Here is a 66,049-nt window from a genome sequence, read left to right as displayed (position 1 = left end):
CTGAGGAATTGGATGCTTTATTTTCAATTGACCAAGTTAGTTTTGACGCTTAGCCCCTTAACCAAAAATGTGAATATCTTTACTCTAGGATCCTTAGAGCTGCGAAAGCTAAACTGCCATCGGTTACTGTTGGCAATACTTATACTCCAAAGAAGCCTAAAGACTTAAAGTCCTTAACTCAATCTTATCAATTTCTTTCCAAAGTGGCTAAATCTATTCGTCTTCTTCATAAGACTCCTACTTTATATTTCTCACAATTTGAATCTAAATGGTCATCATATTTTATACGACTTAATAATCTTTTATCGACTTATAGTCGTACTTTTTCAGTTCCCATAATTCTTCTTCCTTCTCTTTATGAAGGACATACTGATGATTTCGTTGATTTGCTTAGCAAATTAGAAAATATGACTTTGCTCTTACGAGGCCTGCTTTTGCTTAAAGAAAAAGAATTTCAAGCTTCATCCATTCAAGCCAATATTAATGCTAGAAATGATAACTTCACCAATGATATTTCCACTTTTATTGAGTCTGCTTTATCAAGAACTAGATGTCGTATTGTTCTCGATCGAGTATTTGTTGACCATCCTACGAATCCTGTTTTACACACCTCTCTAGACACTATTGATCGCGAAGTTATTGATCATTTTCAGAATTTTGTGCCAATTACTTCTTCTCCTTCTTCTTCGATTGATGACTTGCCTAAAAGATAATCAGATATTTATGAGCTGCTTGTTGAGATTTTTTCAAATATTTATGACTTTTTGATGAATCCTTTCTTTCTTAATGAATGGTCTTCTACAATCGCGTATATGCCTAATGATATGGCTTCTACCTTCTATTTCATATGAGATGCTAAAACATCTTAGTCCTCATGCTTTCTCCTTGCTTTTGTTATTAGTTGGTTCTTGTTTATCCGAATTGAATATTTCTGATTTGTGAAAACAAGCAACTGTTTTCTCAATTCCCAAACCACATGAATGGAAATGCCTGCTCAAAAATACACATCTTATCACTTTGTTAGAAGTAATACGTAAGACTTTAGTTAAACTTTTTTACAATCGTCATGCTCCTCTTTTAGCTTCTCATTAGAGCTCCAAACAGGTCAGCCAAATTCAGGTAATCTGACCTGACCTGACCTGAAATTCAGGTCAGGTATGAAGATTGACCTGACCTGATTGACCTGTTGACCCGAAACTATTGATTCTACTATATAATAAAAGTGAGTTGCAGTATTGGGATTCACTTTTTTATATGATTTTAATATAAAAATGTTGAATCGCAATATTTCGAGAAAAAACGTTGCGAAAACGTTTTTTTCATAATATTATATTAAAAAAATGTTTCGTAACATTTTTTTTTGATATTTCAATAATAACGTTGCGAAAACATTTTTATATTAAAAAAAACGTTTTGCAATATTTTTTTTCAATATTTTAATAAAAAACGTTGCAAAAACGTTTTTTTTCATAATATTATATTAAAAAAAAAAAGTTTTGTACCGTTTTTTTTCAATACTTTAATAAAAATAGTCCTGAAATTTTTCAGGTTTCAGGTCAGGTCAGGTCAAACAGACAACCTGATATAACCTGACCTGACCTGACCTGAAAAAAAATTTCAGGTCAGGTTTATCAATTAACCTGATCTTAAAGCTCTAATCGGTCTGGTCCTAATCCAGCAATCCGACCCAAAAATTCGGATTGGTCAGGTCCGGGTTGATGTTTCAACCCAGACTAAAATATTCGGTCCGGTCCGATCTGATTTCGGATTATAAATCTAATCCGGACCAAATTTGACGGATTGGACCAGATCGGACCATATTAAACTTATTAATAAAATTAAATTTATAAGTAATTTAAATTATTTAAAATAATGCTTTTTTTAAATGTTTATAATTAATTTAATTAAAAAATGGTTCTTTAAAGTAATTTTAATTATACTCAGCATAATCAATTACCATAATATTAGTACAAATTAATTATACTAATAAATATTGAAATATTAATTATTTATGGCCAAGTTACAATAGATTTTATTTATTATATGTTAACTATATTTATTACACTTGCATTTTCATTTTTATATTTAACTATTTATTATATAAATTAAAATTAAATTACAAATTATTCTACATATATAATAAGATATAATAACCTATGATTCTAGAAACTGCGAGGCCTTTTTAATTATCTCCTAAAGCTATAAAAGAACAAAATTCTAATGTTTCAAATGAAAAAGAAAGCTCCTCCCTTTTCCCAAAGTTATTTCCAAGTCTCGGGAAGGTCTTACCAAAGTCCCACGTGTCCAATGTTTTGAAGAACCAGAAGAAATAAACGAAATGTCAGTGATCGTTTCGTTAAAAGAATTAATAAAATTAGCACCTCCACCAAATTTTTCATTCGTCCAAATACACCATTGAATCGGCCATCTACAAAACTGAAGAAAAAAATGAAGCAATTAGTTATAGTTTCGTCAAAGAACTATTCAAAAAACAATTTCCTCTCCCCTACTCACCAATCCCAGTAAATATTCGAGGTATCGGTCTGCCTACAAAAAGAAAAATTAAACGAAATAATTAGTACTAGTTTTGTTAAAAAATTATTCACAAAAATCTCCCTTACTGATTCTCACGTGCCCAAATGTTCCGAAGTATCAGTCGTCTACAAAAACAGAATAAATGAAACGTTAGTGATTGTTTTGTTAAAAAAAATTTTATTCCGTCGCCGTGCTGTCTAAAAAATTAAGAAAAATAACCTTAAAAATCGTTCATTAAAAACAAAAGAATTAAAAGTAAATTTACCGAACTGTCACATCCAAGGAGACCGAAAGAACTTCCTAAAAAAAGAATAAAACTGAAACGCTAGAAAACGTTTTGTTAAAGAAGTTTTTCAACAGGAAGTAAGAGAGAAGACTAAGGAAAGGGAAAAAGGAAAGGACAAGGGGAAAGAAATGAAATAGGGGAAGTTTCACCAATAAACCGTTTTTTTTTCACTTTAACGGTTTTTTTTTTTTGAAAAAAAAGATCATCCACGATCAGATTAGTAAATCAGTATGGTACGGAAATCATATGACCGAAACTGGCCGATATTGTGGATAATTTAATTATGGCATATCAAAATACTGCACAGTTTTTAATAAAAAAAAGTTTTTTTAAATTACTTAATAGGATTAATGATTAATAAAATCATTTTTTTTATTTATTTGTGAATTACGGAATTGTGATTTAATAAATTGACATCATTATTACTTAATCATTATGTCATTATGATTTTATTGCATAGCCCCTTTATTTTTCAATTCACACGGTCCTTGATTTCTTTTTAATAATGAAACTTTTTTTTGCGCGTCATTTTTTTAAAATAATTTTTTACGCACTTTTAAATTAGTTTTTTAAAATATTCACATAAAATAAAATAAAAAAAATTAGTTTTTTAAAATATGGCTAGTACAAGCGGTAGTTCATGATGTTAATACCGATATAGATGGATATGATATGGAAGATGACGACAGATTACCTGAAACTGAACCTGATCAAGAAATGAATGAAGCAGATGACGATCAAGAAATTACGATTGAAAAAAGTAAAAAAAAAACATCAATTGCTCATTTAAACTTTACTTTGAATAAACAAAATAATACTCATTCTTGTATCCACTGCGGGTAAAGTTTGTGTCTTTTGATTTTATAATTATAAATTTCTTTTAAATTTTTAAAAAATTGTTTATTTTTGATTATTTCTTTTAGTATGACCTATAAAGTATCAAAAAATGGTTCAACTTCTACACTTATAAAACATCTTAAAAATAAGCATAATAATATAATTGCTGCTGAAAAAAAAGTAGGAGCAATGGATAAGTTCGTAAAAAAAGCAGATGAACTAGTATGTATTATTAATTTTTATTATTTATTTCGTTAATTTCTAGTTTTAGATAATTAATAACCATATATGTATTTAATTACAGAAATTTACACAAGATAATTGGCGTAATGATTTAATCAAATGGGTGGTTGTAAGTGATCAACCCTTTACCGTTGTAGATGATGATCATTTTAAAGTAATGATAAAAAGACTTAATCGTGAAGCCATTATTCCGTCTGCCGTTACTATACGCAAAGATATTCATCAAGCATTCAATGATGAACAAACCTCTATACAAAAGGAATTGCAAAATGTACCTGGGCAAATTTCATTCACTCTTGACGCATGGACATCAAAAAATTAAATTCCGTTTCTTGGAATCACTGCCCATTGGATCAGTGAAAATTGGGAACTTAAAAAAATAACGCTTGAATTTTATCATTTAAAAGGGCCACATTCTGGCGAAAACTTAGCCAAAGCATTTTTTCAAGTATTAAAAGAATATAAACTATTGACAAAAGTAAATTTAATTTTCATGTTTTTATAATATTTAATAGTTTTAATTTATATTAACATTTTATTCTTTATAGTTATTAGGCGTTACAAGTGATAATGCTTCTAACATGAATACATTCTTTAACCATTTTAAAACAATGTGCAATGAGAATGATGTCATATTTGATATTAAAAATCAGCGTGTACACTGTTTTGCCCACATTATTAATTTGGCCGCACAGGATGCTTTAAAAGCACTTAAAGGAACTGGACCTGAAAGTGAAGAAGAAGTATTAAATGATAAAAATCCTGTTGGAGTTATTGCAAAAGTAATATTTTTTAAATTATTACAATTTTTAATTTTTATATTCATACAATCATATTTAAACTTATCAATTGTATTGTGTATTAAATGTTATAGTTGAGAACCCTAGTAGCTAAAATCTGAGCATCGCCCCAAAGACGTGAACGTTTCAGTTTGCAATGTACTGCTTTAAAAATTAAAGATTTAGAATTAATACCTGACGTGAAAACACGTTAGAATTCTACGTACATGATGATGGATAGAGCATTACATTTACGTGAGGTAAAATTACTATAATAATTAATTAATATTATACATTAATAGTATATAATTAATATTATCAATTTATCACATTTTATTTATTAGCCATTACATTATATGGCATCAGCAGATAATGAATTGAAGAATTATTTATTATCAAATGAAGACTGGGAACGAATCCAAGAAGTTGAAAGTTTGATGGAAGTATGTAAATATGTAATAAATTTTATATTAATGTATTAAATATTTAACAAATTTAAATTTATTGTTAGTGTTTTCAAACAGCAACCCTTGCAATGAGTGAAGCAAATCACCCCACTCTTTGTTAAACAATTCCAATTTATAACTATTTAATTGATATAATTGAGGATTTTATTGATCAAAAAAATCCTTCAGAAGATGTTGTTGTAGCTGCCAATAGTGCAAAAGATAAATTATTACAATATTATCCAACATCCGATGGACTTGTATATATAATCTCAACCAGTATGTATATATATGAGTTTAAATTTTTTTTTTTACATATTAATGATAAATAATAATTTCATTATTATAATATCAATTATTTAAAAAGTTTTAGATCCAAAAAATAAAATTGAATATTATAATGAAAATGGGTTTGATGATTATATTGAAACATATAAAAAACAAATAATTGAATTATGGAAAAAAAATTATATGTCAACTCAAGTAGCTAGCGTTAATCCACCCAGTAAAACAAATATACTTGCAAATCATATATACAAAAAACGCAAATTTGTGCAATCCGATGAACTTGATAATTACTTGAGTAGTCCGCCAGCAAATATTGAAACAGATACTTTGTTATATTGGAAGGTAATCATTTTTTTATTTTAAATTATAATAATACAATTAATTAAATTATTTTTATTAATTATTAATTATTGTTTTTATATAATTGTATAGCTTCACGAAAAAGAATTTCCAAATTTGGCCAAAATGGCCAGAGATTATTTAGCGGTGCCAGGTATATTTCAATAATTAATAGCTTAGGTCAAATTGATTGTAAATATGGTTAATTTACTAAAATTTAATTATATAAAATAGGCACAAGTGTACCAGTGGAACGTGTATTTTCTGGTGGTACTGACCTAGTTTCTCATAGAAGATGCAGTTTATCACCAGAAACTATCAGAGTTTGCATGTGTTTAAAAAGCTGGTGGCGTCATAATAATTAAAAATAACAAATTAATTTTGAATTTATTTACTTTTAATTTCTGTATTTCTGTTATGCGATTATTATATAAATGTAAATTAAGGCCGAAACTTTTATGTTGCTGAAAGTTTCGGCAATTAAAAATAAATTTGCCAAAACTTATAATGCTGAAATTCTTGCCGAAAGGCCGAAATTTGGCCGAAATTATAAATTTTATTTAATATAATATTAGTATAAAATATAAATCAAATTATACTTAACTAAATACTAATATTATTAAAAAAAAATATTAAAAAATTTCTTTTTCTCCCGGTAAATAAAATTTTAAGATTATCAGAAATCAGATTGCGCAGTACAACTGACAATCTTTTTTTTCTTTTCTGGGCAACTTTTTCTAATGTAAACTCGCATTTTTTTATTTATTTTGTAGAGTTCTGAATAAAATTGCGACCGGATTTTTGGTATTAAGCAAGGTATAGATCAGGTTTCGTTATATTTTAAAAATTTAATTAATTTGTTTTTTTTTTCTATTTTGTAGGGCTTTCGACGAAAATAAACTACTGGACTTTTGAAATTGAGCTTATGATGGGAACTATCGTTATATTTTAATTTGTTCCTAAAAATTTAACTAATTTGTTTTTTTTTTCTCTTTTGCAGAGTTTCCGGACAAAAAACACAACCGGACTTTTGAAATTGAGCGAGGTATGGACCAAGTTTCATTATATTTTTAATGGTTTTTTTTAAAATTTAACTAATTTATTGTTTTTTTCTCTTTTTTGTAGAGTTTCGAACGAAAAGCACGACCGGACTTTTGAAATTGAGCGAGGTATGGTGACTTCGTTATATTTTAATATTTGTTAAAATTAACTAATTTGTTATTTTTTTTCTTTTTTTAGAGTTTCTGGACGAAAAACATGACCGGACTTTTGAAATGGAGCGAAGGTATGAGGACTTGTAATATTTTTAATGTATTTTTTAAAATTTTAACTAGTTTATTATTTTTCTCTTTTTTGTAGAGTTTCCGAACGAAAAGCACGACCGGTAGGGTTGGTAAAATAACCGTTAGTTATGAATTTGGTTAATTAACCGGTTAATTAACGGTTAGTTAACGGTTAATTAACCCATAAATAACCTGTATATATAATTTTAAGGAAGTTAAAATAAATTTATAATTTATTAAATATTATAAAATTTTAATATATTTTATTTATTCTTCATCATCTAAATTAATAACATTTGCTTCAAATCCAAATATACTATCATTATCAGAACTATTATTATTATCATCTTCTTTATTTTCATTATCAGAACTATTATTACTATCTTCTTCATTTTCATTAAAATTACTAATCTGTTTCTTTTTTTGTATTTTTACAAGTCTATTACACATTCGAAGATTTCCATAAATATAAACTAATTTTTTAACACGTTCATTTTTCAATCTATTTCGAATTTTATTATGAATAAAACCAAAAGTAGAAAAATTTCTTTCTGCAGCTGCAGAAGATGTAGGAATTGAGAGAATTTTAATAGCCAGTTGTTGAAGTTTACTAGTTGGCCATGATTGCCACCATAAAGATGAATTAAGAATATTAGCAGATTTCCAAATAATTTCATTATCATAAGGTGAATTTTTATTACGAAAATTTACCAATTCAGCAAATAATTCTACTGCTTCTTCCTGATTAAATCTTTTATTTACAAATGTTGTAAATTCTACATAACCAATAGATTCAACTTCATCATTTTTACTTTTTTCCAAAAATTGTGGATCTAACATATAAGCTGTTATCATAATAGGATGATAAGTATATTCCCATCGCTTTGCAATAAGTTCTTGAAGTTTATCAGAAAAATTACAATCTATTTGATTAATTTGATTCATTACTTCTTTGAAATATGAATAAACATTTGAAAGAATTGAAATATCTGATTCAAATAACTTTAATGCTGAAACCATTGGTTCCATAATTTTTGTTATTATATCTAAATCTTCCCAAAACTCATCTGATAAAATATGAGCTCTTAAAGTTAAATCCATATTTTGACGAATTCTTATATCCATTAAAGCCTGTTCAAGTGCTGTTCTTGAATTTTGAAGTGATTGAAAACAAGCAAGATGTGTTCCCCATCTTGTAAGTGCTGGTAAAACCAATGCAATTTCTTTAGAATAATTTTCTTTTTGAATACGTTTCAATTTAGCTGTTGCCTGTACATGTGCCTTAAAATAATTGACCAACTTTTTTGCATTTTCAACAACAGATTTAATTTGATCAATCTTTAAAATATCACTAATTAAAAGATTCATTACATGAGAATTACATCCTAAACAAACAATACTTGGATAACTATCTTCAATAATTCGCCAAGCTGCTTTCATTACACTAGCTGTATCTGTAATAACTGCTGAAAATTTATTAATACCAACAATTTCCATTTGAATTTAATAATTTCATCTGCAACCCATTTAGCTGTATGAGATTCTTCACCAGAATAAATAGCATCAAAGAATAATGGTTTTGGAGTACAAATAACAAAATTTTGAACTGATTCTCGATTAATATTAGACCAACCATCTGAAACCATTGTAAGAGATTTAGCTTGTAAAATTTGTTCATTACATTCAGCTTTAACTTCATCAAAAACATCATCAAGTAATTCATCAGCAAGTTTTCTTCGATTAGGTAATTTGAATGCTGGACGTAATTGTTGAAAAAACTGAATAACATAATTATTTTCAAGAAAAGAAAAAGGAACTCCAGCAGCAAATAATGCTTGAGCTAGTAAAATTTCAAGAGTATCTTGTTCTTCTTCACTCATACGATCAACAAAATTCTCAATTGTTGTATTTTTTAAATGCTTTTTTGATGTTTTTACTGTAGGAATAAAAGTAGAAGTAGTAGCGTCAGAAGTTTCTAATAGTTCAGGAATTTGTTGTTTCTTTGTTTTTGCACTTTCTGGAGGCTCAGGACAACTATCATTAAGATGAACTTGCATTCTTTTAGCTGTACCTTGTTCAAAAACTTTAGAACAATAATTACAACGTACAGAAGGATGTGTTTTTTTCTTAGACCTACTACTTTCTTCATTACTTTCTGCTTCAGTAATTATTGTCCAATGTTTCCAAACAGTTCCCTTTTTTTTTACCATGATAATGAACAATAAATTTGCAAAAAAAAAGTGTTTTTTTAAAAAAAATTTATCTTAAAAAAAAGATCATGCAATATGTAGATCATAGATTTAATCAATATTTATATTAATTAATATTTAATTGTGTAACAAAATAATGGATTATCATTTAATCACATGATTTAAATTCTGCATTTTGATTGGCTAATTATAAATAACGGTTAATTAACCATTTTAAATCAATCATAACTAACAAAATTAACGGTTAATTAACCATGGTTAATTAACCGTGGTTAATTAACCCCCATCCCTAACGACCGGACTTTTGAAATTGAGCGAGGTATAGTGACTTCGTTATATTTTTAATGTTTTTTTTAAATTTTAACTAATTTATTATTTTTGCTTTTTTGTAGATTTTCCGGACGAAAAAACTGAAATGAGGTAAAGAGGAACTGAGAGGGAGGGGATTCGTTATTTTTTTAAGAACCGTTACTAACATTTTCCATTTCTTTTCATAGGGTTGCTGGATGAAAATATAGGTAATGGGAGTTTTATTTATGATTAATTTTTTTATCGAAACCTTTCAATGTTTCTTTTTTTGCTTAATAATAGTTTCGGCAATTTCGGAAAGCATTCCGGATTTCGGTTTCAGTTTCGGCAGGCAACCTTAGACTGTAAATATTAAATAATTTCAAATTTAATAAATAATTAAGAAAGTAATATAATAATTAAAAAAAAATGACATAAAAACGAACTTTTTTAGTAAATAATAAATTAAATTATGTTTAAAATTGTACATTAAAAAAAAAATAGATAATATTAAGAAAAGTTCGTAAGAATTTTTCTAATATTTAATCTTTATTTAAAGAACCGGACTGGACTGGACCAGTTATTTTGGTCCAGTCCGGTCTGGTCCTGGATTATCTTTTTAATATAACCCGGATCGGACCGAAATGAAATAATTTTTTGGTCTGGTCCCGGATTACCCTTTAATCTGGACCAATCCGGACCATTTAGAGCTTTACCTGATCTGACCTGATCTATTTGGAACTCTACTTCTCATAACGTTCTTTAAGATGGAAATTTTGCAGGACTACCTGGAGGTTCTTGTAAAGATCCCATTATTATACTTGAATCTATTATACATAATTCTGTGGTCACTAAGCAATCATTGTGGATTTTATCTCAGAACATTTTAAAAGCCTTTGATTCAGTGGATCTTAATATGTTGCGTTTCGCTCTTTAGCGTCTTCACTTGCCAAGCAATGTCATACAATTTATACTGTATTATCACTATTTATGACACATTCTAATCATGTCATTACTGCACATGGTCCTACTTCTCCTTATAGAATCCACATTGGTATAGACTAAGGCGAGATTATTTCTCCCCTTTTATGTTGCATTTATATAGATCCTTTACTTACAGCCTTAAAGAAAGAGATTTTGGACCCTTATTACTTGGTTTTCCCTAGTGCTCCTGATTCTTTTCATCTTTTTTTGATGATTTATCAATTAATAATTTGGTATTCATGGACGATTCCACTTTAATTTTCTCAATGAAACAAGGAATAGAATATATGTTGTCAATTACTGAAGAATTTTATTACATCAACAATACTTCTGCCAATTATAAAAAATATGTTTTGGCTACTAATGCTATCTCTACTGTTCAGGATTTAGCTGCAATCACTTTTGACCTCACAACATCTTTACTTAACAATGTTAGATTAATTACTGTCACTCCTATTCCTATGTCTTCGTCTTTTCAGTTTTTAGGTGTTTGGTTTAATATCAATGATTCCCGCTCCTTTATTTAGAAACAATTTAAACAAGAATGTAATTCCTTTTCAACTATTTTCCGTCCTGCAAAGCTGACCTCTCAACAAGTGGTTTATCTTCATAATACTGTTTTGATTCCTAAATTGGATTATTGAATGCAAGTTACGCATCTTTTTGAAGCTAAATATTCAGTGGCTACCTCTTCTGTTCGTTCTTTGGTCAAACACAAGGCTAAGTTATCACGTTTTACTCCTAACGCTATCTTATATTTATCTCAAGCCTTAGGTTTGATTAACTTATTTTCGCATCAACAACAATGTCATTTTACTAATTTATTTTTATTAGCGAATTCTTCTTTTTTTATGAAATCTCTTTTTATATATAGGTTACGTTTTATTCAATTTTATTTTTTAATTTCCATTTCTCCTTTAATGGTTTTGGATTAGTCTCGTTAGTCAACTTTGACTATATTCAAATAAGATTATATTGCTAGTACTATTGCTTCACTGGTGATTACTTCCTTTCGCCTTTTACGTGCTGGTTCTGCTTCTATGCCTGATATGACTTATTCCTATGGTCACACCCCTATATATCAATGTTTCACTCCTGAAGTATTCAAAACTAATTTAATGCGCCTTCGTAAATATGGTTTATTTTATCTGTCTCAATTACTTACGCTGCAAGGGACGCATTTAATTTTTTGATCTGTCATATACTCCCATTCTGTTCAGAAGCTTGGCAACGCCCGTATTTCTAAATGGTATAAAGATCTTTCTGCCAATGTTACCTCTCCTAATTGTCCTGATCTTTTATTAGACCAATATATGACAACGTTGCCTTTCAGTCTGGCTGCTAAAGAACTTACCCTTTGTACACCTCTTGTTGGCCATAAGAAAAACTGGATTGTTACTTTAGACGCTGATGATCATCTCTTGTTCAGTAAACAACTCCAATTCCAACCTGTTTGTTCTACTTGCACTATTGTGCATTGGATCTCTAATTGCATATCTTGCCCTAGCGATTTAATTACTCTAAAACTATGCTCCAGCCTCCAGCTGTTTCTTGGATATAAATAAATTTTCATATTCAAAGAAATCTGTCACTACCAATTTTGTTGCCTATTCTTGTACAATCCCTCTATTGCAATCGATGATTCTTTCTATTCAAAAGACCTCTATTATGAAGTATACTACTCAGATTGCATCTACCGTATTATGGGCTGAAATTATGGATTCAGTTACTTCGTATTTTTACTGTTTTAACATTTTTCCAGATTATTCTACTACTAATCCTTCTGCTCTTCCGTTGATGACTGATTTGGATTCGTCTGCAACATCCTTATTTACGGCTGATGATATTGTTGCTTCAACGCCCGTTATTTTATTTTCTGATTCACATTACATGTTTTACACTGACAGATCTCTTATTAATTTAGGATCGAGTGATGTTTCCATAGGTTGGAATTAGGTTTAAATTGTTAAAGACTCTGGTTTTCTCAACTCTATTGCCACTCACAAATATGGTATTATTTGTAACTGACCTTTTTCTTCTCGAGCTGAAGTTGCTGTTCTGTATACTGCTTTATCTACTACACCTGTAAATTCTGTTGTTCATCTCTATACTGACTCAAAACTGCTATTAATGACTTGAAGCAATGTTCTGTGCTTACCTACTCCAATTCTCGCCTGTATTACAAGACTACTAATTTTGAATTATGGGCAATTATCCAAAAACTAATTATAGACAAGAATCTCTCTATTTTACCCTTTAAAGTCAAAGCCCACTCCAATTTACTGATTTTTTGGCCAATACTGCACACACTACCTCTGATGAGAGTGTTTTAATTTCTCGTCTAGATCTTGCTGCAGTCCATGATTTTATCCTTGTTTACAATGGCATTGTTTGTGAATCCAATCCCAGACACCTCTTCAAGTAGTATCATCAAATGATGTACATGAAAGATTTACTCACTTTGTCACGTTTCTGTTTCCTTTCCCTTTTAACGGACTTCTCACTATACGTGGTTGATTGGGCTCTCACTTGGCACTCCTTACTGTTTCAACCTAAGTTTGATGACTCTTTCACTTTGACAAATGCTTCTAAGCATTACACGTTGAAATTTCAGCTCTTTTTGGAAGATTTACCTACTTTAGAATTCCTTAAGCGGACACGGCCTGATCTTTATATTGAGATTTTCACTTGTCGCTCATGTGAAGACCAACTTGAAGATTTCATGCATCTATTTATATGCAAGAAACGTCGCTGCAAAATGCAATTAATTCTCAACTCTTATATGCACCATCTTTTAGTGAAAATCAAAAAAACTGGCATCAATGCTAATCGTGATTATTCTTGTCAAATTGATAGAATCACTTTCCTTCCTTGTTGGATGTTCTCTTCTACAAGTTAGCCCCCTTATGCCTTTATTTGTGGTTGCTTACCCACCGCTTTTATTGAAACCTTCACCGATTTAGATGTGCCTTGTCTTGCAGCTTTGAATGTTATTGCCGCTATTCATAACAATTTTATTAGTAAATTCTGTAAACGAATTTGGAATCTGCGTTTTTATGATAAAGGATTATGGAAACAGGTGATGAACATTACTTCAAAATTTAAAAATTCTTCAAGGTCTAAAGGTTTGCCTAAGTCATCATACTTATTTTACTCTTCTTTACCTCCTCTAATCCATGTTGATTTACGTGATTTCAGAACTAATTGGTTGAAGAACTCGATGCAGTATGGATTATCTTAGTTTAATCACATTTCAGGTTTTATGGATCATCTAACAGTACTACTTAATAACAGCTTTTGCAGGATGGAGTGTTGATTTTAATAATGGGCACGTCATTCGTTATTTTGATAGCATAGTTGCTTTAACTTTGGTTGGAATATATCAAGGAGGAAGATCTAGGAAGTGTTAGTATTAGCGATTTTTCTTTTTGAATTTTTGTTTAGTTTTAATTTCTTTCTAGGAGACTATTTAGCTTTGTTCAGTTTTTAGTTAGTTTTTATTTTATTTTCTTTTTCTTAAATTGTAAATTTGTAAAGTTCGATAAATAATTAATAAAGATAAAGGCTACTATGCCATGTTTGCCCAAAAGTGTGACTTATGACTTGTATTAGAAAATTCTAGAGTTCTGTTTAATTTAAAGTATTTTATAGTAAATTATAGTAGATAAATAAAAACTATAACTAATACCCTATAAAAAAAAATTTTACTTAAAATATATTTAAAATATATTTAATTTTCTTTAAAATATACTTAATTTTCTTATTTTATACTTAAAATATACTGAAAATTGAATTTTCGCAAAATTTGAATTAAATTGTATTTAGCTCATCGGGAACATTTGCTGGTCGAGTGGGGTATTTTAGAGGTTAATGTTTATGATTACGTAAACTTCTTACCATAATTAAATATCGATCCCTATAAAGATAAATAAAAAAAAAAAGAATTAAATTGTATTTAATATATACTTAAAATATATTTAATTTACATTTAAATTTTGCCCATTTCAGTATATTTTAAGGATATTTAAAATAAGAATATTTTAAGTACATTATTATATCAGTCAGTGGAAATGTTCCCAAAAATTAGAGTGAGATTTTTTGTACTATGATATCTCAATATAAATTATTGTGACAGTATGGCTATATGATATATAGTATATATGTAAACTTAAGGTTGGCCAAAGTTGGTACAAATGGCTAAAATCGACAATTTTCAGATCTTAATTCTGGCCGAAATTTTCTTAATTCTGGCCGAATTCGTAATGCTGGCCCAAATTACATTAAAATTGAAATTTTCAGGTCAAAGGTAACACCATATTTATGCAATGTAACATTTTTTCCAACAATAGTAAACATGTTCGTTCAAGGTTTGAAAAATATTTTTAAACCTTTTAAAAGTCAAAAACTTCACTTTATTCGGTTGCATCTGGCCAAAGAAAGTAGTCAATTATATGGTTATTTTAATACAACAAACTAATAAAAATTAAGAAAATTTATTTAACCTTATTCTTTTGCTTATTTTTTTTTAAATATTCAATAAATATCTTTTATTTTGACGCTACTTTAGATATTTTTATATATATAAATATCTTTTATTTCGACGCTACTTAGATACTTTTTATATATATAAAAAAATATTTTACTTATTCATATTATACTATTTGTATTTATGACTTAACAAAGTAAATAGACCTAATAGTCAATAAGAATTTTTCTATGAATAAATAATTTTTGTTTTATTTTCTTGTTAAACGAACTAAAATTAAAAATTTTAAAGTTTTTTTTAATGTTATAATAATTTACATGATTACTATAATATTAAGAATTAAGCATTAAATGTCTAATTTAAATAAACAAATAAAAACATAATATTTAACTATTTTTGCGATTAAACCTCATTTATACCGCCCAAATAGACCTAATAATATTATTTTAATAAAAAAAAATTTTTTTTATTAGCACTATAATTAAAAAATTCAACAAAATTTATAAATAACAAAAAATCTAGCTTAATAATCACTATTCTAAGCTTAACAAAAGTTGTTCATTTCACCAAATTATACCTAAAAATGAAATAATTGCTGATTAAGAAAGCTTTTGTTAAGAGTTTTATTGAAATCAAGAAAAATTTTTTTTATTATAAAAATTGGTTTTTTGCGGTTTACACAAAATCTCCCTAAATAACTGCCCTTTTTAACTTAATAAATCTTTTTCTTCTCGTAAAATTACATATATTTGCATTATTTAAATTGTATTTTATACCCACCTTTAAGTTGCATTTTGAGGAAAACTTCATTTTTGAGACGAACTTTCTTGTAATATGTAAAGAAAAAAAAATATTACTAAAGAGGAAATGATGACGAATATTTATAGTACACATGATGAACTATTAATTTACTTAATTTGTATAAGCATTGTATTAAAAATTTCTTTTTTTAGCTACGTGGTGATATATTCAATTATGGTTACACAAAATTATTTTAATTAATGATCGGCAAGAGAAATGACATTTCCACTGACTGATATACTTAAATTATACTTAAATAATATTTAATTTTTGCCTATTTCAATATATTTTAAGTATAAAATAAAATCTTAAGTTTATTTTAAGTATATTTTAGCAAAAATATTTTTTATATATACAAAATTTAACTATTTCTATAGATATGAAAATTCTGTTTAATTAACAACTTGTTAAAGGCAGTAATATTTATTAATATAATATTTAGGCCATCCCAATTTAATCTTTAGTTTAATGTCCTCCTCCCTCTATTTTTGAAAAATTTAAAGGTGATTTAAACATATATGTTTGATACGTTTAAATATGCTTTATAAAACACACCCTTCTTTACTAAAATTTAATAGTACTGAGAATTTCCGATTTTACCAAAATTTCTGAAATTTTTAATATGTTTAATTTTCATGTTTGTTTAAATTATCCCCTTCCCCTTCTCAAAATTTTTGGCCAGAAAGGACGTTAAACTAATTATTAATTTGAAACAGCCTTATTTGTTATAAATTTTAATCTTCCACTCCTATATATATAATATATAAAATCTTATGCTAATAGTACTATTATCAGTTATATTAAAAAAAAATAAAAAGCAAATTAATTACACTTAAATAGTTGTATTATATTAATATAGAATAATGAAAGAAATTTTAATTTATTTATTTCTATTGATATATTAGTAATAAAAATAATAATACCTAAACTTCAAATGAATTTATTAGTAAAATTTAAGAAGTTAAAGGATAATGTTAATAAAATTACAATTATAATGAAATAATTATAATAATTAAGCAATATTACCAAAAAACTTACCTATTAAATGATATTTAATAAATTGAAATTTATAAGTATATTAAAATTAAAAAATTTTAAGTAATTATTTATAATATTTTTGCAAATATAATAACAAAAACTTTATTCTTAAATGCTATCATCTACTCATTCTTAATTCATATTATATTGAATTAATTATGGTATATAAACTTATCTTGTAATATTTTTTTTTTTTTTTGGCGTTTTAGGAGACATCAGCATAGCCAGCTCACTAAAGCTACGTGGAGGGAGCATTACAACACCAGTTGCAGTAATACACTTCTACCGTTGAGCATAAGGTTGCTTGCCGAAACCTAGGGGTTTAGGCAAGATGGCGTTTCGCCGAAAAGCGAAATTCTGCCAAAACTATATTAAAGTTATATTAAAAAACTGGTGAAACTTTGGAGAAAGGCGAAACTGCCGAAACTTATTATAAATGCCGAAACTGCCGAAACTCTACCAAAACTATAATAAATCTATAGTAAAATTTTGACGAAACTAATCGTAAGATTTTGAAGAGATTTAGACAAGCAACCTTAGTTGAGCAACAGATAACCAAGCAACCTACTCTAATTATTTAGAAGTAACCGGATGTTCATCCCCCCTACCCTTATATACCACACTGGGAAGACAACCCAAGTTTATACCCACATAAGAATGGGTCGTAATGTAGCAGGGTTTTTGACACAGTTATGCTACCCACTAGCGCCTGTCAAAAATGAGCAACCATCCACATACGGCAAATATAACGGAGCAGACATCTAGAAGTCCTCCCATGATGGTTACCTTAGAGGTACTGCAATACTAAGTTTACTAATATGGCCTCACTCAAAGCCCACTACAGACCACGATTACCATACCAGTCCATCATAGTTAGTGCTCCTAACAGATCGGTTCAGACTGGATTCAGCTTAAATCTGATCCGATCTGATTTTTATTTTAATAGATCTGATCTGATCCGAATCTGATCAGATCTGGTTCAATTTGATCCAAATCTAGTTCGGATCCATTTGAATCCGATTTGAATCTGATCCGAATCTAGTTCGGATCTGGTCCTTATCCTAAAAAAGGAAGGAAACGTTAATTACGTTCCCTTAAGTAAAAATAAAAAAAAACAAAAAAAAGAAACGAACTTACCATAGTTCGTTCTTTTTTTTGAATCCTGGTCGTTCAGCTTCGTCTCACGTCCAGGTTTCCTAAAAAAAAGAAAGGGAACGTTAATTAGTATGTTTCCTTAAGTATAAAAAAAAACAAAAAAGAAATTGAACTTACCATAGTTCGTTCTCTTAAATCCTGGTCGTTCCTTCGTCTCACGTCCAAGTTTCCTAAAAAAAGAAAGGGAACGTTAATTACGTTCCTTAAGTAAAAAAAATAAAATAAAATAAAAGAAACAAACTTACCATAGTTCGTTCTCTTAAAATCCTGGTCGTTCCTTCGTCTCACGTCCAGGTTTCCTAAAAAAAAAGAAAGGAACGTTAATTACGTTCCCTTAAGTAAAAAAAAATAAAATAAAATAAAAGAAACAAACTTACCATAGTTCGTTTTTCTTCTTAAATCCCTGGTCGTTCCTTCGTCTCACGTCCAGGTTTCCTAAAAAAGAAAAGGAACGTTAATTACGTTCCCTTAAGTAAAAAAAATAAAATAAAATAAAAGAAACGAACTTACCATAGTTCGTTCTCTTAAATCCTGGTCGTTCCTTCGTCTCACGTCCAGGTTTCCTAAAAAAAAAGAAAGGGAACGTTAATTACGTTCCCTTAAATAAAAAATAAAAAATAAAAAAAAGGAACGAACTTACCATAGTTCGTTCATTTTTTTAAATCCTGGTCGTGTCATTAGGCTTCGTTCGTCTAGGCTTCCTACTAAAAAAGAAGGGAACCGTTAATTACATTCCCTCAAGTAAAAAAAACAAAAAAAAAGAAACGAATTTACCTAGTTCGTTCTTTTAAATCTTGGTCGTCCAGCTTCGTCCGTTCGTCCAGGGAAAAGTTTTTTAAAAAAAAAAAAATTTTTTTTTTTTATTTAAAAAAATCTGATCTGAATCTGTTCAGATCGGATCAGATTTTCTTGTGTTATGATCTGATCCGATCCGAAATTAATCAGATCAGATTTTTTTTAAATCTGATCGATCTACGATCAGAATTTTGAAACCTGAACCAGATTCGACTTCGGATCAAATCTGCAGATCCAGATCAGATCAGATTTTTTTCGGAGCACTAATCATAGTTGTAAATCCTCCGGTAATATAGCAGTAACTACAGAACAGTAAGCTGCTAAGGGTACTGGGATCATCCCTTTATTATAAGTAACCAACCCAGTTACCCAAGAATCACCTACCAGTACGTCAAATTCACTGAGGAATCGAACCTCACCTTAGAACCTTATATACCTGTGAGCCTACGAACGTCTCCAATCAGCCTAAACCTATTAGAAGATAAACTACTGCTAAGACATTGCACTTGAGACTTTACCATTTATGAAGACCATTTAGCGTAGTAAACCTCTACAGTAAAGTTTACCACACCCTTAGTGGTATTATAGAGTGACCACTAAGACAAGAGCTCACCCAGATGGTATGCAAGAAGTGACCATCCAGATAGGACAATAGGCTTTCCAATGGCTTTATAAAGGACATTAGGAGGACACCATAACCCTTTGTTGAAATATGCCACTGACCGGTACATACTAATTCACCATGATGCAGTCCAGCCTACACTAATCCCTGTATCTTCACACTATTGGTAGTAGTATTTGCAGTAAAATTCTTTTAATTTCCGTGATTGGCAGAATTGAACTTGCGACCTCACCATACTCAGGCTTCACAAGAAGACTCATGGACTAACCAATGAGCCAAGGGTGATCAACTTTCACTTATCTTGTAATATATTAAATTGCCATATTATTTAATATCAAAATTATACAAAGTAAATAAATATTCTTTTTAATTATACCGTAGATAATTTGTAATCTATAAATTTATAATACTAGTCTTAATAATTTGTTAAATATAGTGCTAGAAGTCTATATTTAATATTAATCATGTAATTTTATTTCAATTTTTTAAGCTAATTCTGTATACAATTGAATTGAACTGAAAAAGAGATATATTTCATAAACAATATTGATGGATTAATTTTTAACAATGTAAGACAATTGAGGTATGTATTATGAATTTTTGTCAGTTTACTAGTAAAATTTCAGTAATATTATGTGGGATCTTATGTAATCCACCGATTTAATTTTGTCATACATAAAATTAATCATGCTATATATATAACATCGTTAATATGAAAGACAGAAGGGAATAACTAATTGGTTTGCAGTTTAAGAAAAAAAATTTTTGTTTATTTTTATATTTAAAGTATAAATGGAAAAACAATAGATTTATTTATTATATTGTAACTAAGGTTGCCTGCCTAAACCTCTCCAAAATTCTACAATTAGTTTCTCCAAAATTTTACTATAGTTTTATTATAATTTTGGCAAAGTTTTGGCAGTTTTGGCATTTATAATAAGTTTCGTCAGATTTTGCTTTTCTCCAGAATTTTGCCAACTTTTTAATAAAACTTTTATATAGTTTTGGCAAAATTTCACCATTTCAGCATTTTGCCAACTTGCCAAAACCTCTTGGTTTCTCCAGCAACCTTAATTGTAACGCTTTTGTTATATGATATTAGTGCAACATCGATCCTACACATAACATCGATAAGTTGTGTTTTTGACAACGATCCTAAAGGTAAATGAGTTCGACTTTGATCCTGTTGAATTGTTTGTTCGACAACAATCCTAGAGGTAAGTGAGTTTGATCTTAATCCTATTGGTTGTGAGTTCAACATCAGGTTACAATATCGTAGGGTAGAAAACAATTTTTTATTATGTAATACCCACATAATAATCCACCCACATACAAATTTCATCTTTACAAATGGACAATAATGCCTACAGATATAAATTGTCTGCATTGAATAAAGGTTCAGATCATTCAAAAACCACCTTCTTCTAAGAATCTTGTAATTTGATGAAACCAGAATGTTTAAAACTGCCATATATTTAATATCTCATGTTATATACTAAATTAAGGTTCAAGTTTGACAACTGCCAAAGCCGATGAATTGGGGATACATAAATTAGCTTGAGTTAATAGAAAATAATATGTATATATAGCATTTACAATTCGTATGTTTTTATATAAATCATTCACTTTCATTCATAAAATTTCATAATGAACGTATTCATTTATTTAATTTAAAAATCCTTAGTACATCATTATTAATACAGTACATACAGTACAATTCTTTAAACTATTCGTGGAGTTTTTTTTTTATATATTCACGCTCTTTTTTTTTAAATATATATATATATATATATACAATAGTTAATATTGATTTGTATTATTTTTATTAAATCAAAGTACCAATTATATGTGATTTCTTACCTTCATACCGGCGGCGGTATATCTATCACCAATAATTTCAAAAGAATCGATTATTTGTCTAATTTCAGATAATTCTTCGGGACTAAGTTGAATTTTTGCTGCTTCAAGATTTTCTTCTAAATATTTAATTTTTCTTGTACCAGGAATAGCAACGATATTATCACTCTATAAAAAAAACCATGAAAAGCATGAATTGTTATTTAAACTGATCATTCTCATAAAATATATTGAGAAGGAATAGAATTATGTTTTACCTGAGCTAGAACCCATGCCAAACAAAGTTGACTTGAAGTTAAACCTTTCTTACTTGCGAATTCGCTAAATTTATCTGCAAGTTCTAAATTTTTAGCAAAAGTTTCAGCTTGAAAACGAGGATGATTTCTCCTAATATCATCCGGATCAAAATCATCAATAGACCTAAATTTTCCCTACGATAAAAAAAAAATATGTATATATATTTTGTAATCTGGAAAATTCTTATTAAAAAAAAAAAATTCTAAATCATCTTAAAAATGATAAATACTGTTAGAAACCCACGTCCAAGCGCGCCATAAGCAACTATAGTGATACCCAATTCACGACAAGTTTCCATAATTCCGTTTGTTTCAATATCAAGAGTCCAAGGACTATATTCTATCTAATAAAGCGTAATGTTAAAAACAAAAGTATTATTTTTAAAAAAAACAAATATATTATGTATATTTACTTGAACTGCAGAAATAGGATGAACTTTATGAGCACGTCGAAGAGTCGCTGCAGAACATTCAGAAAGGCCAATGTATTTAATCTTTCCTTCCTTAACAAGTTCTGCTAAAGCACCAACAGTATCTTCAATGGGTCTATAATCAAGGTATTCAATGATATTAATCAACTATTTAATTCAACTTTTGGCAAAAGAAAAAATTTTATAATAAATACGTTTCAGGGTCCACACGATGTTGATAATAAAGGTCGATACAATCAATTTCCAATCTTTTCAAAGAATTTTCACAAGCCTGACGAGCATATTCAGGTTTGCCTGATACATTTGATACACCTACAAATTTAACATTTGAATTTCGAACTATACCAAACTTTGTACAAATAAACACTTCATCACGACGATCTTTAAGAATTTTTGAAATAAGAATCTCATTGGCTCCACACCCCATACGCATCCTTTTGATATAATAAAATTGATAAAAGTAATTTACGATGTAGTTTTTTTTTAAAAAAATAAATTTTTATATATGTTGGAAATTAGACACGAACAGAAGTATCCCAAAAGTTACATCCTAATTCCAACACTCGATTCAAAACCTTAATATTTTCTTGTTCATCAGATGAACCGTAAAACTCACTCATGCCCTTTTTATTAGAATCGAAAGGTTTATTAGACACGTGCATGATTAACTAAGAAGTATTAAATTATTAAACTTTACTATAAACATACCATACAACCCAGACCGATTACAGAAATTTTTACACCAGTTTTTCCAAGCTCACGAAGAGGAAGAGTCATTTTTAGAATTAACACCGGGTTGATGATTGCCGTTTTCCCGAAATACTAACCATATACAGTGACACCTCTATAAGTGCACCCTCTATAAAGTGCACGCACTATATAAATTCTCTTTAAGTGCACGGCGGGCCTAGTCCCAACTTATAAGAGCTCTTAATATTTTACTCTCTATAAATGCACACCCTTTCTAAGTGCACATTCTATTATTTTTTTACTATGATCCCAAGGGGGTGCACTTATTGTTTTAATACCGTAAGAAAAACAAATTTAAAAAAGGAAATTTTTATAATTCTGGCCAAAGTTATGTATAATTTAATAAAATTAAGTAATTGGCATAAAAATTTCCTTTTTTTGGGGACCGTTAAGGTAGAATCACGTTGTTACCCCTAGTCACGTGTAGAGTTACAACTTACTGCGCCAGAAGATCATGTGGAAAATTAGGATCTACTGTGCCCAACTGTGCCAAGCCGACCTAGCCGCAGCCTACTTAGCCTATTATTTCTATTATATTTATTATATTAATTATATTTAATATAATCGATATAATTATTTTATTTATTATATTTAATTTATTAGTTATATTTATTATATTAGTTATATTTCTTATATTTATTATATCTATTATATTTATTATATCTTTATATGTAGTAACTTTTATATAAATAACGTTGGTATTTTCCTTCGTTATAAGGGAAGTTCCTTCAGTTCGAATTAGTTTATCTTTAGTTCCTTAATTCTCATTCTTGTAATTATAAAGTTCTATAATAAAGTATAACCTTTTACACTATAAACGAACTCCCTATTTTTAAGCGTGTCTTGTTTGATTGGATTTCAGTCATAGTTAAACGTACTTAATCTCCCTGACTGCAAATCATAGTTAATCTATTCAACGTACCGAATCGGTTAACAAGTGGTGATTCCTGCCAGGTAAAAGGCTATACTGTGAATTAACAATTGATTTCTTTTCTCAGACGAACTTGAGAATACTTGCAGACGTACTTGCAGACGTAATTTCTTTTCTCAGACGAACTTGAGAATACTTGCAGACGAACTTGCAGACGTAATTTCTTTTCTCAGACGAACTTGAGATACTTGCAGACGCACTTGCAAACGAAATTTACTTTCTCAGACGTACTTAAGATATTAGCAGACGTACTTGCAACAATTTGAATTTTGAAATTGAATGCCCTTTTACAATTTATCTAAAGCAGAATTAAAGTCACATCAAAGAAAACATCGTAGAGGAAGAACAATCAACCAAAAAGAAGTTTACTGTATTCAGTGTTATCCAACAGATTCTATTCCAGCTGACAATATCCCTGACGGATTTGAGAAATTTTGGCTCTGGATTTCTATTCAGTACACAGCAAAACAATATACTGGAGCAACAGTAGCCGCTTTTAAAGTATTAAAAACTGAATTCTTTATAACTACACAACTCAATACACTTGTCGGTATAACTACTAAGATCCTACAAAGTATAAAGTTTCGACAAATAAATACTCCTTTATTAGAATTATCCTTTTATTTACATAAATTATTCGAATTAACAAACGGATTCAAGAGTTTACCAACTGATACTCAAGTAACCAACGCATACCGAATTTTTCATAATACGCCAGTAAATAATAACGCCAACATGAATGAAGGTCAGATGAAAGATCTTATGAAGTTAGTTTGGGGAGCTGACCCAATAGATAATGCTAATCCCAGAAATGTTGGAAACCTTTTGGAAAATACTTTGAATAACAATACAAATGCCATTACTACTGCATTACAAAATAATCTTAATGCCATTAATGCTCTTACAACTGCCAACCAAAATCGTACAACATCTAAAGTTGTTGATGTTCCCTTTTTCTATGGACGTGATGATGAGGATCCATATGAATGGTGTCGACTCTTTGAAGCTGCCTTTGCAGCTAATGGATGGCCAGATAATCGAAAAATTGCTTTAGCCGCTGGATTTCTTAAGGAAGCTGCCCGAGATTGGTATGAAGAGAATAGAGGAAATATCAACCAATGGCATGTAGATAACAATGCAAATAACTTTGATACCCAATTTTTAAACTACTTTGCAACTGCTGCTCGAAGGAATCAGTGGACCAGAGAACTGCAAAATATTAAACAAGGAGACAATGAATCAGTAGAAAATTACTCCTGACGTTTTAAGAAGCTGTTAAATAAAGCCACCCAAGGGGAAGCTTTAGCCGCAAGATACCAAATTAACTACTATATTAATGGTCTCAAGCCCTTCTTAGTTGGACAGGTAGTAATTGGGAATACTGATACTTTGGAAGCAACTATTACCCGAGCCAAGTTAGTAGAATTAGGTGTAAATACTACTCTTTTAACTACAACACCTGTAACTACTAGTACTATAGAACCTATTCCAACTACTACTACAACTGTTAAACCAACTCCACAAGTAGATGAAATGGAAGCATTAACAAAACAAATGCAACAACTCGCTCTTAATTATGCAAATCTTTCATCAGTTTTAATGGTTCAACAAAGCACCCCTCGAAATACTAGACCAAGACCTAATAATAATAACAATCAAAATCGTCAGAATGGTCAAGCCCCTACTCAGAATTCCTTCAATCCAAATATTACTTGTTTTAGATGTGGAAATATAGGACATATTTCCAGAAACTGCCAAATGGGAAGAAATACCAATAATGGAAATATTAATGGTAATAATAATAATAATAATCGCCCTCGTCAAAGAGCACCAGTTACACCTATTAATTATGCAGATGATGAAGCAGAAATTTACTATGATGAATATGAGGATGAATATGAGGAAGAATGGGAAGAAGAAGACGAATATGAAGCATATGTTACAACTCGTTCTAGATCTGTTCCATATGAGATATCTTCTCCTAGAGGAAAAAGAACAAGATTTTCAGAATCTCGAAAGGAAGACCAATTACGTACCCAACCTATTCCTCCAGTAACTCCTTCTACACCTATGGATATGGATGCTACAGCAGAACCTTCAACAAAAAGAAAAGTAAGAACCAAAATGGTCCCTGCACCTATTGAAAATGTCAATGAATTTGATATAGCTAAATATATTAGTGACCTTCCTTGTGGTCTATCTATCGGTCAAGCAACAGCCCAACTTCCTGTTTACAGGAAAGGATTAATTCAAAGTATGAGGAGAAAGCGTGAAAAGATTGATAACAATAATTATATTGGAGAAAGTTACTATGGAGACTCCAACTCAGAAGAAGAAACTCCCACTACCGCTGCTAAATGTGAATTTCATATTAACCAACAATCAGTTATTGCAGTAATTGATAGTGGAGCTGCAGTTAGTATTATGACTACTGCTATGATGAAAACTTTGAAATTAACTATCGATGGACCTTCAGAATATGTAATTAAAACTGCCAATGGAACTAGAGTTAGGTCATTGGGAGAAATCCAAAACTTACCCCTAAAAGTCAGAAATTTAATTATTAAAACCAATGTTCAAATCATAGAATCAAGCGATAGTGTTTTTATTCTAGGAAATAACTGGATGAGAAAGGTAAATGCTGCTCTTGACTGGGACAAGAAGACACTAACTATCAGATACAATGGACGATCCACAACAGTCCCCTGTGATTTTTACTCTCCCAAAACCTATTAAAATGAAGCAATCATTTGAGTATGATGACGAAGAAGAATATGAGTCTGAAGAGTTAGAAGAAGCTCAAATCTATATGTCTGATTTTTCTGGTTATTCAACAGAAGAATCCCTTGAATTTAACCCATGGGAAAATGAAGTATCTCCTGCCCACCAAAATAATGAAGATGAAGAATTGGAAGAATCAAATCCTGCCATTTCTTTAGCTCAAGCAGAAGTATATAGTGAAGAAAAAGTCAATCCAGACTTACATTTAGGACCGTTAGACTACCATCAACAAAGCCAATTTCAACAACTCTTGAGTGACTATGCAGATATTTGTGCTAAAAGCCAAACAGAAATTGGAAAAACAAATGTAATTAAGCACAAAATTATTACAAAAGATGCTACTCCTATCTCTCAACCACCCTATCGATGTAATCCTAAATATAGAGAATTCTTACAAGGAGAAATCACAAGAATGGAAAGTCAAGGACTTATAAGAAAATCAGCTAGCCCTTGGGCTTCACCTGTGGTAATTGTTGATAAAAAAGGAGGAGAAAAACGTTTATGCATAGACTATCGAAAATTGAATGCTGTCACCAAAGCAGATGCTTACCCATTGCCTCGAATTGATGATATGCTTGAATCTTTTAGTAATGCAACATGGTTTACCACATTAGATTTAGCCAGTGGTTATTGGCAAGTAGCTATGGATCCAGCAGATGTGGAGAAAACTGCCTTCATTACTCCCTTTGGATTATATGAATTTCTAGTAATGCCCTTTGGTTTAGCTTATGCGCCTGGAACTTTTCAACGATTAATGAATAGAATACTCCAGGAGTATCTAGGGAAATTTGTAGCAGTATATTTAGATGATGTAATCATCTATTCAAAAGGAACCTTGGAGCAACACTTGGACCATCTTAGACAAGTATTTGAGACTCTTAGACGAGCAAATTTGAAGATTAAACTTAAGAAATGTTATTTCTGCCTCAGAAATATTCATTTCCTAGGACATGTAGTAGGACGAGAAGGTATCCGACCTGATCCAGAAAAAATTGAAAAAATTAGAACCTTTCCGGTTCCAACAAATCTAACACAACTTCGCTCAGCATTAGGCTTATTCTCTTACTATCGAAAGTTCATCAAAGATTTCTCAAAAATAGCCAAACCAATGTTATTACTTTTAAAGAAGGAAACTCCTTTTCATTGGACTGAGAAACAACAAACTGCATTTGATTATTTGAAGGAAAGATTAATTAAATCTCCAATCTTAACATATCCTGACTTTGAACAACCTTTCATTATCCATACAGACGCATCTGGAACTGGACTTGGTGCTGTGTTATCACAAATAAGAGAGGATGGAAAAGAACATGTAGTCGCTTATGCCAGCAGATCTTTGAATAAGGCTGAGTGTAATTACCCTATAACTGACCAGGGAATGTCTTGCGATAGTGTGGGCTATCAAACATTTCCAACATTACTTAGGATTAAAACCTTTCGCAATTGTTACTGACCATTCTGCTCTAAAATGGTTAAAGACATCCAAAATCCCAAAAGGTCGCCGTGCGAGATGGGTCATGGACCTTCAACAGTATGACTTTAATATTAAGCATCGAGCGGGAAAAGCAAACGCAAATGCAGATGCATTATCTAGAATGTTTGAAGAAGATAGCCAAACTCTTAGTTGTTTCATGATTTCTATTGAAAAAGAAGGACAAACTAATGTAAATGAAAGTTCTACTCCAGTACATGAAGAGTACGATGCAGATTCAGAAGATGATTATACTGATAGACCTGCTCAAAGAGCTATTGATTTGTTAAATCGTTGTGATAATCTAATATATGATATGCAAAGCTACATTGAAGAACGATCTGAAAATAACTCTCCTATTAATATTGTTTCAGGAATTCGATATGATTTTGACAACCCCAATGGACTTCATCCAGAAGATTGTATTTGTAAAGTTTGTCAACCTCCTCCAGCCCGTTCACCATCACCATATAGTTGTTGTAACGAAATTATTTGTCAGTGTAATGAAGATAACTATTCGATTGATACAGAAGAATATAATAATTTGTGGGAAAGACAAATTTATGGAGATGCATTCTCTGATTATTCAGAAGAAAATCAGATTAATATTGAAGAACATATCGCCTGGACCATGTGTGGTATGAACCGTCAAGCTCTAGAAAATATGTATTTGGAAAATATAAAAATTAAACAAGTAATCGCCGGTCAACCAATCAATCATGGTGGAAGTCGTTGTACCATGGAATGCGATACAGAAAATCATCACGTGCATACATATTGTACGATGTGCAAGAAGAATCTATTTTATGGAACTACTATGCACGACTGTATCATTGGATTCACTTTAGGAAAAATTAGGCCAGATATGAATCCCAAATTCCTTATTAATAATCAATGGTGGAAAGAACCTCAAGCAGTACAACTTGAAAATAATATCAATTATCTTAAATATATCGAACGATTAATGAATGATTTACCAGTTTACAAAGTATCTTTGGAACCTTTCATTGCCAATTTGGACTAAAAGTCCACCTCTTTTACATATTATAATTAACAAAGTATCAAAAGGTGAAAGCGAAAGTGTCCGCATCGTGACGAGACAGCCTAAATTTTCAAAAATGGATATTGAACATTACAATAACATATATAATTATTTAAAATATAATCAATTACCTTTTACATTAAATAACCAACAACAACAACAAATTCAAAAACAATCAGTATATTTTATTATCAAAAATAATTTCATTTATAAAAAGGATAAAAAGAGACAAAATAATTTACTACGAGTAATTAGAAGACATGAATTGGAACCAGTTCTTTTTATGTTCCACAACGATCCTACTGCTGCGCATTTTTCAGTTGACACAATGTTTCGACAAAATTCAATCAAGATATTATTGGCCACAAATGTACAATGACATCAGAGCTTATGTCATGTCATGTGACTCTTGTCAACGAAGAGGAAAACAAAAGACAAAGTTACCTTTACATCCTATTCCAGTAGAAAGTCCTTTTCATCAAATAGGAATAGATTTTGTAGGACCTTTACCTATAACTACAAATGGAAACAAATATATAATTACAGCAATGGATTATTTAACAAAATGGCCAGAAGCACGACCTGTAAAAGAAGCTACTGCAGAACAAGCTGCACTTTTTATTTATGAAGAAATAATTTGTCGACATGGATGTCCAGCAAAAATATTATCAGACCAAGGAACTTATTTTAGAAATCAAATAATTGAAAAATTAATGGAAAAATTTCAGATAAAACATTTATTTTCAACACCATACCACCCTCAAACAAATGGACTTGTAGAAAGATTTAATCGTACTTTATCAGAATCTTTAGCAAAATTATCAACAGATCATATTGATAATTGGGATAATTATATTGCACCAATTTTATTTGCTTATCGTACTACAAAACATTCGACTACAAAAATCGCACCTTTCTTTTTATTATATGGACGAGATGCTAAACTACCAACTGATTCATTAGAAAATAATGGAAATCCAACTTTAATAAATCACATAGAAAATTTAGTTGACCAACTACCTCAAGAAATCGAAATAGCTAAGACAAATATTGAAATATCTCAACAAAAACAAAAGGAACGACATGATAGAAAATTATGTCATCAAATAAAATTTTCTATTGGAGATAAAGTCTTATATTATGACGCAGCAAAAGAAAAGCAATGGACTGGAAAACTAAATCCAAAATGGAAAGGACCATACTATATTCATCAAGTTGGAGAAAAAGGAGCGTACAAATTACGAACTATAGATGGAAAAGTCTTACGAACTCCTGTAAATGGAAGTTTATTAAAATTGTATCACGATCGACAAAATTGGGAACCAATAATTGTAGTATAATTAGTCACGATTAAGATCTACAACTCGTGGCAAATAGTTAATTTTATTTACAAGTGTTACAGATGATCAAAATGAATTTGCGACTCAATGCCCCAGAAAAATTTATTAAAAAGATGAAAAATTTTAGAAATTTTATTGTGAAAAACTTAATGAAAAATTTATTACAAAAATTATTAGAAAATTATAGGAAAAATCAGAAAGAAGAAATTTTTTTTTATTTAATCAACTTCTTCATAACTAGGATTAGAAGTAGAACCGTTTGACAAAATTATATTACATTCTTCAAAAAGCATTTGTTTTGCTTCTTCAAATGCTGCTTCAGCACGACCTCTACTACTCTGCAAGCCTATATTATGTGAAATTAATTGACAAACGCCTTCTTCCAGACCTTCTATTGTTCGCTGCTGGTCGATAATTAATTTTTGGGCCTCCCATAATTTTCGCTGCTCCCCAGCCCAGATTTTATTTTGGAATTCTGTCTCGAGATTCTTATGGGTCCCCATTTCCAGCAAGTTTTCAAATTTCTCTTGAAGATCTTCTTTTTCTTCCTTAGCTTTCGTAAGGTCCTCTATTAGAAATAAAAATGGAGATTTATGGTCACTCCAAGTTAGTTAAAAACTAAGTGAATAAGGTCGATAGTACAAAAAAGTTCTACAGGTAGAGGCCTTTCAAGACTTAAATATCCTAGAAGTACAAGTACCCCGTCTACAAGCTGCGCAAAATCAACCTTTTAAGAACCGGATATAAGGTCGAAACCCTGTCTACAGGCAATCATACCGTTCAAGAGACATCTTAAGAACCTTGCGTACAATACCCACCTTCAAGTTGACGAACTTTCATTTTACGTGCTTCTTTAAGTCTTTGAAATCTTGCTCGAGATTTCTGACGTGAGGTATTAGATCGACGACAGGTCATGATAGATAGATTGGTAGATAGATAGATAGGTAGACAAAGAAAATTTTGGAAAAATTTTGGGATAATATAAAGATTTTACAAGAAGATAAGAAAAAGAGAAAGGGGAAAAAATTTAGACCTTATATAAGAAATAGGCATGACGCGAAAACACGTTAAGATCAGGCACAACAAAAATATCACGAAAAATCACGACGCGAAAAATTATGAAAATGTGGACGCGTAAGACGCGCAAAAATCACTTTTGAAAATATTTCTGAAAAGTTCTAGAGAAAAATGTGAAGATATTTTTAGAACAAGGAAAAATAATCTTAAAATAGAAAAACGCGGTTAAATAATTTAAGCGCTAAAAATAACTGATAGATGTGGTGAAACATGATGAGTAATACAAAAATCTCATCAGAAATAAACAAAAATCTAATCAGCAAAACGATCTACAGAAATTTAAAACATATATATAGATGTGGATAAGTTGACAAAAGAGTTTAAACCGCTTGAAGAAAAATGGATTTTTCAGAAATATTAGAAGATATTCAACAAACTACTTCAGAAGAAATTAATTTTCCACCGCCGCCCTACATGGAAGAAGAAGATTTCCAAGTTAAATTTTCTGCAACTCTAAGAAGTGTAACGAAGTCAATACGACTAAAGGACACACAATTGGCGATGATTAACTCTTTCTATTTAGGACAACTCCTAGACCAACTACCAACTCCTAGCGAACGATTGAAATACAAGCATAAAATGTCATTACATTATGCAACAATTGTAGAAAAGACTTTTGATATTTTTGAGTTTTTTCCGGAACAAATCTTAAGGACGAAGAAACTAGACGTCCAGGTTATTAGGAAAATTACCAGACCTCAGATAAGGAAACTTAGAAATAATTTATTGATTTTTGCAGGAGCTGCAAATTAAGAGGAGGAACCTGTTACCCCTAGTCACGTGTAGAGTTACAACTTACTGCGCCAGAAGATCATGTGGAAAATTAGGATCTACTGTGCCCAACTGTGCCAAGCTGACCTAGCCGCAGCCTACTTAGCCTATTATTTCTATTATATTTATTATATTAATTATATTTAATATAATCGATATAATTATTTTATTTATTATATTTAATTTATTAGTTATATTTATTATATTAGTTATATTTCTTATATTTATTATATCTATTATATTTATTATATCTTTATATGTAGTAACTTTTATATAAATAACGTTGGTATTTTCCTTCGTTATAAGGGAAGTTCCTTCAGTTCGAATTAGTTTATCTTTAGTTCCTTAATTCTCATTCTTGTAATTATAAAGTTCTATAATAAAGTATAACCTTTTACACTATAAACGAACTCCCTATTTTTAAGCGTGTCTTGTTTGATTGGATTTCAGTCATAGTTAAACGTACTTAATCTCCCTGACTGCAAATCATAGTTAATCTATTCAACGTACCGAATCGGTTAACAACGTGACTTTCGAAATTTTTCTTTTTTTTAAATAAAACTCTTTATTATATATAAAACCTTCCAAATAAACATATATTAAGTGCATTTTAACCTGTTCTGCAAGTTTACTTAGAGCACAAAATGAGGTTTAGAATACCGTTTTCGATTTATTCAACTTTTTCAATTTCGTTAAAATTGATCTATCCTTTTTTGGGTATGATCGGCAAAATTCGTTTGCTCATAAAAACATTGTTCAAAATCCACTTTTTCTCCCTAAGTAAACTTGTGGAGCAGGCCGAAATACACTCATTTAATGATTTTCAAGTTTACTTTAATTTTAGTTTATAAAAAATTTATCAAATCATAATAATTTTAAATCACGTGATTCTACCCCGCTTTAACGGGCCCCTTTTTTGGAAGTTTGTATAACATTATATGATTCGAATTGGCCAACAATAATAAAGTTTTGTGTTTTTTGTATTCATGTTTTTTTTGTCATGTTTTTCAGAATTCTACTACCTCTTACACCAGGTTCATATAAACCATAGATTATTAGATTATTACTTAGATTACTGCTATAATCTCTGATAATTTGATAATTTACTAATAATCTTTTTATTAGATGATTTATATGGAGGATAACAGAATTTTAAAAAGCATGATAATTATATTTGTACAAATAAATAGAATATTTGAATTATAAATCTTTACTAGCATTAATAAGCAACACTTTTATAAGAGTATTGCCTACTTATATTATAGTGTTGCTTACTTATGTTTATAATGTTACTTATATTCAGTTACTTACAGTCGTATTACCTACTTATTTGTTTTTAGTACTCTGTGGCCTTGTTATTATTTTCCTGCATTGTTTATCTTTTTTTTTGGTATTTTCTGTTGTATTAATTTTAGGCTTATTAGTCATTATAATTGCTTTATTGATCACTTTCATTCTTGAGCTTATTTGATTATTTCATTCATTTCTATTATGTTGTGAATTGTTGTTATATTACTTAAAGTTTATACATCAGAAAATTTGTTTAGACGTAATTTAGTGTAATATTTTAGAGGTGATGTAAAATTTCAAAATATTACACTAAAAACATAATATTACAAAAGTTTACGCTCTTAAATTTGAATAATTATAGTAATTCAAAAATATTTAACTATCTACTGATCTAATCAAGACGATTTATAGCAGGATCCCAAATAATACTAATATAACTCAAAAGTAAACTTTAAGTACTGAAGTAAAAATACATTTTATGACATACAGTCAACTCTCTTTATAGTCACACATTTGGGACAGTCCATATTTGGTGATTATGAGCAAACAGTCTTAAGACTTTATTTTTATTATAAATTTTAAACGAAAAGTACAATAATCAAATCGAACAATATTACAAAATATAGAAAATTAAACAAAAATAAAAAAGAACTAGCTTCACGATTCATACAAGTAAAGAAATCTAAACAAAATAAAATTAAGTAAAGAAAAACTAAACTATTACAGAAACGCATACCCCATCTTTACCCGAAGGCCAGTGTGAGTCAACTATCCAGCATGCCCTAAGATCCAATCCGTTCCCAAAGAGAAATCCTAAGTAGAGGCTGAACTGTTAAGCGGCGCCAAAAATCCAAGTGTGAAATCTAAGATCCCCCATGGATTATAGAAGAGGAAACCCAAGAAACCCAGGAATCCAAGGAAACTGTCGCCAGAGAAGGTGTTGAAGAATCAGGAAGGATATTAGAGGAAGTATGAGAAATAGAAGAAGGCCCAAGAGCTGACGATTTCATTTTTTTAGTGATGCCTTGAGCTGATTCCCAATGATGAAAGAAAATAGAACGGCACAACCAGATTTGAACATAAAGGTTAAAATGAAAGTCATGCAAAGGTGTATCTAAGATAGACCATATGGTAGGTGAAGAAAAGTAAATTCCAAGAAATTTAGTAAGAGATATCGGTATAAGTCCTCTTGCGAGACGTAGGCAGGAAATTGAAGGAGGGTCACAATCCCAGCAATTAAGAGCCGTAAACTCAGCAGCAAAAGAGTCCGGTAAAGATATCAAAGATGATGCGGAAAGGAATTTATCAAGATAATTAGTCCGAAGAGCCAACAGTAATGTTTTAAAGGTATTTAAAGGGCTAAATTCCGGTAAAATATAAGGACAAGTCCACAAGTGGTCTAAAGTCTCAGGAGAAGAGTTACATTGAGGACAAAGCCAACTCGGATTATAAATATGAGGTTTTCGTCGCTGGAGAGTTGTAAGCGTTGAAAGCATATCTAATAATAATTTAATACGGAAACTGCAAAACTCGGAATGGCCATTCTGATGAGAGATAAATTGCTTATTATTGTTAAGACAAAATTTGGTGCATGCCCAATCGATATCAGAAGTTGAAGAATGGGAAATAAATCTTGGTAATACAGCAAGAGTTAAAAGACTTTTTGCATCAAAAATATCTCTAATAAATTTCCGGATATTCATATCCACAGGTAAGGAATTAAATTGTAAAATGCAAGGAGCCAGCAAATCCGATAAAGGACGAGAAGAAAGGTTTGAATCGGTATGAGCAGCTTTGGCTAATGCATCCACATGATTATTCAGAGGGTCGTCAGCGTGAGCAGGAACCTTGATCAAGAGAACATTCAGATTCTTTTGCGACATAATAGTGCGTATAGAGGACCACAAAAGGTGGTTGGATTCTTTAAGCATTCTGGGAATAAAAGGAGCATCCACATACAAAGACCATAAAGAAAGTAATTGGGCGCAATCAGTAGCGACAGTAATCTTTGAATTCTGAGGGAGGGAGTCCAAACCATGCAATAAAGCAAAAACTTCTGAACGTAAAGCAGAAGGAAAAATAGAAGAAATAATATTATAGTGAGAGTCCAAAATGAATCCATCAATATCCATAGCAGTCCATGCATAAGCCATCGATGATACCGGATGACTAGAAGGAGGAAGGAAGGAACCATCAATATAAAGTGTAGACACCGAAAAAGGAAGTTGGATATCAGAAATCCTAGGCGCTTGGTTAAGCACAGGAGGTAGCCGAACCAAAGCAAAAAGATGAAATAACAAAAGGGATTTGGCATAGCCTAACGAGGCAGAAAGTGAAACCGAGCGAGTATCCGCATGTATATAAGTACGAGGTTTCGTAGGATAACGGATCAAACTTGATAACGGAACATAAGAAAAACATCCTTCAGAGGGACATCGTTTAATCAAAGTCTTAGAGGTAGAGGATCGCAGAATAGCAGAGGCACATCCTTGGCATGCAGTAAATTCAGAAACCAAATCATCAACCAATGACGCAATCCAATGTGAAATAAGAGCTTCATTACGTGGAGCAGGATAGGTAGTAATCACATGGCCAACGAGGAAAGAGTTAGTATTGCGATTAAAAGAAATAGCCCATTGAGGGTTAAACCAATAATTACGACTAATGTCTATAAGAGAAATGGAAGCTACAGTATGAGAAATAGGAATTTTAAATTGTGGTAAAACAAAAAAAGAAGAAGAATTAGAAATAACAATAAAATTAAATAAATAAGTAAACCAAACAGGCACAGATCCTTTGTTCGAGACTCGTTTAAGAAATCGTAAATCTTTCCATGAGAGAAGTCGAGAGCCACATGGTGTAATCAGTTGAGCAAGAAAACGAGTGCAGAAATTTTTCCGAACATTTTTCATGGAAGTAAATAAATCTTTTGGTAAAATAGACTGGAGTGGAATCGCCAGTCGTAAATCTTTCCTCGGAGGTCGGAACAATAAAGACCACGTGATATTCAATCGAGAAGAGAACAATAAAGAATTGAACAAAGAATGTGTTCGTAGGAAAAAGGTATAGGACCATGGTTCCAAATCAATAGTAGAGGGACAGGCATCACAATCCAAAAATCCTTGGAGATAGGTAATCATATAGTTGGCAAAAAGCTTATATGAAGGGTGAGAAAAAATTCTTTGCCATGAAGCCACATGAGATGATAGAAATCGACCAAACGCTTGTTGGATAGAGAATGGCAACAGTGTGAAAAGCGCAGAGAGAGGAGTAACTGAGGCCAAACCAGCCTTCTGACGAATAAGAGAAAGCATTGGAGAAACCATGCGATTAATGGTGGATTCAGCAAATAATGTGGATTGTAGGCGAAATTCTAGCCTCAGAAGTAAAACAATATTATAAAGATAGGCCACGTGTTGTGCCAAAAGTTTTTTGGGACTAAGTAAAGCAGCCATATCTTTGACCATGGAAACAGTTTGGTTGTGAACAAAACGAGAAGAAGCCGAAAGATTAAACCAAACACCTAAAAATCGAAAAGATGTAGATAAGGCTAATGCCTTTAAAGTAAGGGTATGAGATGTAATTAGAGGGGATGGAGAAAGATCAAACACAATAGTTTGAGAAAATTGTTCAGAAGAAAGAAGAATATATTTTGCTGAATTGGCTTGAGTATTATTTAAAGTATAAAATTCAGCAGTAATGGAAAGACGATCTTCAATTCCTCGTTTAGATGAAGCAATTAAAGTAGAATCATCCATAAATGTAATATGCGAAACAGGAAGATTGTGTTGTTCATATTCAATTGGAGAATAATCCAATAATGCAGAAGATTTCAAAATAAAAGGATCACAAGCTTCTCGATTAAGTGTGGTAAGCAAAGGATCCAAGTAAATAACCCATAATAATGGAGAAATAATTTCACCCTGGTCAATACCAATTCTAACTCTATATCCAGAAGTATCACCATAATGGGTAATAATTTTATTATTACGTCTTGTAAAAAGGTTAATGATAAATTTGATCAATAAAGACGGGATATGCAGACGAATTAAAGCCAGTCTAAGCATGTTTAAATCAATTGAGTCAAAGGCCTTAGAAATGTCCTGAGAAACAATCCATAAATCTTGGTCATCAGTTTTGTCAAAGCGTCGTTGATGAATAATAGCATCAAGCATCTTAATAGGAATATCAGTGGAACCGCCTGGCAATCCAGCAAAATTACCACCTTGGAGCATTTGGTTGTCAGCTAGGATTTTTGAAAGACGAGTTGTAACGACCTTAACCACACATTTTCGTACAGTTTCCAACAAAGTGATAGGTCGCGTATTCTTTAATTGTGCGTCAAATTCATGAGGCTTTGGAATGGGATAAATAAGCGCTTCACGCCAATCAGCAGGAATATCTCCATGAATGAGGCAGGCATTAGCTAAAATAAGGGATAAATTGAAAGCTTCGCCAGTTAAATGTTTGAGCATCTCATAAGAAATTTTGGAAGGACCAGAGGCTTTGTTATTAGGCATAGAATTGAGAATGTTCTTCCATTCATCTTCCAGAATAGAAGACATAACCGAAGTATATAAGGACGAATCAATGTCAGAAAGAGGAGTATATGCTCTTTGCCAACGTGGAGGAAATGAATCCGTAGAAGAATACTGGACCAAAGGAGGAGTAACAACCGATTGGAAGTGTTTAATAGCAGCTTGTTTGATATCTGAAGGATCAGTAAGTAATGTGGGTTTGGAGTCAATAACAACCAAAACTCTGTCAAGAACGATAGAACGATGTTCTACTGATAGGGCTGAAGAAATAAAGGAGCCCGGAGACATAGAGAAATGTTCATCTCTAAGAGCAGTATAATATTCAATGGAATCTGCACGATGTTGATGAAATTGCGTGGAAAGATAAGCTGAGACCAAAGCTTTTTGTGAACGTAAAAATTTGACAAAAGTAGGAAGTGGTGCTGTACTATAAGAAGGTATAGTATAATCTGTTAAAAGAGACTTAAGGAGGATTAATTGGGTTGGTAAGGAATTAATCATTTGTGAAATTTGAGCAGGACGACCTATACTTATGTGGTCAATTTAAACAATAATCTATCCAAAAATTTGTTGATAGCAATAAGCATGGTAAGCTCGGGAGGATATTTATGATGGTGAGTATTAGATACATGTTGAAATGGTAGGGAATCAATGGCACCTCCAAGAATAGAACGTTTAAGAGCGTGCCAAAGTTTGTCCAATGAAAAAGCTGAAAGTGAAGATACTGAAGGGTGATGTGTGGTCAAGTATAACTTGAGACGTGAGTTTACTTCATTGGAAAATTTGTCCCAAGTATCATCTTTCAAATTTCTGTAAAGAAAGATGGTGCGTTGTTCGCTTTTCTGCTTTAATCTAGCTTTGGATAAAGTAGCGAAACAGGAGCTAAAATCAAAGGCCGTTATAAGTACACGGTGATCAGTAAATTGATTATTATTCAGCATAGGACAAGTTTCAACTTGAGAGAAAAGACCAGGAGCAGGAAATCCAGGGGATGACCAAATATAATCAAGTCTTGAAGAACCATTCTGATGATAAAAGGTGGGACTAGGACCTGAAATTGAAGAGATATGGGATTGATGATCCGTAAAATATCGAGAAGAAAGTGATCGTAAAATTTTTAAATGATGTTGAGGAAGATGTGAATGTGAAATTTCATCTGCATTAAAATCACCAAGGATGACTACGTGATAGTTATTAGAGCGGGCTTTATCAAGCCATAAATTAAGTTGAGCAAAAATAGCATCACGTTCTTTATAATGAATAGAATGATAAGGAGGAATATAAACAGAAATAATAGAAATTTTTGTCTGATGAAAAAAAAGATCTAATTTTAAAAGACGACCTTTCCAGGGATCAATCTTCTGAACATGTTTGTGTAAAGGATGACGGAGTAAAAGACCAACACCATCATGAGGTCGTGAATTAGAAGGGGAAGGGGCCCAATAGGACTTAAAATTATGTTGGGAATGTTCATTTTGGTAAATAAATTTGGTACCTGAAGAAGTAAGACGAGTATCATTTAAAGATAAAACGCCAAAAGAAGAATGGAGAAAATAATTTAACAAATGCAATTGTCGAACAGGGGAACACAAACCATTAACATTGATTTGTCCAAAGTGAATAAGAGGGGAAGAAAAAGGAGAGGGAGAATTATTAAGAATGTTATTATTAGGTATCGCACTATTAGGAAAGTGAAATCCCTGTAATGCACCCGATATAAATTGGTGTTCAATCATTGGAAGGGGAGGGTTTTGAGGGGGAGAAGGAGTCCAATTTTTCCATAATCGAACCAAGTTGGGCAGAAAGATTCATTTGTGTATTAGTAACATTAAAAATTTCTGATTGCAAACGGGAAGTGGTAGCATCAGGGGCAATATTAGTAGGTCGGGAGACAGGTAAGGGGACATGTCTTCTTGATAGGATGGAGCTAGGATCCAGGGCTGAGAAGGAAGCATCAGGAAAAACGTCCATAAGAGAAAAGGAAGTATGGGGAGGAAGATTGAAACCAGAATTCGTGTCTTGAGTTGAAGCATCATCCCATCCATTATCATAAGAATGATTATAATGTTCATGAGCATCCTGACGGAGGCGAATGCAATTCAGAGTCGCCAGGGGCATCATAATTCATCATGGATTCCAATTCAGATAACCTATACTCATGAGACGTGATAGTATCATTCATCCAAGAGACAGTTTCTTCCAAAGTATGGAGAGTGTTAGCGATCTCTTTGATCTGCACCTTTAATTCATCAATAACATGCTGAGGAAGCGTAGGGCAGGATTGTTGGATGAAGAAGTAGGCGTTGTAGAAATGATAGGATGAGGCTGTGCAGAGGTTGAGTAGGTCCAGAAGAATTTTCATTGTTCCTGGGATTATTATTATTGTTGGTCCGTTTGCTACTTCGAGAAGTATTGGGACGAGAAGTGTTAGGATTATTATTGCTGTTGTTAGAGCGGGATGAAGAGGAATTATTATTGCGAGATCGAGAATTGGAACGCGATCTTGAACGGGAATTAGAATTGTCACGTGATTGTCGTGAATCCTGACAGCCACGTCTAGGGCCAGCATTGAAACGAGAATAAAGTTTGTTAAGGCGATCGTCCACTTTTCATGTGGTACGGAGATTGCATACAGAGGGAGAACAACCAGGACGCCCACAAACATAACATAGAGTTTGTGCTTCGTTAGGAGGGTGCCATGTTAATCCTTTGCCGCGGAAAGCCACGGTCATTTCTTTGGCAGCTTCAAGAGATTCAAATGAGGAGAAATTCAAATATACATATGGTTTAGGCTTGTAGGAATTGACAGATAATGGAACGTTAAGGGCCTTAGCATTGACTTGAGTGGCAATTTCTAGTAGATCAGCTTCTTTAATATTCTTAGGAATGCCGGCAAGGATAGCAACATGTTCTCTGCGGCTATCGCGTTGGGATTTCGAAAAAGATGCTGGGCAGACACGTAAAGAATTACCAAGGCAAATGATTGCCCAAATATCATTAAATTGGGTAACTGCATTCGCGGAGGAAAACTGGATATGTCCATTATAGTAATGTTTTTTAGGGGTGAGTTTGCATTTAATCACAGTGCCATATCGGGAAAATGCCTGACGGACTTGAGTCTCAGTAAGAAAAAGTGGGATATCAGTGACGAAAAAAGACTTCATTTCGTCACTGAGCTTGGCGTCTGCAGGGGAATAATGACTGAAGGCCAAATCGAGGAGATCGGCACGTGGGGAGCTGACACAATCGGTAAAATCATGTTGATCAAAGAAGAAGACAAGGATTTTTTTGTTATCGCCTGATCCATCGCAGCGTGCACGGGTGCCATATGAGAAATATCGGGAGAGTGAGCAATCCACTTCATCACACATGGAGCAATTGGTGGTAAATTTACTCTTGAACGCGTCAGGCGCGTCGCGTAAATATGCCGCAGCATAATAATGAGATGGAGCAGATTTTATAGCGGCAGCATTACCATCAGGGGATGGTCGTCGTTCAGGGACGTCGAAGGCAACAGCTTTGCCTTTACCATTGGTGTTAGTGGGAGCATGGATAGAAGCGTCAACAGTTTCGAACAGGAGTGGTAGTATTTTGAGGAGAGGTAATCACGTGGACTTTGTTGACAGGAAGACCAGAAGGAACAGTAGAAGTAAGGGTGGGAGCAGGAGCAGAGGGCGAAGTTATATCAACATTCATGCATCATCAGTGACAATACGTGAACGTTTATTAGGCGCGCCAGCGGTAGTCGTGGGAGACAAAGGTCGGTCTCCAGAAGGAGTAGAAGTAGTAGGACGCGGTGGCGGTGGAATATCCGGGTTAATAACAGAAGGAGCTGGAGGTGTAGACATAGTAGAAGCTCAGTAAAGAGGAAGGCAACTGAAGAAATATTAGTATTTAGAACGAGCACTTAGAAATTTTCGAACGAAAATTTCAAAAATAAATTTTTATTAGTATTTTCAAAAATTCAGGAAAGAGTTGCGGTGATCCTCCATATTTGGTGATTATAAAGAGATGTGACTATATAAAAAATTTCTTATATTTGTATATCATAATTCTGGCCAAAAATTAACATAATTTTAGCCAGAATTATACTTAATATTTATTGTATCGTAACTTCGCCAATATTAATCGTAGAGAGATGATCTTACCGCCATTCGATTCGTCTTAATGAGACGGTTCTAATGGTATAAAATACGTCGAAATCCAATCACTAGATTAATTTCCGAAATTAAAAAAATATTAATGGTTTTGTGTAATAACTCTGTCAATATTGATCCTAGAAAGACGATCTTACTACCATTCGATTCGTCTTGATGAGACGAATCTAATGGTATACGATACATCGAAATCCAATCACTAGATCAATTTCAGAAATTAAAAAATATTAAATGGTTTTTAAGTAATAACTCCGTCAATATTGATCACAGAGAGATGAGCTTACCACCATTCGATTCGTCTCGGTGAGGCGATTCCAACGAGCTATAAATCGTCGTTTTACAATCACTAGGTACTGAGAAATCTAGCAAAATGTTAAATGGCGCAGTAAACATAAATCAAGAAATATTATAATGCCGATGTTTAACATTTTGTTGAATAACTCGTCAGCCAGTGATCGGAAAAGAATAAAACTAAAAACTAACTCTCTCCCGTTCTGCTCACTTGACAATATTTACGAAAAAATAAAAAATTTTTTCGGAGTTTTTTATTACTTTTTCTTTATATTTTCTTTATTTTAGATAACTACGACACTCTATAAAATGACTACAGACAACAAGAAGAAAAATAAAAAGTCTAACAACGATACTACTTCTAAACGTCCTGCCTCTAGCTCTCCAACTGGCAACGTTTCTGGTCAAGGTTCCTCTATGTCTAGCCCTTCGAACACTCCACCTTCGACCACCTCTACTAATAAACGTACCAGAGTCAGTGCTGATGACTCTGTCATGGATGTTGATAAACCTCTCACGCCTTCTGGCCCTGTTGAGACAACTTCCGCTGAGATACCTTCTCAACCTGCTACCTCCTCTCTTGACGCTTCTCAGCACGCACCTGCTAATAATAACGATAAAGGCAAAAGCCCTGAAATTACTCCCGCAGTCTCCTTCCCTGAACGTGCTGCCTCTCCGGACGTGTCCCAAGCTGCAGTACAATCTCAACCTACACTCTTCTACGCCTCGGCCGCTCCTAATGACGTCGATGGCTTTTGGAATCACTTCGCTTCGAACCGCGACGCGTGCGACGCGGTTGATCGACAACTTTCCTTGTTCTCCTCTTATGGTAGTCGTGCCACGTGTAGTGGATCCAACGATTTGAAGAGGATCATCGTACATTTCCGAAAAAAGGATGATCTTGACAAAGCCACAGCCTCCCCTATGGATTCTTTGTTTGGCTTGCATTTCCATGCATATGACCCCCAGGCTATTAAGGCTGATGAACACGCGCGTACCCTGGTGGTTACCGATATCCCCCTTTTTCTATCTGACGCTCTTTTGCGTGGTACCTTTTCTCGTTACGGCAATATTACTCGTTGCCATACCCGTTTATCTAAACTTTATCGTACTGCATACATTACTTTTGAATCTACTGGTGCTTTACAGAACCTTGACTCTACCTGGGGCGTCCTTTGTGGAGGACATTGTTTACGCATCTGCCCCACTACTTTCTCTCCTGACCAACGCGCTGAAAGACGCGCTCATGTTGCTTTACTTGCCGGTCTCCCGCGTGGCACTATAGCGGTCGATCTTGCTGAAATTGCCGAAGAAATTTCCGCTAAATCTATCAATGTTCCCTTCTCTATGAATTCTTACAATCCCAAACCTTACGCCTATTGCCATTTTGCCTCTGAAACAGCTATGGAAAATGCTAAATCTATTTCATGTGCCCTCAAGAAAGTTGGCCTTACCTGGCACTCTCCGGATGAAGTCACTTCTCTCTGTCATCGATGTGGTCGCCCTAATTGTAACCCTGATCGATGTGGTTCTTCATCTAGATCTAATCGCCCTCCTCGCCCTTGGCAATCTAATGATAAATTACGTGCTTTATATAACAAGCATTTACCTCCTTCTCATCCTGCTAAACGACATAACCGTTTTGCCCGCCCTGATAACAATAATGATGGACAAAGCTCGTACCAATGCTTCTCGCCATCGCTCTAAATCCAGACCTAATACCCGACAACAATCTCGTTCTCGCTCTCAACATCGCCCATGGAACCGCGACAACCTTAATCACAATAATAATAATCAACATCGTCGTATTCCTGATGCAAATGAACTTGATCACTATGCTGATGGCATGGATGTTACATACCCCTGCTCCTCCTACTGTACTTACTGATTGGAAATCTATTGGTGCTGCTCTTGAAAAAGTAGTTGCAGAATTAGCCCTTCTTACCACACAATTTGCTACCATGAACAGCCGCATCACTAATTTGGAATCTGCGATGGCTGCTCGTGCTCCTGTTCCTGGCCCTTTTGTCACTAAACCTCCTTCCTACATCCCTTCCTCTATGCAAGGATGGGATGATACAGTGAATCGAAATGATAATAATATCCTCGTTGATGTTAATTCTCCTCCTTTGCAATCCACAAGTGGGTTTTCCCCGATTCCTCATTTTGCTCCCATTCCACCTTCCAACGTCGCTCCTTCCTCCCCTATTGATATGGAACAGCGTCTCTCCTCTCTTTCCGATACTGTTGCCTCTTTGGCTGGCTCGATTAAAGAAGGAATCCAACAAAACAACCTTATCTTAGCTCGGCAACAAGGCCAAGCTAATCAATAATTGTTCTCTTTTCCCCCCTTCTTTATTACCGATTTATCAGTGTGTAATAATGATGGACAACAATAAACATAATTTTTCCCCTCACCCCTCTCCCCTTATTAAATTTGGTCAATTAAATGTTAATGGTTTATGTTCCCCAGTTCGACAACAACATTTGCTTAATTTTTTTCTCCACTCCTCTTTTGGTGCTTTATCTATTAATGATACGCGTCTTTCCCCTTCAAATGCTAAATTTATTTTTAAAAATGAACACTCCCAACATCACTTTAAGTCCTATTGGGCTTGTTCATCTTCTTCTTCTCGCCCTCATGATGGTGTTGGTATTTTGTTACGAAATCCCCTTCATAAACATGTTCAAACAATTGATTCTTGGAACGGTCGACTTCTTAAATTAGATTTGTTCTTTCATCAAACAAAAATTTCTATTATTTCTATATATTATCCCCCTTCTGGTTCTGTTCATCAATCTATTTGCAATGATCTTTTTGCCAAACTTCTTTCTTGGCTCGATTATGCCCGAGCTAATAATTATTTTGTAGTTATTCTTGGCGATTTCAATGCTGATGTCATCGCTCATTCTAATTATTCACATAATCATTTTAAGCTTCTTCGCTTGCTTTCTTTTCGGTTTTTTACTGATCATCAAGCTCACTCTACTACAAATGGTCCTGATCCCACTTTCTTTCATGATAATGGATCCTCTAGACTGGATTATATTTGGTCTTCACCTGGTTTTCCTGCCCCTGGTCTTTTTTCGCAAGTGGTTACTTGCCCGGATCTCCTTGATCGTCCTTTTACCGATCACAAAGTTCTTACAACTATCTTTGATTTCAGTACTTGTCTGGCTATTTTAGCCAAATCCCGTCTTAAACAAAAGAAAGAAATGCGTACTATTTTTTCTTATACTTCCACTTCAGTTGAACAATGGAATAATTTTACCACTGAAGTAGATGATTCTCTTGGAGTATATTTAGACAAACAATATCATCCTAATTTTGATTTCTCCTCTCTTTCTCTTGATCGTATGTGGCATGCATTGAAAGCTGCCATAATTAGTGCTGCAATTGAAACTTTACCTTTTCGAAAAGTCTCCAACACACACCGACATTCGTACTCTCCTGAATTAACTAAACTTATTGCTATTAACAAGTTTTTAGATCGATTTTTATATCGCCTTACTACTCGTCGTTCTAATCGGCCTACTCAGATTGCGCAAATGACTGCTGCCTTGCCCTCCCATCTTGAAAATCTTGCAACCTTACTTCCTGATTATTCAGTTCCTACCTATTCTACAACCCCTGCATCTGTATTTAAATCGTTTTTACGATCACAGAAGAATTTAGTTTCTGCCTTTTTATCTACTAAATTCGCCCAACACCTTACGGACTCAGTGGAATATTATACTGCACTACGTGACGAACACTTTTCGACCTCGCTTGGCACCTTTATCGATTCTGCCCTATCAGTAGAAAAACGCTCGATTGTTCTTGACCGTGTTCTGGTCGTTTTGGATTCAACTCCTACATTATTAACGGATCCTTCGGATATTAAACAAGCTGCTATTTCTCATTTTCAGTCAATTGTTTCTCCTCCGTTGGTCCGCTATTCTTCCATCACTTCATTTCCCGCCCGATGGCAACTAGCTTACACTCCTCTTACACACGTGTCCGCTTCACTATATGATCCTGTTTTGGCACCTATTTCGCTACAAGAATGGTCTACTGCGATTTCCTCCATGCCAAATAACAAAGCTTCCGGCCCTTCAAAAATCTCTTATGAGATGATTAAACATCTGTCCGGTGAAGCCTTGGATTTCTCTCTTTTACTGGCCAATACCTGCCTTTCTCGCGGTGATATTCCTGCTGACTGGCGTGAAGCTGTGGTTTATCCTATTCCTAAACCTCACGAATTTGATGCTCAACTTAAGAACACTCGACCTATTACTCTTCTGGAAACAGTTCGAAAATGTGTAGTTAAGGTCGTCACGAATCGTCTCTCCAACATTCTTGCCTGATAATAAAGTTCTCCAAGGTGGTAATTTTGCTGGCTTACCTGGTGGTTCTACTGATGTCCCTATCAAAATGCTTGATGCGATTATCCATCAACATAAACATGACTCTACTGATGATCAGGAACTATGGATCGTTTCTCAAGATATCTCTAAAGCTTTTGATTCTATGGATTTAAATATGCTTAAATTAGCTTTAGATAGGTTACATATCCCTGCACTTTTAGTACGATTTATTTTAAATCTTTTTACACGACGAAATAATAAGATAATTACTTGTCGTCGGCGATACAGCTGCTTATAGAGTACATGTTGGTATCGATCAAGGAGAAATCATTTCCCCTCTTCTTTGGGTTATTTATTTGGATCCCTTACTTACTGTTTTGAATCAAGAAGCACGAGATCCTTTTATTTTAAAATCTTCAGCTCTTTTAAATTATTCTCCACTTGAATTTGAACAATGTTCTTTACCAGTTTCACATTTAACGTTTATGGATGATTCTACACTTATTGCTTCTTCAAAATCTGGAATAGAAGATCGTCTTTCTATTACTGCTGAATTTTATACTTTAAATAATGTTCAAGCTAATTCAGCTAAATATGTTCTTCTTTCCTCTTCTTCCCCTTCTTCAACGATTATTTTTGATCTTACACCTTCCTTTTTAGTTTCTGATTTGTCTCTTTCCCTTTCCTCTTTATCTTTACATGCTTCCTTTCGCTTTTTAGGCGTTTGGTTTTCTTTGTCCGCCTCTTCTGATTTTGTTCTCAAACAAGTGCGCTCCATGGTTAAAGATATGGCAGCTCTCCTGGGACCGAAGAAATTATTAGCACAACATGTGGCCTATCTTTATAATGCTGTCCTTCTTCCGCGATTGGAATTTCGTCTTCAAACTACCCTTTTCTCTGAAAGTACTATTCAATCAATAGTTAAACCTATGTTTTCAGTACTTCGTAGAAAAGCTGGACTTGCTGCAACTACTCCATTGGCTTTGTTATTTCTTAAACTTCCTTTTTCGATTCAGAATGCTTTTTATCGATTTCTTTCTTCCCATATTGCATCTTGGCAAAAAATTTTCATTCACCCTGACTTCAAGGATTTTGCCCTTTATGCTATCTCCTATCTTCAAGGATATTTGGGTGCTGAAAGTTGCCCGACTACTATTACCTTAGAACCATGGTCACAGATCGTTTCTTTGCGAACGCACACTTTGTTTAATTCGTTATTATTTTCTTCGCGTTTAAACATCACGTGGTCTCTTTCCTTCCGGCCTCCGAGGCATGATCTACAACTTGCTCTGCCACTCCGATCTATTCTACCTCATTCCATTTTTCAATCGAGTTGGAAACTTTGGAAAAACTTGAATATATTTGTGCTCGCTCAGTTGGTTTCTCCTTGTGGACGTTATCTTATGAATTGGCCTGACCTTCGTTATCTTGGCATCGTTGGTCGTAAAGGACGGATCCCTAATTGGTTTACTTTTATCAATAATAATTTCCTCTCTTCTTCTTCTTCTACTTTACTTTTATCTTCATATTTTATTAATTCTTCTTTTACTTTAGCTTCTCCTTGTTTATTAGATCATACTGTTAAAGATTATTCTTTTTATCCTCAATGGGCTATTAATCTTGACTCTGCTACTCAAACTTTATCTGTTGGTCGTGTGTGTATCACTTATAAGAAACAAAACTCGGCTATTATGTCTCATTGGCTTCCTGTATCTACCTCGGCTGATGAACGATCCTATGACCCTTGTCCCGGTTGTGCTCTTAACATTCCCGCCTTATCCATGAAATCTGCCATCAGACAACGCTGTAATAGCGAGAAATGCTTTTTTAATGTAACTCTATCGGATACTGTGGGCTATCCTACCAGAAACGCCAAAGTTTTCGCGGCTTATCTTCCCATTACTCTATCTACTTCATGGAGTTATGCGACTTCCTTGGCTCTTGTTCATTTTTCGAACGCGTCTCCCGCTCTTTCTCCTCTCTTTAAGGATAGAATCGACAGAATTGAAGACACTATCTTACCACTTTCTGTGCAATCTTTGTACACAGATGGTTCGTTCCATCCTGCCAATGATTCTTCGCCCTCTTCCATGACTTCTGCTTGGATTGCTTTTGATGATGTTGGACTTGTTCTGGAATCTTCTTCCATGCATCTCCCTTCTTACTTTCCTTCAGCTTTGCGTTCCGAAATTTCTGCTATACTTTTAGGATTGAACGCCCTTTCCCGTGATTCATCAATCTCTATTCATACTGATTGTAGTCAATTAATTTCACTGTGGACACGGTTTGTTGATGCTCCCTTCTCACCGAAGTTGCTCCGAGAACCTAATCATCTTCTTTGGCTTTCTATTCGACACCTTATCATGGAGCGTAATCTTCATGTCGATTTGAATAAAGTCCCTGCTCATGGTGATGATATCTACAATATACAAGCGGATTCTTTGGCAAAAGATGCTCATTCGTCTTTACAACCCACTGCTATACCTTCAGCATTTTGTTATGCTCCATGCTTGTTGACTTTTAACTCGCGCCTATTGACGTGAATATTCGACATTTTCTCCGCTCTATTGCAGATGCTCGTGCTCTTTTATCTTTCTGTTCACTAGCACGTTTTACTGCTCTTGGTTCTCCTTCACTTTTTGATTGGGCTGGTATATACTTTTGCCTTTCACAAATTAAAGGTTTCGCTTCACATAGGAATGGTCGTCCTGAATTTTGGATCTTCCGCATTAAACTTCTTTTGGACATGTTGCCTACCTTAACTACTCTTCAACAACGCAAACCTTACTTATATTCTCCTGACTGGCTGTGTCCGCAGTGTAATTCTGCTCCTGAAGACTTGAATCATCTTTGGACTTGTCCTTATATTTTACCGGAATTAAATCCTTGTTTAACACACCGGTCTGAAGTCATTAAATTTAGAGATTCTTGTTTATCTTCCTTTCTATCCTTGAAATCTTTGGATATTTCTTTTCAAACTGAATTTTTTGCTTTGGAATGTTGGAACTATGAAGCTCCTTCTTTATCCTGTCTTTGGCTTACTCGAGGATTGTTGCCTGCACATTTAACGACATTTTTGAATCAACACTTCTCTCTCTCGTTATATACAAGACTATTTCTCCCCTTCTTAATGACTTCCAAGTCGAATTATATGGTGAAATTTGGCTATGCTGGAATGTTCTTTTTCATGCTTGGGAAGAGTCGCAGGGTATCTCGGCTGCTTCCAAATTACGTGGCCCATCTATAAATTCTTTTCCTATTACTACTTCTCCAAAACAACACAACTCTTCTTTGGCGTCAGTCTCTCAGGATTCCTGGATTTCTTGGATATCCTCTTCTATAATTCAGGGTGGATCTTGGATCTCGCACTTGGATTTTCTGCGCCGCTTAACAGTTCAACCTCTTAGGATTTCTTTCTGGTAACGGACTGGATTTTTGGATGTTGGATAGTTGACTCACACTGGCCTTCGGGTAAAGTTGGGGTATGCGATTCTGTAATAGTTCAGTTTTTCTTTGCTTTAATTTTATTTTAGTATAGATTTCTTTACTTGTATGAGTCGTGAAGCTACTCTTTTTATTTTTTATTAGTTTATTTTCTTATTTTTGTAATATTGTTCGATTATATTTTCGAAGTCCAAAGTATAAATAAAAGATAAAGTCATAAGACTGTTTGTACAGGAAAAGAATAAAACTACCACCATTCGATTCGTCTCAGTGAGATGATTCTAACAAGCTATGATACATCTTTGTACGATTATTAGATGCCAAGTTATTTAATATATTCTTTATATAACTGTGATTATAAACGGTTCTTTTTAATATAAGATTTTTGAGGATAGGTGTGATAGTGACTATAGATAGATTGTGACTATATAGGATAGATTTTAATAATAAAGTGTTTTGAACATTCAACTGGTGTGACTATATAGTAGAATGTGACTATAACGGGAGTGACTATAGAGGGAGTTGACTGTAATTCTATCAATATTGAAGCTAAGAATTCGATTTTACTATCATTAGAATTCTCTCATTGAGACGAATCCAATAATATAACCGATAATTACTTTTATTTGCTTATTTATTTTTAACAGATAGTCCCAAATCATTTTCTACAAATATCATCAGACATCCAATAATTTTACTTCTTTGCTACAAAATCATTTAATTTCTAATATAATTTGTACTACATCTATTATCGTGTAATTATACCAATTTAATACATATTTAAAAAATCAAAAAATCAAAAATAAATATTTATTTTCATTGAATCATAGCTTGACTATTAAAGAAATGAAAAATAAATATGTCCTGCTTTAGTGAAATTACCATTAAAATCAATGTTTTTTTGACATGCTACCCAAATTATTTTGGACTGCCGTAATTATAAGTAAAATCCCAAATTCAATTATGGTATCCCAAATTATTTTGGCATTTTACATAGTAAATTATATATAAACTGAATGAATTATGGCATCCCAAATGGCATCCTAAAATAATTTGGGCAGCATGTATAGTTGTTTCCATTCCACTATGAGTTGCCCACATTTGTATTTTGATTTACATTGTTTAGTAGCTCGTAAAATAGGATTTTCATCATCAGATTCAATATTATCATCATCATCACAAAGTATAACATAAATACGTTGTTGTTGTTCATAAAATTTAACCTCCCATTTCTGTATATCTAAAATATTTGCCAGCATCTGATTTGCTGAAACTTCACGAAATATATATTTGTAAAAACCCTTTCTAGTTGAATAATAATGTATATAATTTTTAAACACTGCGTAAAATTGACTTTCAGTAGCAGGAACAGAAACTGTTTGTTTGCCTAATTGTTTATAACCTCTTGGTAGTTTCTTACGAATATAATAAACTAAGATACCTTTAAATTGTTATGTAGTATTTTTAGGCAAAATGTTAAGATCTGAACGTAAAATATTGTATTTTTTAACAACATTAAGATGTCTTGTCAAACCACTTTTTTTTTAAAATAATTTTTTGCATACATTACACTCAAACCTTAAATCAATAGTAGCTGTTAGAGTTATTGGAGTTATTGGAGTTATTGGAGGTGAAACAATGCCGTTGGAGACTTCAATTTGATTCATACTACTTAAAATACAAAATAAATAATATAAGTATATGAAGTTTTGAAAAATATTAAGCTAAGTATGATTTGTATAGATTACCTTTGGAAGAGATGGGGTTTATAACGAGGAGATGGATTTGACGTGACAGTTGTTAGTAAATTTTTTTTTTTAGGGTTTTTTTTAGTGTGTGAGTCGAGTGATGGACATATGATGTAGTGTAATAATTACAATAGTCACATGCAATTTCAATAGTAATTTGGGGTCTCTAATTTAGGTCTAATGCTAATAATAAGCCGATATGCTATTTTTAAAAAATCAATGATCACTCGGGTGATAAAGGAGGTGACAGGTTAGGTACTGCAGTTTTTGTAGTATGCCAATCAAGGTGGTCACATGTTGAACTATCATTGGATTGACTTATCTAGGTAGATTTTAGGTCGAAAGATTGTTCACAATGAGGTGAATGTCCTCCGTTTGGAATCGTTCACAATGAGGTGGGTGTTCCTTCAGGATTGCATGATACTAAAAAGTTTCCTATCAGCTGGACTGCATACCACTAAAAAGTTCTCTGAAGCCTTTGTGAAATAGGTTTGTTATCCATAATATGTAGTCAAATAGGGGAAATTGAATTTTGTGCGTTTTTGATGGTGCTAATGATATTTGGCAATGGGGTTCTTTGATCTTTAAATGTAGCGAGGTCTCGCTGGATACGTATAGCATAGTCGACTTTACCTTGTTTGAGATATAACTTGGGGGAGTAGCTGTAGTAATTTATATAGAGAGGGTGTTAGGTTTATAATCTTAGCATTTTCTTTTATGTAATTTCTTTATGGAAGATTATTTGTTCTTGTATTAGTTAGTTCTGCACTTTGTTGTAATTTTTTCTTGAATACCTGGTATTCTCTAAAGTTACTTGTGGCAAAAATTAATAAAATTCAAGCACAAGCTATGTTTAACTAACTAAAAATCAAATTATCCCATTTTAAATCTATACTAATTTGCTAAAACTCAAAATATGAGTTATAGTAAAATTCTAAATAATATAGGTTTAAATTTGCTTAATAAAATATAATTTCAGTAACAATCTTTTTTTTTTATTATCAATAAAAAATAATTAATATAAATTAAACTATTAATTTTTATAATTTATAATTAAAAATGTGTAAATTATAGATAAAATAATAATTAATAACAATAATAAATTAAATATAAATAATTATTAAAAAAATAAAATGTTGCGAAACTAATCGGACAGTTTTTGGTCTGCATTATGCTTAATTTTGACCAAAATATAACCCGGACCCCGAAACTAATATTTTTAAAAATATTATCAATAAAAGTTAAAAAAAAAAGGATAAGTTAAATTCAAAAAAAAAGTACCAATTTGCTCAAATATAAAATATGACTTTGTAAAATTAACACAATTTGCCAAAACTCATAATTATGACTATTAATTAATTTTCAATCAATTTGCTCTATCTAAAATTATGAGTTTAACCTAATTTTGATTGAATTTGCTAAAACTCAAATGTGAGTTATATATGTGATGTCCGGGGACCTACTATAACTGTACGAGAAAACAACCTTCTGGTACTGATGTATAACTTGCAAAACGAAAAAAATTTTTATTGATACCCAAATTCCAATACAAATCCAGAATAGTGGAAGTATATTGTGAGAAATAAATGATGCCATATGAAATTGCTTGATATAATTCATTTTTTGATTTTAGGTTACCCACGAACATACCAACAACAATGGCGAATACAATTGTATTTCCAAGTAGTTTCATGACAATACTCTATTAAATAAGATGTAAAAAATTGAGAATACGTAGAATCTATAAGTTATTTAAGTGAAAAATCTTTGCGATGAATATAAACAAAAGCAAATTATAGAAAAACAAAACAAATCATACTCCTTTTCTACGAGCTTGCAAATTACATTCTTGGATCGATTTTAGATAAGCTACCTTGTCTTCATTATTATTAAGATTATTGTAAAACAGACGCGAATAATCACTCAAATTATTAAGAGTCACTCATAAATCATCTGTCAAATCTGGTCCAGTTGAATCATCTGATGGTCCAGTTGGAGCAGGTGTTTTTGCAGAACTTTTTACATTTTTATTTGCATTAGTTGCAGAGCCTTCCGGTTCTGCATTTTTATTTGCATTAGTCGCAAAACCTTTTTCTAATTGTATATCTGAAATGACAGAATATTGTTATTAGCAAATTAAATAAACTCTATACATTCCCTAGATCTTACCATCCATATCGTTTAATTAAAAATATTATATTAGAGTTAGCTTATAAATTTTCAAGTTGAATAAACTTAATTTTGCTTAGCTAGTTGGTTTATAAGATATGATTGAGGTTAACGTTAAGGAAGTGAGAAGGAAGTGATTGGAAGTGATTGATTTTTTTAAATCAACAGAGAAATGCCCGTCATCAAACGTCATATCATGTGATTGTAGTTTAAGATACTTTTATCTAGGGGATACCCACCTTTTTATATAATTCTCAGAGAATACACTTTTAGGGTTAAATTGATCGCATCACGAAAATCTGGCCTCTTTTTAGTAATAAATACGTAAGAATTTAGAAAAAGTTTGAGAATAAATTATTATTTTTTCCCATAAATAAAATAGTGATCCGATCCTATTTTTGTTCAACCTATAATTTTCAAGAGGATTTATCAACGGATCAATCCTCTTGAAAATTATAGGATGAATATCGGATCACTATAATAAAGTATGATAAAAGTATTTTGATATTTTAAATGTATCTTAATTATATTTCAAAAAAAAAATAACAAGTAATTAAATTTATTATCATCAAATTTATAATCAAATTTATCATCAGATCAAATTAATTAATTATAATTCTTTTTATTATTATTAAAAGAAAAAATTGTTTGTATTATAATATCTTTAAATTCATCATCATCTTTATGTATATTTAATTAATTAAAGTTATTAAACTAATTTTACTAATTAAAAAAAAAATAAATAAATAAAATAAAGGAATATGTTTTGCGATATGTCGCTTTGTCGGTCATTTTTATCACGTGACTTCGTTAAGATTTCCCATTTTTTAAAAAATCCTGGCGTGAGACCTTATGTCGCATTATGTGCAACATGTATATGAAACTCATTCAATATGCGAATTTTGCCCATCATATTAGTTTGTATGTGAAAAGAAGCTAATTTAATGTAAGAATTCCAATCAATAAATTTGAAATTAGACCGGGAGAAAGGATATATATATATCTTCTGATTGGCTAATCTAAGAAAAATTTGAAAAATCACGTGATTCTAACCTATTATATTTATTTTTAAAGAAGCATTTTCAAGAATGGAGGAAGATTTTTCGTTAAACATATTTGTAACACCTATCGATTTAAAGATTTAATTAATTTTTAAAGAATGTCATCTTCATCATCACTATCATCGACATCGACATCGACATCTTCATCTTCATCTTCATTCATCTTCATCGTTATCTTCATAAAATCATGGAGCGTATTTTTTTAGTGTCTCTATTATCCTGTCCGTCAATAGTATTCCAATCTTTATATGTCTAAAAATCGATTTAATAAAAGCTTTTACAATATTTTTGTTTGTTGATTAGAATCTTTTTTCTAACAAAATTCTTTTTTTAAATCATTGAAGAAAAATACAATCACAATAATCAATTAATCATGTAAAGTCCTATTTAGGAAGGCAATATATCATAATAACTAAAAAATTGCTCATTATAATTGCGAAGTCCTATTTAGGATAATAACGGGATAATAACGAAATTATCCTAAATAGTCGCTCTTTTCAGGGAAATACTTGGCACATTATTCGGGCATGTAAATATTCTGGTAATATTTTTTATTCTCGTTTTCTAAAAATGAAATTTACCGTAATTACTTATTAAGTAATCAATATCAATTGTATTGCGATTTTAAAGAGATTAAGTGTGTCACCGCATTTTTTATTGATGACATCATTGACAATTAACGCGCAGTATACCAAAGTAATACCACATTTCATAGAAGGTAAGTTATTTTTATAACCCATTCAAATCCGGATTGAGGAATAATAATAATATCATTGCGGTAAATAATTAAATAATTGATGGGATCAAATGACAAAATAAATGACAAAATAAAAAAAGGATAAAAAACTACATAAATTATTTATTATTTATTATATTAAAATTATAAATAACTTTTTTTATCAAAGTTGTATTAAAAGAAGAAAAGAAGAAAAAAAAAAATTTTTTTTTTTATATTACCAGATAACTAACCGGATTTAGTCCATTTAATCCGAAAAAATATTCATAAATCAGGTTTTGGATTTTTTAATTAATTGATTTATTAGTGGACATCATACAGGTTTTTTTTTTTATGATAAGAAGAATTTAAATTATTTTTATTTTTATTTTTTTTTAACCATTAAAAAAACGAATTTACAAGGTTTTGCATTTAATTTAACATATAAAGGTATAATAATTATAATAGGTTAAAGATATGATTGATCATTTGATCATGGGGCAGACTGACTTGTTAAAGGGGTCAAGTCATACGGGAAAAAAGTATCAGATTTTAGAGTATTTTTTTCAATCCACACGACAAAATCATGCAAGTACTGCTGCATTCGATAATTATTTTATTTTAAAAAAAAAAATTATGGGAAATAATTGGATTTAATTTTATTAAATAAAAAAAGGTAGAAATAATTTAATTGGAATTATGTCGTGATCGAAAAATTATTAATTCTCAAAGTTTTTTTTAAAAAAAATTTTATGAAACTGGTAAATTTATATGCATGAACGTTTCATGTAATAAAAATTGTACAGTCAATCGTTACATTAAAAATGCAAAGATAATGCAAAAGGTCATGATTACCAGTACATTCAAATTACGGTACATGGTACATTCAAACTACATTCAAAATACAGTTACATTCATTAAAAAAAGTTCTCATGGATCGCAAAAAACAAAAGCTCATTACTAAATGAATTTTTTTTTAAAAAAAAAAGAAATGAAAGAAAAAGAAAAAATGATTATGTAAAAAAAGCTGTTCATCTTTCCGGCACTCCCACAATTAATAATTTTAATGTCTTTACCGGTATATATATTATATATATATCACTTCCACAATTAAAAACTTTAATGTTTTGTCTTTCCGGCACTTAGATAACTAAAAAAACTTTAATGTAAAGGATAGGATGTTCATCTCTTCAGAACTTTCTATGCCTATTTTTTTTTGTTTACAACATCGATTAAAATGATTAAAATAAAAAAATAAAAAACAAACAAATTCAAAATTTAAAAATTCAAAATTTTGTTTTTTTTTTTAATAAATTGATTTTTTAATTCAAGTTTTTTTTTTATTTTTTTAATAAAGTAAAAAATACATTTGACATTTTCTATATTAAAAGTGAGTTAAAAATATACATATACAAAAAAAAATTAAAATATTAAATTATTCTTATAAAACTTTTTTTCTTTTTTGATTCACAGGAAAAATGATTTTTTTTTTTTAAAAAATGATTAATAAATATACAAAATGCCTTTTTAACCATTCTATTTAAACTTCAATTGCCTTTGTTGATGACTTCTTCTTAAAAGCCAATAAAACTCTTGACATGATCACAACTTTACGAACTTTTGAAATATTACCAACAATTCTTGCATGATTAATTGCATAAGCTTTACGATCTTGTAATTTGGTTCTTCTTGTTTTTGATGGCCATAATTTGGCTGTAAGTTCAAATGACCAATATCTGAATAATTGTACTTTAACGAAATCTAAGAATACAAAGTATCCTAATGAAATACAGATGATGGTAACTCCCCAACCCCATCCAATTTTTGGTGTAAGTAATCCGTAAATTGAAATAAGCATAGCAAATACTTGTGTACCTAAGACTGCAATTATGAATGTAATTGATGGAATATTTTCCCAAAAGTATCCTGAAAGACGTGTTGAGAAAATGACGAAATGAGGGCATGATGAAATGTGAAGATACATGACAGTTGCTATTTTTTCGGAATCAAAATGGAATACATCTTTTGCAATATAATAATGTGCGAATGAAGCCGCTGTTAACAAAGTACCCAAAACTAATGATAATGTGATTAACTGTCCAAGACGCCATTTATCAGGTTTTTGTGAAATTTTAGCATTATCAACTGCGATTACGAGAGTGGCTGCATCATTCAATAAGGCGATTAAAATAAGTAAAATAGCACTCATTTGCCAATCCTCAATCAATGTGATACAGAAAAAGAACATTAAAAAGTGAACAGTTGATGTGATACGATAAAGAGCATAAGATCTCATACGTTGAAAGATTGCTCGAGATGTGGTGATACCATCAACAATAGTAGAAAGTCCTGGTGCTAATAAAACGATATCAGCTGCTGATCTAGCAGCATCTGTACATCCATGTACGGCAATACCAACATTTGCTTTCTTTAAAGCTGGAGCATCATTTACACCATCTCCAGTCATACCAACAAGAAGTCCACGTTTTTGTAAAAGTTCTACAACACGATATTTATGTTCTGGAATAACTTGAGCGAAACCATCAGCACGTTCACAATGTTGTGTTACTTCTTCATCAGATTTATCAGGATCAACAAGATGTCCTGCATCTAAAATTACTCTACTCATTCCAAGACGATGAGCTACTTCCTTAGCAATAATCAATTGATCACCAGTAATCATTTTAACTTCAACACCATATTCATTACAACGTCTAATAGTTTCAGCTGAATCAGGACGTGGAGGATCAAGAAGTGTAATCATACCAACTAATTCATAAGTTTCAAGATCACCAGGAATAGTACGAGCAACACCAAGAGCACGTAAACCTCTTCCAGCTAAAGTATTAACAGCATGAACTGCATCATCATTACCACCAACAAGTTTAATAATAACTTGTGGAGCACCTTTTGCTACTCTAAAAACTTCATTTGTTTCATTAATAACAACTGTTGCATTTGACATTTTTGTGTTTGGATTAAAAGGAACAAATCCTGTTACTTTATACCCTGGAACTTCATGTTTGTTTGGACGTGATTTAAGAATTTCCAAATCAGTTTCAGCAGCAAAACGAACAGCAGATTCAATTGGATCATTTGCACCAGGTTCAGCAGAAAGGTAAGATAATAATAGAATATCATTCTTTGTATATCCATCACAAAGGTAAGGTTCATCAAAAGTCAATTCATTAAGAGTTAAAGTACCAGTTTTATCAGAGCAAAGAACTGAAACTGAAGCCATTTCTTCAACTGCTGTGAGACGTTTAACAATAACTTTTTTAGCAGCTAATTGTTTAGCACCAACAGCCATAGTTACAGATAAAACTGTTGGTAAACCAACAGGAATAGCAGCAACTGTTAATACTAATACATGACCAAGAACTGTAAGGAATTCACCATCAGGAGTATGACGGAATTTAACCATTTGATAAATGAAAATGATAGAGACCAAAACGGTAGTAATTAAAATCAAAAAATTTCCAATAGCATTAACAATTTTTTGAAAATGACCTTGTTCAACAGTGATTGAAATTAAATTGGCAGCACGACCGATAAAAGTATTTGAACCAGTTTTTGTAACTACAGCCAACATTTGACCTTGTTTTACGACAGAAGAAGAATAAACAGTATCGCCTTTCTTTTTCTCAATTGGAAGAGATTCACCAGTTAAAGCAGATTGATCTACTGAAAGAGTTCCTTCAGTTTCACCACCCATAACAGAAATTCCAAGAAGACGAGCATCAGCTGGAATGATGTCACCAAGACGAAGACCAATGACGTCACCAGGGACGAGATCGCCAACATCAACTTCAATGAATTGACCATCACGCCAAGCTTTTGCTTTTAAAGCGAGAGTTTGTTTTAAAGCATCTAAAGCTGATTCAGCACGTGCTTCTTCAATGAAACCGATAAAGGCATTAACGAACAATAAAGCCAAAATAATACCAAAGTCGAGCTATATAAAAAATTGAAAAAGTTTGAATATAAATTACTTTTTTTTATAATTTTATAATAAAATAAAATAAAATAATAATTACCCAATGTTTTACGACAGCAGCAAAAATACAGGCCAATTCGATCAAATAAGCAATTGCACCAGTGAAGAAAGATAAAAATTTAAGAATGGGATTCCTTTTAACTTCGGCCAATTCATTTCTACCAAAGTCAGCCATACGTTTTTGAACTTCAGCAGTAGTTAAACCAACAGCAGGATCGGTATGAAGCAAAGCTTCTAATTCAGGTGGAACATCTTCCTTCATTTCAACATGTTCGTGTTCAATGATTTCGGCACCTTTCTTTTCAGATTTTTCACTTATTCCCGCATTATTCGAGGGTGCAGAAGAAACCGTAATTTCTTCGATTTTTTCCGACGACATTATTAAAGGTATTTAATATAATTAATTTTTGATAAAAATTTTTTTTTCTTTTTTTTTTGTTTTTTACAATCTATAATTAATCTAAAAATTTTATATTTAACAAAAAAATATTTACTTAAAAAAATATTACTTTTTTTATCTTAATTTTTTTTTTTTTTAAGAGAGATTATGACTCATTAACTTATTAAAAAAGGTATAATTGGGGGAATGATAAAAATTTTTTTTTTAATTAATTTTTTTTAAAGAGAAACTTTGGAGAATTGTTTTTTTAAAGATGTTTTGTGCTTCACAAGAACATTATCTAATTAATTGAAAAAAAAAATTGAAAAAAAATTATTTTTTTTTAAAAACTTGAGAGAGACGCGGAATAACAGATTTTTATAAGAATTTTTTTATACATGATAAAATAAAGATATTATATATAAATTAGTGTTTATATTATAATTTATATTATGGTACAACGTTAAAAATAATTAAAATATTGTAATGAAATATTAAAGTAATTTCATAAATTTATAAAATGTATAACGCCAATATATTTTGTGAATCTTTTAAAGTAATTAATTGGATTATATAGATAAAAAAAAAAAAAAAACGCCTTACTCAAATACCTTCTTTGTGGAAATTTTTTACTATTTAGAGATGGATTTTATCTGATCTTCTCCAAAGAAATGCTATGCACGTGTCGTAACAAAATCTCCTTTTGGTTAATGTTTTATTAGATAACAAACATTTCAAAATAAAATATTTTATATATATATAATTTTATGCGTTTACTGTAAATATAATCCCATCTTACTAAAAATAGTCTTCCCATAAAACGCAGCGTTTCGTTATTACATATATTACAGCTTTTATAAAGCGTCATGTTTCGAAATCAAATGACTTAAATATTGAAGTATCGGAATTTTAATAATCCGATACGAATAAAAGTACAATCTTTCCAATCAGTGTTTAAAAATTTTCAAAAATTATCAAAAAAAAAATATTCGTAAAAAGGAGTAAAAAAGAACAATGAATTGAGTTATTAGATGGAAACTTTAGAAAAAGATGCTTTCTCTCATATCTATTTTTTGATTAGTTTTATTATTTAATAATAAAAAATAAAAAAAATAAAAAAAAAAATTTTTTTTTTTCTTTTTTATCGGATCTCATTTTCTTACATGATATACGGATAAAGATTTAGTATTTCGCCGTTTTACGACTAAACCCGAAAAACAATATTTATTTGTTTTTCTTAATCGATTTAATCGAATTATTTATTTTATTTCTCGCGTGGCCATTCATCCAATTGGTATGGATGAACAAAATGCCTATGATTTATCAAGGAAAGGATCAATTGCGCCCAAATTTTATATAAATAAAGTTAAAAGAAAATGTGTATCTAATCACTGAGTAAATATTCAAAAAGAAAAATGCCAAGACATCCACGAGACTCGGGATCAAATTTTTAATAATACCATTTTTTATACATGGAATAAAAAATCCAGACCAAGTATTATCCATATAAATTATTTGATTGGCCTGTTTGGAAATCCTTTCCCAGTTAAATTATGTTGTCATGTAACAATTTGTCTTGGCATGCAAATATCTTGATATCTCAAAGTTGAATTTAATCATGTAAAATGTAAATAATAAAATCGTGAAACATATTTTTTCTGCATGATCTTCGAAAATTTATTCCAGATTTGTTTGATAATTATTTTTCTCTTTATTAAAGAGATAAAAAATAAAAAAAATATTTTTTATGTATAAAAAAATATTTTTATATTTTTTAAATTATAAAATTTTTTCAAACATTTTAATAGGTAAATTAATTCCTCGGTATTTGGTAATAAAATTATTTTATTAAGTTAGTATCGATTTGATCATCGAACTCTGGAAAAATATTAAAGAAAAATAAAAAGAAAACAAATAAAGATTAGTCTCTTTTTAACAAAATGACTCTTTTCAGGGCGTATTTAAATAAATAGATGTACAATCTATTACTAGTCCCCCCCTTAAAAACCCCAAATTTGGTTATAATGATCAACAACTTTTGAAGGGTAACGGCGGTTCGGCGATTGATTATTTAATGAACCAATAATAGCGATTCATGCAACATAATAATTGGTATGTTTCGCAAAGATCCATGATAAAGGGTATTTGAATTAGTGATAATCATTTTAATTGGAATATTCGAAAAAAAATTCATTTTAATAAGTTTCATATTTACTCTTATTATATTTTTTATTTTCCATTATTAGTATTCAAATATTTAGTAATTTGGTTTCAAGATTATTAAAATCCCCTTTCCAAGTAATTAACAATGAGTAAAACATTCTAATTCCCTTTTTATTTCATCTTCCCGATTTGTTATCTTAATATTTGTTTCCGATTTTCTTTTTTTTTTCTTCTTCTTTTTATTTTTATTTCAACTTTATGTTTCGTTATTGAATTAATGAAATCCATGATAACAGTGTTGACCATGTTAACCATGTTATTTCAAAAATCTTTTCCTAATTCCTCCTATTCTCCAGGTTCAATAGCACGAGTTATTACGTCAATGTTGTAAATCCCTTCGACATCTACCGAAACTCCTGATAATTTGACGTGACTCTGCATATTCTTTATTAATATACTAGTTTCATGTATTATTATAATAATAAAATTTTCTTCACGATAAGAATTTCAAATTTGAATGACTGTAATGATCATAATCAGTTATCGCTGCATTACAATCTACCTAACATTTTTTTATCTTTTGAAGTTTTTTTACTTATATATTCCCTTTTTTTAACTAAATACAGGTAAAATCAAAAAAAATCTTTTTTAAGATGAAAATTTTTGATTATTCATTTTATATTTAATAAAATTAAAGTTAAAATTCTTTTAATTTTTGAAGTTTATCTTAATATAAAATTTACTTCTTTTCTTTCAATTTGACTTTTTTTTTTTTTTTATTTATTTATTTATTTACTTAATATTTATTTATTTGTTTGGTTGTAAATTTTAGAATATCGTGTTACCGCATATCAACGAACCCTTGCACCCTTGACACTCTTGGGATGAACTTGCACATTTTTTACTTGGGAATCAAGGGATTAAGGGACTAGAAATTGAAAATCGGATCCTATTTTTTTTCCTTCACAATTCCTTAAAATTTTTTCCTTCGCAATTTCCTTTTTTTTCTCTTTCCCGATTCCTTTTTTTTTTCTTTTTAAAAAAATCATTTCTAATTTTGGTAAAAATGATCGACACTTGGTTGGTAATTGGATACGAAAAAAAAAGTAATTTTTTTTTCGATTATTTCGATTGGATTGATTTTGTTATTGTTTTTCCGATTTTTTGATTAAAATTCCCAAATATCAAATTATTCAAATTATGTGATGGTACAATAGTACAAATAGTACAAAGAATTTTTAAATACACCATCAAGATTGCGTTATTCCATTACTATTGTTCATGCAAAACCATAAAACTTTATCAAAGATGATTGTTATTATATAATATACAGTAACCAAATTTAAATGATAAAATATCTTATCTTTGATTGTGTAGAGTCCAAAAGGTTTATATTATGTAATATTAAAGAATTAGATGATGTAATATGTCGGTCCATCCCTTGTCAATTCCGTAAAAAAAAAAATAATTATAACGTAAGTTAAAAAAGGGAAATCATAGAATGCCTGGTCCTAATATAATTTCTAGTCTTCCATATTATGAAATCAAATTACTAAAGAAAATTTCACGTTGGAGTTTCAGCCGTTCTGGATATTTGTAATTCCATATTCGAATCTGGACAATTTCATAAACTAACTCTAGCCAAATTTGAATTTGAAATTTCAAATATTAATATTCGGAATAATTTTTTTTTATAAAAATCCCTGTTTGTTAAAATGGCCGATTTCTCTAAAGTTATTTGATTTTGTTTGAGGTATTGTCGTATTGATAGTAAAAAGTTCATACGATAACCAAATATTTTCTATGCAAATCATTGTATTTTTGAATTACAAAAAATTGTTAACTAAAAAAACCAAAGATAATATTATTCTATAAAAAATTTATAAATTTATTAGTAATTAGATTTATTAATAATATATATATATAAATTATTTCACTGTATTATAATAATTATTATGTAATATTATAAATTATTATTACTACTATTAAGCATAATTTCCATTTTTAATATATTAAACTTATTTACAAAAAAAAATAATATATATATATATATATACTGTATAATACAAATATTTAAACTATATTCAATATTAATAAATAATAGAATTTAAAATAATATATATATATAAACATTATCAATTGCATTAATATTTGATAATATATTTAAAAGCTTATTTATGTAATTGCATTAAGAAATTTGGTTTGGATAATTATTTTAAGTTCTAAATTTAACTTTATTTTAATTAATTAATATTTTTAAATTTTAATTCATTATTATTACAAATAACTGTAATAATGATTAATTTATATTTAAAGTACCATATACTTCCAAAATTAAGCACCCTTTTTGACCGTAATGCTGGCTAGCAACAGCATAATGTAAGCCAAAATTTTCATAATTCTGGCCAGAGTGCTTATTTTTGGGAGGTGCTTAATATCGGAAGTATATGGTATTTAGTAAAATTTAATACTAATTTATATAAATTTTTAATAATTAAAATAAGAAAAATTGGATTTTATGCATGATGCATTTTATGCACCCCGGCATAGTTAATTTTATATGCATGTGATTTTAAATTGATAAATTTTATTTTTTTTTGTGATCCCAATATTGATCACATGATTTAAGCTTTCATCAAGCTTTTTACCCACAGTTACATATAAACTTATTTATATTTACCTTTTCTTTTCTTACACTTCTTTCTTTACTTTTCTTTTTTCATTAATTATTTACAATATTTACAATATGAGTGATAATGAATCCATGTCAAGTGATGACTCTAATACTGAACTTTTTAATAAAGAATTTCTTCAAAATATTCCTGATAATAGTTACTTATCAAGTGATGATGATTGTTTTGAAGATACTGCAGAATCAAATTCAACTTTAAAATTAAAAGTTAGCCAAACTTTTTTCTCCTGGAAGGCTGCGTTTAGCTACATCAAACAGTAGGCATATCATCAAGGTTTTTTATTCGCAAAGGAAGATCAGAAAAAGTAGACACTAAACGAAGAAACTAAATAATAGTGTGTCGTTGTAAAGGTGTATACATTAATAAATCAAAGAAAAATAAATTTAAACCATCAAAATCACAACGAACTAACTGTAAATGGCATGTTAACCTATCTTAACAAAACCCCTAATAATACTGATATAACTCATATAAGGAGTTGCGTAGAGTTTATATGAAAAAAAAATTTGAACTAGCAAATTGAATTTGCATAGATCAATTAAAAATCTATGAACTCATAATTTTGATTTGTATAGATTAATTCTAAATTCAGACTAAGAGTTTTTATATGTATAAAGATGATCATTTTTTGGGGTAAATGCAAAGTATTTTACATTATAAAAAATTTTTCATGTTGTGGCAAATTTCTTTTTTTTAAATATTTTCCATAATTTATGTTTTTTATAATTTAATAAAAGTAAATTTTACTTTTTGTTTATAATCAATTTATTTTTATTTATTGGATTTTATAAAAAATCGCCATAGCAATGTGTCGCAAGTGTCACGTGACTTTACATATGTGAATAATTTGTCATCCCGCGTCACATCCTCTAGTTTTCCATTTTTATTATTTATT

At 31.2% G+C, this 66,049-nt stretch overlaps 5 protein-coding genes across 5 annotated transcripts; 1 reads left to right on the top strand and 4 right to left on the bottom strand.

The window, feature by feature from the left end:
- Positions 1-7,303: 7,303 nt before the first annotated feature.
- Positions 7,304-9,093, bottom strand: OCT59_021871 (uncharacterized protein; the record flags this gene model as incomplete). The annotated part of the gene is made up of 2 exons (XM_066146807.1): positions 7,304-7,453; positions 8,521-9,093. 2 exons carry the CDS (start codon positions 9,091-9,093, stop codon positions 7,304-7,306), a joined length of 723 nt encoding a protein of 240 aa, XP_066005911.1.
- Positions 9,094-21,257: 12,164 nt separating this feature from the next.
- OCT59_021870 (uncharacterized protein) lies at positions 21,258-22,432 on the bottom strand (the record flags this gene model as incomplete). The annotated part of the gene is made up of 5 exons (XM_066146806.1): positions 21,258-21,440; positions 21,530-21,703; positions 21,799-21,912; positions 21,982-22,114; positions 22,194-22,432. The coding sequence occupies 5 exons, from the start codon at positions 22,430-22,432 to the stop codon at positions 21,258-21,260; spliced, it is 843 nt and encodes a 280-aa protein (XP_066005910.1).
- Positions 22,433-51,272: 28,840 nt separating this feature from the next.
- Positions 51,273-51,896, bottom strand: OCT59_021869 (uncharacterized protein; the record flags this gene model as incomplete). The annotated part of the gene is made up of 2 exons (XM_025328997.1): positions 51,273-51,670; positions 51,800-51,896. 2 exons carry the CDS (start codon positions 51,894-51,896, stop codon positions 51,273-51,275), a joined length of 495 nt encoding a protein of 164 aa, XP_025164400.1.
- Positions 51,897-56,678: 4,782 nt separating this feature from the next.
- On the bottom strand, positions 56,679-60,298 carry OCT59_021868 (uncharacterized protein; the record flags this gene model as incomplete). Its single annotated transcript, XM_025323130.2, has 2 exons — positions 56,679-59,877; positions 59,960-60,298. 2 exons carry the CDS (start codon positions 60,296-60,298, stop codon positions 57,463-57,465), a joined length of 2,754 nt encoding a protein of 917 aa, XP_025164402.1. The 3' UTR covers positions 56,679-57,462.
- A 4,909-nt stretch (positions 60,299-65,207) lies between these two features.
- OCT59_021867 (uncharacterized protein) lies at positions 65,208-65,414 on the top strand (the record flags this gene model as incomplete). The annotated part of the gene is made up of 1 exon (XM_066146805.1): positions 65,208-65,414. One exon carries the CDS (start codon positions 65,208-65,210, stop codon positions 65,412-65,414), a length of 207 nt encoding a protein of 68 aa, XP_066005909.1.
- Positions 65,415-66,049: the final 635 nt, after the last annotated feature.

Source organism: Rhizophagus irregularis, chromosome 30 (assembly GCF_026210795.1).
Source record: "Rhizophagus irregularis chromosome 30, complete sequence".
NCBI classification, from domain to species: Eukaryota; Fungi; Glomeromycota; class Glomeromycetes; order Glomerales; family Glomeraceae; genus Rhizophagus; species Rhizophagus irregularis.
Note: the sequence above shows the minus strand (reverse complement) of the source record. Positions and strands in the feature narration are given on the sequence as shown.